The following is a 72,089-nucleotide window of genomic DNA, read 5'->3' as shown; positions in this document are numbered from 1 at the left end:
TTCTTCTAGAAACCTGAAACTTCAGCATTGCACTTCTGCTTATAACCATAGCAACAGCCTTCATAGGCTATGTACTCCCATGAGGCCAAATATCATTCTGGGGTGCCATGGTAATTACAAACCTACTAGCAGCAATTCCATATATCGGAACCAATCTTGTCCAATGAGTCTGAGGCTGATACTCCATTGACAATCCCACTCTCACACGATTATTCACCCTTCACTTCATCCTACCTTTTATTATCACAGCCCTCACAACTCTACATCTACTATTTCTACAGGAAACAGGATCAAATAACCCCTGCAGAATTTCCTCCCACTCCAACAAAATTACCTTTCATCCCTACTATACAATCAAAGATATCTTAGGCCTAATCCTTCTCCTTCTTACCTTAATAACGTTAGTATTATTCTCACCTGACCTTTTAAGCGACCCAGACAACTACACTCAAGCCAATCCACTAAGCACTCCCCCACACATTAAGCCAGAGTGATACTTCCTATTCACATATGCAATCCTACAATCTGTCCCTAATAAATTAGGAGGAGTATTAACACTCCTCTTGTTAATCCTCATCTTAACGATCATACCTATACTCCACAAATCCAAACAACAAAGTATAGCATTCTGCCCACTTAGCCAATCCCTATTCTGACTTCTAATCACAATTCTACTAACTCTCACTTGAATCAGAGGCCAACTGGTAAACCAACCCTTTATCATTATTGGACAGATAGCATCCATGACATACTTCACCACAATTCTAATCTTAATACCACTTGCCTCCTTAACCAAAAACAATCTACTCAAGTGAACCTGCCCTTGTAGTACAAATTAATACACCAGTCTTATAAACTGGAAATGGAATCTTCTCCCTAGGGCAATTCAGAAAGAAAATACTTAACTTCACCACCAACACCCAAAACTGGCATTCTAATTTGAACTACTTTCTGTCTTCTATGGGGTGCAAGCTTTAAATGTAACTTAAGTACTAATTTATTTTAACACACTCCTATGTAATCCGTGCATTACTGCTAGCCAACATGAATATTATATAGTACTATAATTGCTTAATTGTACATAGCACATATTCTTGCATACTTACTAGCAATCCTCGAAAACATGCTTACAAGCAAGAACTCTAGTAAATCAGCCAAGTATAACACATAGTATTAACATCCAAAGTCCAAGCACTTCCCTTAGAATATCAACTAACCTAGTTCTTCATTCATCGTACATAGCACATTACATCGTTCACCAAGCATAGCACATTTCAGTCAAAAAAGTCCTCACCACCACGGATACCCCCCTCACTTAGGTGTCCCTTGTTCACCATCCTCCGTGAAATCAATATCCCACACAAGAGTGCTACTCTCCTCGCTCCAGGCCCATAATTCGTGGGGGTAGCTACAGTGAACTGTATCAGGCATCTGGTTCTTACCTCAGGGCCATATAATCAAGATCACCCACACGTTCCCCTTAAATAAGGTATCTTGATGGATCACGGGTCTATTACCCTATTAACCAGTCATGGGAGCTCTCCATGCATTTGATATTTTTTATCTCGGGTGTGCACGCGACCCCATCACAGAAAGCTGGCCCCGCCACACCATATGTCGCAGGATCTGTCTTTGATTCCTGGTTCATACCATTGTTGATCGCACCTATGTTCAATATTCCAGCCCTACATAATACCATAAGGTGTTATTTAATTCATGCTTGTAGGACATACCAATAACCGACTACGCAGCATATCCCTTGCTACACTATAAAATCACAACAAATTTTTACCAAACCCCCCTCCCCCATCTCTGACTTTTTTCCCCAAAAACTCACTCTTGCCAAACCCCCAAAACAAAAGCCTTAATCCACTTAGCCAGAGCTTATATTTTCATCTTTTAGCTATGCATAACTTCAACTGCTACCCCTCAACTAATATAAATCTACTTCACCCTACCACTCTCAACTTCAATTTCTTCCTTTTCTTTTCTTTTTTCCTACACACTTAACCACTACCAGATCTATACCCTTGCTATCACAACCCAAAAGGTGGCACTTCATAATTATGTATTTTTCCCCGTTTATGTAGCTTAATTTACCTAAAGCAAGACACTGAAAATGCCTAAACGGGTTTGCACACCCCGTAAACAGATAGGTTTGATCCTAGCCTTTCTATTAACTCTTAGCAAGATTACATATGCAAGCATCCCCGTCCCAGTGAAGACACCCTATAAATCACCACGATCAGAAGGAGTAAGTATCAAGCACGCACAACGCAGCTCAAAACACTTTGCTCAGCCACACCCCCAAGGGAGACAGCAGTGACAAACCTTTAGCAATAAACGAAAGTTTAACTAAGCTATGCTACATTCAGGGTTGGTTAATTTCGTGCCAGCCACCGCAGCCATACGATTAACCCAAGCTAATAGAGGCTGGCATAAAGAGTGTTTTAGATCTAGTTCAATAAAGCTAAACTCCATCTAAATTGTAAAACCTTAGATGTAAAATAAACTATGAAAGTGGCTTTAAAATTTCTGAACACACAATAGCTAAGACTCAAACTGGGATTCGATACCCCACTATGCTTAGCCTTAAACTTCAATAGTTAAAACAACAAAACTACTCACCAGAATACTACAAGCAACAGCTTAAAAGTCAAAGGACTTGGCGGTGCTTCACATCCCTCGAGAGGAGCCTGCTCTACAATCGATAAACCCCGATCCACCCCACCATCTCTTGCTCAGCCTATATACCGCCATCCTCAGCAAACCCTAATAAAGGCCACAAAGTAAGCATAAATGCCCCCGCAAAAACGTTAGGTCACGGTGTAACTTATGAGATGGTAAAAAGTGGGCTACATTTTCTACCCCAGAAAACCCCACGATAACTCTTATGAAGCCTAAGAGTCCAAAGAGGATTTAGCAGTAAATTAAGAATAGAGTGCTTAATTGAATCAGGCCATAAAACACGCACACACCACCCGTCACTCTCCTCAAGTATATTTAAGGACTAACTTAACTAAACACCCCTAGCATTTACATAGAGGAGATAAGTCGTAACACGGTAAGTGTACTGGAAGTTGCACTTGAATAAACCAAGGCATAGCTTAACATAAAGCATCCAGCTTACACCCGGAAGGTCTCAATATCATTTGATTGCCTTGAGCTAACACTAACCCTAAATCTGATCAACACTAATACCAAATTAACATATACTAAATCATTTACTCATACAAAAGTATAGGCGATAGAAATTTTATCCTGGCGCTATAGACACAGTACCGTAAGGGAAAGATGAAAAAAATTAACCAAGTACAAAATAGCAGGGACTCACCCCTATACCTTCTGCATAATGAATTAACTAGAGACAATTTCGCAAAGAGAACTAAAGCCAAATTCCCCCAAACCAGACGAGCTACCCAAAAACAGCTAAAAGAGTGCACCCATCTATGTAGCAAAATAGTAGGAAGATTTATGGGTAGAGGTGACAAGCCTACTGAGCTTGGTGATAGCTGGTTATCCAAGATAGAATCTTAGTTCAAACTTAAGTTTACCTGCAGAATCACTTAATCCCCCTGTAAACTTAATTGTTAGTCTAAAGAGGGACAGCTCTTTAAACATTAGGAAAAAACCTTGTATAGAGGGTAAAAAAAATCCAGTTCCCATAGTTGGCCCAAAAACAGCCATCAATTAAGAAAGCGTTCAAGCTCAACATCAATTATCTAAAAAAATCCCAAACATCTTACTGAACTCCTCACATCACATTGGATTAATCTATTATTTCATAGAAGCAACAATGCTAGTATAAGTAACATGAATATTTTCTCCACTGCATAAGCCTAAATCAGACCAAAAAACTTCACTGATGCTTAACAGCCCAATATTAATAAATACAAACAAGTCAGCATTATTTATACTGTTAATCCAGCACAGGCACGCTTTTAAGGAAAGGTTAAAAAATGTAAAAGGTTTTGATTTGCATTTCTCTGATGGCGAGTGACGATGAGCATTTTTTCATGTGTCTGTTGGCTGTATGAATGTCTTCTTTTGAGAAATGTCTGTTCATATCCTTTCCCCACTTTTTGATGGGGTTGTTTGTTTTTTTCTTGTAGATTTGTTTGAGTTCTTTGTAGATTCTGGATATTAGCCCTTTGTCAGATGAGTAGGTTGCAAAAATTTTCTCCCATTCTGTAGGTTGCCTATTCACTCTGATGGTAGTTTCTTTTGCTGTGCAAAAGCTCTTTAGTTTAATTAGATCCCATTTGTCAATTTTTGCTTTTGCTGCCGTTGCTTTTGGTGTTTTAGACATGAAGTCCTTGCCCATACCTATGTCCTGAATGGTACTACCTAGATTTTCTTCTAGGGTTTTTATGGTATTAGGTCTAACATTTAAGTCTCTAATCCATCTTGAATTAATCCACAATGAGATACCATCTCACACCAGTTAGAATGGCAATCATTAAGAAGTCAGGAAACAACAGGTGTTGGAGAGGATGTGGAGAAATAGGAACACTTTTACACTGTTGGTGGGATTGTAAACTAGTTCAACCATTATGGAAAACAGTATGGCAATTCCTCAAGGATCTAGAACTAGATGTACCATATGACCCAGCCATCCCACTACTGGGTATATACCCAAAGGATTATAAATTATTCTACTACAAAGACATATGCACACGTATGTTTATTGCGGCACTATTCACAATAGCAAAGACTTGGAATCAACCCAAATGTCCATCTGTGACAGACTGGATTAAGAAAATGTGGCACATATACACCATGGAATACTATGCAGCCATAAAAAAGGATGAGTTTGCGTCCTTTGTAGGGACATGGATGCAGCTGGAAACCATCATTCTTAGCAAACTATCACAAGAACAGAAAACCAAACACCGCATGTTCTCACTCATAGGTGGGAACTGAACAATGAGATCACTTGGACTCGGGAAGGGGAACATCACGCACTGGGGCCTATCATGGGGAGGGGGGAGGGGGGAGGAGGGAGGGATTGCATTGGGGAGTTATACATGATATAAATGATGAATTGATGGGTGCTGACGAGTTGATGGGTGCAGCACACCAACATGGCATAAGTATACATATGTAACAAACCTGCACGTTATGCACATGTACCCTAGAACTTAAAGTATAATAAAAAAAAACAAAAACAAAAAAAAAAAAATGTAAAAGGAACTCGGCAAACTCAACCCCACCTGTTTACCAAAAACATCACCTCTAGCATTACTAGTATTAGAGGCACTGCCTGCCCAGTGATACATGTTTAACGGCTGTGGTAACCCTGACCGTGCAAAGGTAGCATAATCACTTGTTCCTTAAATAGGGACTTGCATGAATGGCACCACGACGGTTCAACTGTCTTTTACTTTCAACCAGTGGAATTGACCTGCCCGTAAAGAGGCGAACATAAAATAATGACAAGAAGACCCTATGGAGCTTTAATTTGTTAATGCAACCAAGATCACATAAATCTACGGACCTTTAAACCACTACACCTGCATTAAAAATTTTGGTTGGGGTGACCTCGGAGCATAACTAAACCTCCGAATAACCCATGCTAAGACTACACAAGCCAAAGTGAGCCAACACCTATAATTGATCCAATAACTTGACCAACAGAACAAGTTACCCTAGGGATAACAGTGCAATCCTATTCTAGAGTCCATATCGACAATAGGGTTTACGACCTCGACGTTGGATCAGGACATCCTAATGGTGCAGCAGCTATCAAGGGTTCGTTTGTTCAACGATTAAAGTCCTACTGATCTGAGTTCAGACCGGAGCAATCCAGGTCGGTTTCTATCTATTCTATATTCCTCCCTGTACGAAAGGATAATAGAAATAGGGCCTACTTCATAAAGTGCCCTCATTCCATAGATGACCTAATCTCAATCTAACAAAACATCACACACCCAACCCAAGAACAGGATTTGTTAAGATGGCAGAGCCCGGCAATTACATAAAATTTAAAACTTTACAATGAGAGGTTCAATTCCTCTTCTTAACATCATGTCCACAACAAACCTTCTACTCCTCATTATACCTGCACTAGCCGCCATAGCATTTCTCACACTCATTGAGTGAAAATTACTAGGCTACATACAACTACGCAAAGGACCTAATATTGTGGGCCCTTATGGATTACTACAACCCTTTGTCGATGCAATAAAACTCTTCACCAAAGAACCCTTAAAACCTTCAACATCTACTACCATTCTCTACATCACAGCACCAGCCTTAGCCTTTTCCATTGCCCTTCTCCTATGAAACCCCCTTCCCACACCCAACCCCTTAATCAACTTTTACCTGGGACTTTTATTTATTCTAGCTACATCTAGTCTAGCTGTCTACTCCATTTTATGATCAGGATGAGAATCAAATTCAAACTACACACTAATTGGAGCACCACGAGCTGTCGCCCAAACAATTTCATATGAAGTTATTCTTGCTATTATTCTATTATCAGTTTTGCTAATAAGTGGCTCATTCAACCTTCACATACTTATCACAACACAAGAATATCTCTGACTTCTCCTACCATCATGACCCTTGGCCATAATATGATTTATTTCCACATTAGCAGAAACTAACCAAGCTCCCTTTGACCTCACCGAAGGTGAGTCAGAGCTAGTCTCAGGCTTTAACATTGAATATGCCACAGGTCCATTCACTCTATTCTTTATAGCTGAATACATAAATATTATTATGATAAATGCCCTAACAACTACAATCTTTCTAGGCACATTATACTCCATTTATTCTCCAGAGTTATTCACAACATGCTTTGCTACCAAAACACTCCTCCTGACCTCTCTATTTTTATGAATCCAAACAGCATATTCCCGATTCCATTATGATCAACTCATACACTTACTATGAAAAAATTTCCTCCCACTTACACTAGCACTCCTCATATGATATATCTCAACACCCACTACAATCTCCAGCATCCCCCCGCAAACCTAGAAATATGTCTGACAAAAGAGTTACTTTGATAGAGTAAATGATAGAAGTCCTAATCCTCTTATTTCTAGGATTATAGGTGTCGAACCTACCCTTGAGAACCCAAATTTCTCCGTGCTACCTATCACACTCCATCCTAAAGTAAGGTCAGCTAAATAAGCTATTGAGCCCATACCCCAAAAATGTTGGTTATATCCTTCCCATACTAATTAATCCACTAGCCCAACTTATTATCTACTTCACCATTATCATAGGCACTCTCATTACATCATTAAGCTCACAGATTCCTCACCTGAGCGGGCCTAGAAATAAATATACTAGACTTCACCCCAATTCTAATCAAAAAAACAAACCCCCATTCTACAGAAGCCGCTGCTAAATATTTCCTAATACAATCCACCACATCTATAATTCTCATAGTAGCAATCATTTCCAACAACCTGATCTCCGGACATTGAACCACAACAAACAACACCAACCAGCTTTCATCTTTAATCATAACAACAGCCCTCATAATAAAACTAGGAATAGCCCGTTTCCACTTTTGAATTCCAGAAGTCACCCAAGAAACACCCTTAATTTCCGGCCTACTCCTCCTCACATGACAAAAACTAGCCCCTATCTCAATTACATATCAAATCCACCCATCAACTAATGTAAGCATTCTCCTAACCCTTTCAATCCTATCTAACATAGTGGGCAGTTGAGGAGGCCTTAACCAAATACAACTACATAAAATTCTGGCATACTCTTAAATCACCCATACAGGCTGAATAATAATTACACTAGTATATAATCCAAATATCACAATCTTCTACCTAGCTGTATATATCATTCTAACAACCACTGCATTCCTAGCTCTCAGCCTAAACTCAAATACCACAATGCTCATACTATCTCATGCCTGAAACAAATTAACTTAATTAATACCATTAACATCATCTACCCTCCTATCCATAGGAGGCTTATTCCCATTAACCAGCTTCCTGCCCACATGAATTACCATCCAAGAACTTACAAAAAAAATAAAAAATAACTTCACCATCCCCACCATCATAATTATCATAACCCTACTCAACTTATACTTTTACATACACCTAATCTACACCACCTCCATAACACTAGTCCCTACATCCAACAATATAAAAATAAAATGACAATTCGAAAACACAAAACCCACACTTCTCTTCCCCCCCACTTATTATCCTTCCCACTTTCCTCTTACCAATCCCCTCACTAACCCTAGCTATTCCCTGGAAATTTAGGTTAAGTAAGACCAAGAGCCTTCAAAGCCCTTAGTAAGTTAAACCATGCTTAATTTCTGAGATATATAAGGACTGCAAAATTCTACTCTGCATCAACTGAATGCAAATCAATTACTTTAATTAAGCTAAGCCCTTGCTAGATCAATGGGACTCAAATCCATAAAAATTTAGTTAACAGCTAAATACCCTAATCAACTGGCTTTAATCTACTTCTCCCACCGCAGGAGAAAAAAGACGGGAGAAGCCCTTAAAGTTGTTCCTTTGAATTTGCAATTCAACATGAAAATCACCTCGGGGCTGGTAAAAAGAGGGCTTAACCTCTGTCTTTAGATTTACAGCCTAATGCTTACTCAGCCATTCCCCCCCCCCCCCCGCTCTCCCCCGCCGACCTATGCTCCTCAACCGTTGGCTATTCTCAACAAACCATAAAGATATTGGAACTCTATACCTACTATTCAGCACATGAGCTGGAATCATAGGCACAGCTCTAAGCCTTCTTATTCGAGTTGAATTAGGTCAACCCGGCAACCTATTAGGCAACGACTATATTTACAATGTTATTGTTACAGCCCATGCGTTTGTTATAATTTTCTTCATAGTTATACCCATCATAATTGGAGGCTTTCAGAAATTAATTAGTACCCCTAATAATCGGCGCTCCTGACATAGCATTTCCCCACTTAAATAATATAAGCTTCTGACTTCTTCCTCCCTCATTCCTACTACTACTCGCATCCACCATAGTAGAAGCCGGTGCTGGAACAGACTGAACAGTTTATCCCCATTTAGCAGGAAATTTCTCTCACCCAGGGGCCTCTGTAGACCTGTCTTCTCACTTTACCTAGCAGGCATTTCCTCTATTTTGGGAGCCATCAATTTCATCACCACTATTATTAACATAAAACCCCCTGTGATGTCTCAATGTCAAACCCCCCTATTTATTTGGTCAGTTTTAATCACAGCAGTCCTACTACTCCTCTCTCTACCAGTATTAGCTGCCGGCATCCTCATTCTACTAACAGACCGTAATCTCAACACCACTTTCTTTGATCCTGCAGGGAAAGAGATCCCATCTTATAACAACACTTATTCTGATTTTTCGGCCACCCCAAAGTTTATATCCTCATTCTACCTGGTTTGGGAATAATCTCTCACATTGTAATATACTACTCCGGAAAAAAAGAACCGTCTGGGTACATAGGTATAGTTTGAGCTATAATATCAATTGGGTTTTTAGGCTTTATTGTATGAATTCATCACATATTTACAGTAGGTATAGACGTAGATACATGAGCCTACTTCACTTCCGCCACTATAATTATTGCAATTCACACTGGTGTTAAGGTCTTTAGCTGACTTGCCACACTTCATGGAGGCAATATCAAGTGATTCCCTGCAATACTTTGAGTCTTAGGTTTTATTTTTCTCTTCACCGTAGGGGGCCTAACCGGTATTGTGTTAGCAAACTAGATATTGTACTACACGACACATACTATGTTGTAGCTCACTTTCACTACGTCCTGTCAATAGGAGCTGTATTCACTATCATAGGAGGTTTTATTCATTGATTTCCCTTATTTTCAGGCTATACGTTAGACCAAACTTACGCCAAAGCCCACTTTGCCATTATATTTGTAGGCGTAAATTTAACTTTCTTCCCACAACATTTCCTTGGCTTGTCTGGAATACCCCGATGCTATTCTGACTACCCTGATGCCTACACCACATGAAATATTCTATCATCTATAGGCTCCTTCATCTGCCTTTGCCTCAAAGCATAAAGTCTTATTAATCAAACAGCCTTCTACTAGCCTAGAGTGGTTGTATGGCTGCCCTCCGTCCTACCACACATTTGAAGAACCAACCTATATTAAAACTAGACGAAAAAGGAAGGAATCGAACCTCCTAAAACTGGTTTCAAGCCAACCCTATAACCCCTATAACTTTTTCAATGAGATATTAGAAAAATTATTTCATAGCTTTGTGAAAGCTAAATTATAGGTTAAACCCTATATATCTTATATGGCTCACCCAGTTCAACTAGGTCTACAAGATGCCACCTCCCCTATTATAGAGGAACTAATCGCTTTTCATGACTATGCTTTTATAATCGTATCCTTAATCAGCTTTCTAGTCTTATATGTCCTATCCTCAACACTCACAAGGAAACTAACCAACACCAGTATTACAGATGCCCAAGAAATAGAAACCATTTGAAATATCTTACCCACGATCATTTTAGTCTTACTTGCCCTCCCATCCCTGCACATCCTATACCTGACAGACGAAATCAACAACCCCTCTTTTACTATCAAATCAATTGGACACCAATGATATTGAACCTACGAGTACACAGATTACGGGGGATTGATCTTTAACTCTTACATACTCCCCCCATTATTCTTAAATCCAGGAGACCTTCGACTTCTAGAAGTTGACAACCGAGTAGTTCTTCCAATTGAAGCCCCCGTCCGTATAATAATTACATCCCAGGACGTCTTGCACTCATGAACCATTCCCACACTAGGCCTAAAAAGAGATGCAGTTCCAGGGCACTTAAATCAAACTACATTTACCGCTATACAACCAGGCGTCTATTACGGACAATGCTCAGAAATTTGCGGCGTCAACCACAGCTTTATACCTATCGTCGTAGAATTAATTCCACTAAAAACGTTTGAAATAGGATCCATATTTACCCTATAAACGTACCACTTCCCACTTCACACTTCTAATACATCCCTGCCCCATAACTCCTTACAAAATATTCTTACAGACTCACTGTACAGCTACCCCAGCATTAACCTTTTAAGTTAAAGATTGAGAGAAGCGTTACTCTCTACAGTGAAATGCCCCAACTAGATACATCCACATGATCCACCATCATCATAACCATACTCCCCACACTATAACTTATCATACAATTAAAACTATTAAACACAAATTACTACCTATCCCTCTCACAAAAAAAACCCTAATACACAAATTCACAATAATCCCTGACAATTAAAATGAATGAAAATCTATTTACCCCATTCACAGCTCCAACTATCCTAAGCTAGCCTGCTGCAGTACCCATCATTTTATTTCCTGCATTACTATTTCCAACCTCCAAACACCTTATTTACAATCGACTAATTACTATTCAACAAAACCTAATTCAACTCATTCTAAAACAAATAATAAAAATCCACAACACCAAAGGACAAACCTGATCTCTAATACTGATATCCCTAATTATCTTTATTACCATAACCAACCTTCTCGGACTTCTGACTCACTCATTTACACCCACCACCCAACTATCCATAAACCTAGCTATAACAATCCCCCTATGAGTAGGTGCAGTAATTATAGGTCTTTCCTTTAAAACTAAAAGCTCTTTAGCTCACCTTCTGGCACAAGGTACACCCACACCTCTTACTCCCATATTAGTAGTCATCGAAACCATTAGCTTATTTATTCAACCAATAGCCCTAGCTGTACGCTTAACAGCTAATATCACAGCAGCCCATTTACTAATGCACCTGATCGGAAGTGCCCCACTAGCATTATCAACCATTAGCTTCCCTGCCACCTCGCTAATCTTCATACTCCTAGTACTATTAACTATTCTAGAAATTGCAGTGGCTCTGATCCAAGCCTATGTTTTCACACTCTTGGTCAGCCTTTATCTACATGATAATACTTAATGACTCACCAATCTCATGCTTACCACATAGTCAAACCCAGTCCCTGACCACTAACAGGGGCTCTCTCAGCCCTTCTAATAACATCTGGCTTAATTATATGATTCCACTTTTATGCCACTACTCTACTAACACTAGGCCTACTAACTAACATACTAACCTTATACCAATGGTGATGTGATGTTGTCCGAGAAAGTACCTATCAAGGCCACCATACAACATCTGTCCAAAAAAGCCTTCGTTACGGAAGAGTATTATTTATCATTTCAGAAGTTTTCTTCTTCACCGGTTTCTTCTGAGCATTCTACCACTCGAGCCTCGTCCCTACCCCACACCTAGGGGGACACTGACCGCCAACAGGCATTACTCCCCTACATCCTCTAGAAGTACCTCTTTTAAACACCTCTGTATTACTCGCATCAGGAGTTACAATCACTTGAGCCCATCATAGCCTAATAGAAAACAATCAAAAACAAATAATTCAAGCCCTACTCATTACAATCCTACTAGGCATCTACTTCACCCTACTACAAATCTCAGAGTACTTTGAAGCACCCTTTACTGTTTCTGATGGTATCTACAGTTCAACATTCTTTGTTGCCACAGTTTTCCATGGACTTCACGTCATCGTTGGATCTACATTCCTTATTATCTGTCTTATTCGTCAATTATTATATCATTTCACATCAAATCACCATTTTGGCTTTGAAGCCGCCGCTTGAAACTGACATTTTGAGAATGTCATCTGACTGTTCCTCTATATTTCTATCTACTGGTGAGGATCCTATTCTTTTAGTATAATTAGTACAGTTGACTTCCAATCAACTAGTTTCAATAGCATTCGCAACAGAGTAATTAACCTAGTATTAACCTTAACAATTAACACTCGTCTAACCTTACTACTGATAATCATCATATTCTGACTACCTCAACTCAATTCTTATACAGAAAAAACTAATACTTATGAATGCAGTTTTGACCCACTAAACTCTGCTTGTATTCCTTTCTCCATAAAATTTTTCCTAGTTGCCATCACCTTTCTATTACTTGACTTGGAAATTGCCCTACTACTACCCCTACCATGAGCCCTCCAAACAACAAACCTCCCCATAATGACTAAATCATCCATCATATTATCATTCTAATTCTTAGTCTCGCCTATGAATGAACTCGAAAAGGACTAGATTGGGCTGAATTGGTAAGTAGTTTAAACAAAACAAATGATTTCAACTCATTAGATTATGATAACCATACTAACTAAATGCCCTCCATCTACATAAACATTGCATTAGCATTTGCCGTTTCACTCCTAGGCATATTAACCTATTGTTCACACCTAATATCCTCCCTACTGTGCCTAGAAGGAATAATACTGTCACTCTTTATTATAAGCACTCTCACAGCTTCAAACATGCATTTCTCCTTAGCTAATATTATACCCATTGCCCTGTTAGTATTTGCTGCCTGCGAAGCAGCAGTAGGCCTTGCCTTATTAATCTCAATCTCTAACACATACGGCCTAGATTATATCCACAACCTAAGCTTACTTCAATGTTAAAAATAATTATCCCTACAATTATACTGCTACCAACAACATGATTTTCCAAAAACAACATAATCTGAATTAATCTAACCATACATAGTCTAATTATTAGCCTTATTCCCCTACTATTCTTGAACCAAACTAACAGCAATCTCCTCAACTATTCAACCTATTTATCTTCCAACCCACTAACAATGACCCTCCTAATACTAACTGCCTGACTCTTACCTCTCATAATTATAGCAAGCCAGTATTATTTACACAATGAATTCCCCCACGAAAAAACTCTACCTCTCTATAATGGTTTTCCTACAAATTTCCCTAATTCTAACATTTATAGCCACAGAACTAGTTATATTCTACATTTTATTTGAAACCACCCTCATCCCTACCCTAATTATCATCACCCGGTGAGGCAACCAAGCAGAACGCCTCAACACAAGCACATACTTTCTATTCTATACACTAGCCGGCTCTCTCCCCCTACTTATCATACTAATCTATACTTATAATAACCTAGGCTCAATAAACTTTACATTACTAACACTTATGGCTCAAAAACTAGCAACTACCTGATCCCACAACCTTACTTGACTAGCATGCATAAAGCCTTTATAGTAAAAATGTCCCTATACGGCCTACACTTATGGCTTCCTAAGGCCCATGTTGAAACCCCCATTGCCAGGTCAATAGTTCTTGCCACAGTACTCCTAAAACTAGGCGGCTATGGCATAATATGACTCACCTCTATTCTTAACCCTTTAACAGAATACATAGCCTACCCATTCCTCATGCTATCTTTATGAGGTATAATCATAACAAGCTCAACCTGTCTTCGACAAACAGACCTGAAATCACTCATCGCATACTCCTCCGTAAGCCACATAGCCCTGGTAATTATAGCCTCCCTCATTCAAACCCCCTGAAGCTTCACTGGTGCAATTATCCTTATAATTGCCCATGGACTCACTTCATCCATACTATTCTGCCTGGCAAACTCAAACTATGAACGAACTCACAGCCACATTATAATGCTTTCTTGAGGACTCCAAACACTACTTCCATTAATAGCCTTCTGATGGTTTACAGCAAATCTTGCTAATCTTGCCTTACACCCTACTATCAACCTAACAGGAGAACTCCTTGCAGTAATAACTTCATTTTCTTGATCATATGTTACCATTGTACTCACAGGACTCAATATACTAATTACAGCCTTTTACTCCCTCTATATATTTACCACAACACAACGAGGAGTACTTACACACCATATTATTAACATAAAACCCTCCTTTACATGAGAAAACACAGTAATATTTATACACCTTTCTCCTATTCTCCTCCTATCCGTTAACCCTAGTATTATTCTAGGTTTCACCTCTTGTAAATATATTTTAACTAAAACATTAGATTGTGAATCTAATCATAGAAGCCTATCACTTCTTATCTACCGAGCAAGCTCACAAGGACTGCTAATCCATGCCTCTGTATTTAACAAAACAGCTTTCTCAACTTTTAAAGGATGACAGTTATCCATTGGTCTTAGGAACCAAAAACGTTGGTGCAACTCCAAATAAAAGTAATAACCATGTACACCTCCATTACTCTAATAACCCTGACCTCTCTAATCCTCCCAATTACTATTACCTTTATTAACCCTGACAAAAAACACTTATACCCAAACTATGTAAAAATAATTATAATGTATACTTTTACTACTAGCCTCCTTCCCACAGCCCTATATATTTTCCTGGATCAAGAAACAATTATTTCAAACTGACATTGAATAACAATCCAAACATTAGAGCTAACACTAAGCTTCAAATTAGACTATTTTTCTATAATATTTATCTCAATTGCACTATTCATTACTTGATCTATTATAGAATTCTCATCATGGTAAGTCTAAAATTAGAGACACCTGACCCACAACAGGCATTCTAATGGAACAAACTCCTGGCAAACCACAAGTATTATAACAATAGAGACACTTGGGCAATCACAAGCATTCTAATGTGAGAGATTGCTGGCCAACACCAGGCACTGTAATGATAGAGACATCTGGCCTAACCCAGGAAGTCTAATGAAAGAGACACCTGGGTGACATTACTGAAACCTCCAAGACCTACAGTGAAAAAGGGAATATTCTGCTGTAAAAACAAGGAAGAAACTATATGAGAAAATGCTTTGTGATGTGTGAATTTATATCACAGAGTTAAACTCATTTTTGATTCAATAGCTTGAAAACACTTTTTTTGTAGAACGTATGAATGGACATTTTGGAGCCTATTAAGGCCCATAGTGAAAAATCAAATATCCAGTGATAAAAACTAGAAAGAAGCTATCTCTGGAAATGCTTTGCAATGTACAGAGTTCATATCACAAAGTTAAATCTCTCTTTTCCTTCGACAGGATGAAAATACTCTTTCTTGTAGAATCTACAAATGTACATTTTTGAACCCATTAAGTCTATAGTAAAAAACCAAATATCCCACAATAAAAACTAGAAGCAACATATCTGTAAATATGCTTTGTGATGTGTTGATTTGTCTCAACAAATGGAAACTGTGCTTTAATTCACTAGCTTGGAAACACTCTTTTTATAGAACCTACCAATGGACATTTCTGAGCTCATTAAGGCCTATGGTTAAAAAAACAAATATCACACTTTAAAAATTAGACAAAAGCTATCTGTAAAAATGATTGTGATGTGTGGATTAATCTCAAAACAGATGTGTGTTAAACCTCTGTTTTCATTCAACCAGTTGGAAACACTTTTCTTGTAGAATCTATGATGGGACATTTCTGAGCCCATTAAAGCCTATAATGAAGAACAGAATATCCCGAGATACAAACTAAAAGCAAGCTTTCTGTGAAAATGCTTGCCTTTGCATGGATTCATCTCACCTAACAGACCCTGTGTTTTGATTAATCAGTTTGGAAACACTTCTTCACAGAATCTACAAAGAGACATTTCTGAGCCCATTGTGTCCAATAGTGAAAAACTAAATGTCCCGGGATAAAAACTAGAAAGAAGCTCTTTGTGAAAATATTTTCTGAAGTGTGGATTTATCTCACTGAATGGAATCTGTGTTTTGATTCACCAGGTTGAAAAGACGCTTTTTGTATCGTCTACAAAAAGACATTTCAGAGCCCATTGAGGCCTATAGCAAAAAACTTAATTTTCCCCGATAAAAATGAGAAACAAGCTGTCTGTGAAAATTCCTCACTATTTGGTGATTTATCTCACAAAGTTAAGCATTTGTTTATTTTCAAAAGGTTGGAAACACTCTCTTTGCAGAATCTACAAAGGGACATTTCTGAGGACATGAAGGCCTATAGTGAAAAATCAAATATCTGGCAATAACGACTACAAACAAGATATCTGATAATATGCTTTATCGTGTGTGGACTCATGGATGGAACATGGGTTTTGATTTACCAGTTTGAAAACACTGCTTTTGTTGAATCTACGAGGGAACATATTTGAGCCCATCAAGGCCTATGGTGAAGGATTGAATATCTTGCTAAAAGAACTAGAAACAAGCATTCTGTGAAAGTGCTTTCTGATGTGTGAATTCATCTCACCAAATGGAACCTGTGTTTTGATTCACCACATGGGAAACACTCTTTTCGTAAAATCTACAAAAAATAGAAACAAGCTTTCTCTAAAAATTATTTGTGATGTATGGATTCATCTCAATGGATGGAACTCTGTCCTGATTCACCAGGTTGAACATACATTTTTTTAGAGTCTGTGAAGCGATATTTCTGAGCCCATTGAGGTCTATAGTGAAAAACCAAATATCCCAAGATTAAAAAAAAAAAAAAAAAAAGAAGGAGCCTGGCTGAGAAATTTCTTTGCAATGTGTGGATTTAACACTTTCCAGAGTTAAATCATTGTTTTGATTTACCAGGTTTAAAAGACTCTTTTTGTAGCATCTATGAGCAGACATTCCTGAACCCATTGAGGCCTATAGTGGAAAACCAAATATTCCACAATAAAAACAAGAAACAAACTATCTGTAAAAATGTTTTACCATATACGGATTCATCTCACAGAGTTAAACCTGTATTTTGATACAGTCAGTTGGAAACGTTCTTTTTGTAGAATCCACGATGGGATATTTCTGAGCCCATTGAGCCCTGTATTAAAAAACAGAATATCCATGATGAAAATTAGGACCAAGTTACCTGTGAAAATGATTTCTAATGTGTGAACTTATCTCACTGAGTAAAACCTAAGTTTTCATTCACCAGGCTGAAAACAATCTTTTTTTATAATCTACAAAGGGATATTTTTAGACCATTGAGGCCTATAGAAAAAAATCAAATATACCACAATAAAAACTGAAAACAAACTACCTGTGAAAATGCTTTGCAATGTGTGGATTCATCTCAGAAAGTTAAAACCTATTTTTTTATTCAACAAGTAGGAAACACTATTGTTTAGAATCTATGAAGAGACATTTCTAAGCCCATTAAGGCCTATACAAAGTGAATATCCCATGATAAAAACTAGAAATAAGCTATTTGGATAAATGCTTTGGGATCTGTAGATTCATCTCATAGAGTTAAACTTTTGTGATTCAGCAGGCAAAAAACACTTTTTTTTTTTTTTTTTGGAGAATCCATGAACAAATATTTCTGAGACCATTGAGGCCTACAATGAAAAAATTGAATATCCTGTGATAAAACTTAGAAACATCCTATCTGTGAAATATTTTACGATGTGTGAATTCATCTCACAGAGTGAAACCTTTCTTTTGATTCAGCAGATTGGAAACACTCTTTTTGTAGAATCTATAGTGGGACATTTCTGTGCCAGTTGAGGCCTATAATGAAAAATGAATACCTCATGATAAAACCTGGAAACATGCAATCTGTGAAAATGTTTTGCAATGTGTGGAGTCATTTCACAAAGTTAAACCTTCGCTTTTGATTCAGCAAGTTGGAATTTTCTTTCTTTATTTTATTTTATTTTATTATTATTATTTTTTTATAATCTATGAAGGGACACCCCTGAGCCCATTGAAATCCATAGCAAAACATAGAATATCTCAGAATAAAAACTAGAAATAAGCTATTTGTGAAAATGCTTTATGATACGTGGATTTATCTTAAAGGGTTAAACCTCTTTTTTGACTTAGCATGTTAAGAATACTTTTTTTTAAGAGAATCTATGAAGGGACATTTTTGAGTTTATAGAGGACTACAGTGAGAAACTGAATATCCTGCAAAAAAAAGTAGGAGCAAGCTACCTGTGAAAATTCTTTGTGAAGTCTAAACTCATCTCATGGAGTTAAACCTTTGCTTTGATTCAGCAGGTTAAAACACTCTCTTTGTAGAATCTATGTAGTTATGTTTCTGAGCCCATTGAGGCCTATAGTGAACAACTGAATATCCTGTGATAAAAATTAAAAACAAGGAATTCTGAGAAAATGCTTTGAGATGTTTGAAATCATCTCACAGAGTTAAACATTTGCTTTTCTTCAGAAGGTTAAAAGCAGTTTTTTGTAGAATCTAAAAAGGGAAATTTCTGAGCCCACTGAGGCCCAGAGTGAAATACCAAATAACCCATGATGAAAAATACAATAAAGCTATCTATCTCTGAAAATGCTTTGCTATGTGTGACTTCATCTCATAGAGTTAAACCTTCTTTTGATTCAGCAGGTTTTAAAAGATCTTCCTGTAGAATATACGAAGAGATATTTTTGAGTCAATTGAGGGCTATAGTAAAAACAGAATATCTCATGATAAAAACTAGAAACAAGCTATCTGTGATAGTGCTTTGTGATGTGTATATTCATCTCAGAGTAAAATTTTTGTTTTGATATAGCAGGTTGAAAACACTGCTTTTGTAGAAGCTATGAAGAAATATTTCTGAGCCCATAGAGGATTATACTAAAAAACCTAATACCTCGCAATGAAAACTAGAAACAAACTATCTGTGAAAATGCTTTGTGATGTGTGGATTTATCTCACAGAGTTAAGCATGTGTTTTAATACAACACGTTGGAAACACTCTTTTTGTAGAATCCATGAGCGAATATTTCTGAACCCACTGAACCCTTATAGTGAAATCCAGAATATTCCATGATGAAAATGATTAATGAGCTATTTGTGAAAATTCTTTCTGATGAGTAGATTTATCTCACTGAATGGAACGTGAGTTTTGATTCACCAGACTGGAAACACTCTATCTGTATAACCTAAGAAGGGATATTTTTCAGACCATTGATGTCTATAGGGAAAATCAAATATACCACGATAAAAACTGAAAACAAGTTATCTGTGAAAATAGTTTATGATGACTGAATTCATCTCAGAAAGTTAAAACTTTTTTTCATTTAATAATTAGAAAACACTCATTTTGTGGAATCTATGAAGAGACACTTGTAAGCCCATTGAGGCCTATAAAAAATGAATATCCCACAATAAAAACTAGAAACAAGATATCTGTGAAAATATTTTTCAATGTATGGATTCATCTCACAGAGTAAAATCTTTGCTTTGAATAAATAGGTTAAAAACACTCTTTGTAGAATCTACAAAGAAACATTTTTGAGCTCATTGAAGCCTACAGTGAAACACCAAATATCCTACAATAAAAACTAAAAAGAAGCTATCTGAGAAAATGCTTTGCAATGTGTGGATTCATCTCAGAGAAATAAACCTTTGTTTTGATTCAACAGGTTGGAAACACTCTTTTTGTAGAATCCATGAAGAAACATTTCTGAGCACATTGAAGACTATATTGAAAAACTGAAAATCCTGTGATAAAAACTAGTAACAAGCCATCTGTGAAAATGCTTTGTGATGTGTGGATTTATCTCACAGAGTTAACTCTGTGTTTTGTTTCAGCAGGTTGGAAAACCTATTTTTTAGGATCTACGAAGTGTATACTAGGTGTGTAATGAAAAACTGAATATTCCCAGATACAAACTAGAAACAAGCTATCTGTGAAAATGCTTTGTGATGTGTGGAGTAAACTCAAAGAGTTAAACTTTTGTTTTGATTCAACAAGTTGGAAATACTTTTTTTGTAGAATCTACAAAGGAAAATTCCTGAGATTATAAGGGCCTATGGTGAAAAATGGAATATCTTGCAATTAAAATTAGAACAAGCTATTTGTGAAAATGCTTTGCAATGTGTGGATTTATCTCACAGAGTTAAAACTTTTTCTTAGTTTAGCAGCTTGAAAACTCTTTTTTGTAGAATCTATGAAGGGACATTTTTGAGTATATTAAGGACTATAATGAAAAACCAAATATATCATGATTAAAACTGGAAACAAGCTTTCTGTGATAATGCTTTGTGAAGTTCATCTCACAGAGTTAAAACTTTGTTTTGATTCAGCAGGTTGACAACACTTTTTTGAAGTATCTACGAAAAGATGTTTCTGAGCCACATGAAGTCTATAGTAAAAAATTGAATATCCTGCAAAAGTAACAGAAACAAGCTATCTGTGAAAATGCTTTACAATGTGTAGATTTAGCTCACAGTGTTAAACTTTTTGTTTTTATTCAGCATGTTGGCAACCCTCTTTTTGCAGAATGTATGTAGTGACTTTTCTGAGCCCATTGAGGCCTATAGTGAACAACAGAATATTCCATGATAAAAACTAGAAACAAAGTGTCTGTGAAAATACTTTGTGATGTGTGGATTCAGCTCACAAAGTTAAATCTTTGTTTTGATTCGATAGGTTAAAAAGACACTTTTTGTAGAATCTATGAAGAAATGTTTCTGAGCCTATTGAGGCCTATAGTGAAAAACCAAATATCCCACGATAAAAACTAAAAACAAGTGATCCTAGAAAATGCTTTGCTATTTGTAGATTCATCTCAAAGAGTTAAACCTTTGTTTTGATTCAACAGGTTGGAAACACTATTCTTGTACAATATACAAAGCAACATTTCTGAGCCAATAGTCAACTATATTGAAAAAACAAATATCCTGTGATGAATACTAGAACCAAGCTATTTTTGAAAATGCTTTGTGATGTGCGGGTTTATCTCAGAAAGTTAGCTCTGTGTTTTTATTCAGCTGGTTGGAAAAATTTTATTTGTAGAGTCTACGAGTGGACATTTATGAACCCATTACAGCTATAGTGTAAAAACAGAATATCCCATGGTGAAAACTAAAAACAAACTATCTGTGAAAATACTTTATGATGTATGGATTCATCTCACAGAGTTAAACCTGTATTTTGATACAGCACATTGGAACGTCTTTTTGTAGAATCTACAAGAGGATATCTCTGAGCTTACTGAGCCCAGTAGTATAAAAACAGAATATCCCATGATGAAAACTAGGATCAAGCTACCTGTAAAAATGCTTTCTGATGTGTGGATTTATCTCACTGAATGGAACCTGAGTTTTGATTAATCAGGCTGGAACCACTCTTTCTGTATTATCTATAAAGGGACTTTTTTTTAGACCATTGAAACCTATAGAGAATCCAAATATAAAACAATACAAGCTGGAAACAAGCTATCAGTGAAAATGCTTTGCAATGTGTGGATTCATCTGACAAAGGTTAACCGGTTTTTTCATTCAACAAGTAGGAAGCACTCGTGTTGTAGAAGTTACTACGAGACATTTGTTAACCCATTGAGGCCTATAAAAAATGGAATATTCCATGATAAAAACTAGAAATAAGTTGTTTGTGTAAATGCTTTGGGGTGTGTAGTTTATTCTCACAGGGTTAAACTTGTCTTTTGATTCAGCAGGTTGGAAACACTTTTTTTTTATTATTATTATACTTCAACTTCTAGGGTATATGTGCATAACGTGCAGGTTTGTTACATATGTATACTTGTGCCATGTTGGTGTGCTGCACCCATCAACTCGTCAGCACACATCAACTCGTCATTTACATCAGGTATAACTCCCAATGCAATCCCTCCCCCCTCCCCACTCCCCGTGATAGGCCCCGGTGTGTGATGTTCCCCTTCCCGAGTCCAGGTGATCTCATTGCTCAGTTCCCACCTATGAGTGAGAACATGCGGTGATTGGTTTTCTGATGTTGCAATAGTTTGCTGACAATGATGGTTTCCAGCTGCATCCATGTCCCTACAAAGGACACAAACTCATCACTTTTTATGGCTGCATAGTATTCCATGGTGTATATGTGCCACATTTTCTTTTTTTTAATTAATTAATTAATTTTTTATTATTATACTTTAAGTTCTAGGGTACATGTGCATAATGTGCAGGTTTGTTATATATGTATACTTGTGCCATGTTGGTGTGCTGAACCCATCAACTCGTCAGCATCCATCAATTCGTCATTTATATCAGGTATAACTCCCAATGCAATCCCTCCCCCCTTCACACTCCCCCCTCCCCATGATAGACCCCAGTGTGTGATGTTCCCCTTCCTGAGTCCAAGTGATCTCATTGTTCAGTTCCCACCTATGAGTGAGAACAAGCGATGTTTGGTTTTCTGTTCTTGTGATACTTTGCTAAGAATGATGGTTTCCAGGTGCATCCATGTCCCTACAAAGGACACAAACTCATCCTTTTTTATGGCTGCATAGTATTCCATGGTGTATATGTGCTGTGCCACATTTTCTTAATCCAGTCTGTCACAGATGGACATTTGGGTTGATTCCAAGTCTTTGCTATTGTGAATAGGGCCGCAATAAACATACGTGTGCATCCGTCTTTATATCAGCATGATTTATAATCCTTTGGGTATATACCCAGTAGTGGGATGGCTGGGTCACATGGTACATCTAGTCCTAGATCCTTGAGGAATCGCAATACTGTTTTCCATAATGGTTGAACTAGTTTACAATCCCACCAACAGTGTAAAAGTGTTCCTATTTCTCCACATCCTCTCCAGCACCTGTTGTTTCCTGACTTTTTAATGCTTGCCATTCTAACTGGTATGAGATGGTATCTCATTGTGGTTTTGATTTGCATTTCTCTGATGGCCAGTGATGATGAGCATTTTTTCATGTGTCTGTTGGCTGTATGAATGTCTTCTTTTGAGAAATGTCTGTTCATATCCTTTGTCCACTTTTGATGGGGTTGTTTTTTTCTTGTAAATTTGTTTGAGTTCTTTGTAGGTTCTGGATATTAGCCCTTTGTCAGATGAGTAGATTGCAAAACTTTTCTCCCATTCTGTAGGTTGCCTGTTCATTTTGATAGTAGTTTTTTTTTGCTGTGCAGAAGCTCTTTAGTTTAATTAGATCCCATTTGTCAATTTTGGCTTTTGTTGCCGTTGCTTTTGGTGTTTTAGACATGAAGTCCTTCCCCATGCCTATGTCCTGAATGGTACTACCTAGGTTGTCTTCTATGTTTTTATGGTATTAGGTCTAACATTTAAGTCTCTAATCCATCTTGAATTAATCTTCGTATAAGGAGTAAGGAAAGGATCCAGTTTCAGCTTTCTACTTATGGTTAGCCAATTTTCCCACCAACATTTATTAAATAGGGAATCCTTTTCCCATTTCTTGTTTCTCTCAGGTTTGTCAAAGATCAGATGGCAGTAGATATGTGGTATTATTTCTGAAGACTCTGTTCTGTTCCATTGGTCTAAATCTCTGTTTTGGTACCAGGACCATGCTGATTTGGTTACTGTAGCCTTGTAGAATAGTTTGAAGTCAGGTAGCGTGATGCCTCCAGCTTTGTTCTTTTGACTTAGGATTGTCTTGGCAATGCGGGCTCTTTTTTGGTTCCATAGGAACTTTAAAGCAGTTTTTCCGAATTCTGTGAAGAAACTCATTGGTAGCTTGATGCGGATGGCATTGAATCTATAAATTACCTTGGGCAGTATGGCCATTTTCACAACATTGATTCTTCCTATCCATGAGCATGGTACGTTCCTCCATTTGTGTGTGTCCTCTTTTATTTCACTGAGCAGTAGTTTGTAGTTCTCCTTGAAGAGGTCCATTACATCCCTTGTAAGTTGGATTCCTAGGTATTTTATTCTCTTTGAAGCAATTGTGAATGGAAGTTCATTCATGATTTGGCTCTCTGTTTGTCTGTTACTGATGTATACGAATGCTTGTGATTTTTGCACATTAATTTTGTATCCTGAGACTTTGCTGAAGTTGCTTATCAGCTTAAGGAGATTTTGGTCTGAGACAATGGGGTTTTCTAAATATACAATCATATCATTTGCAAACAGGGACAATTTGACTTCTTCTTTTCCTAACTGAATACCCTTGATTTCTTTCTCTTGCCTGATTGTCCTAGCCAGAACTTCCAACACTATGTTGAATAGGAGTGGTGAGAGAGGGCATCCCTGTCTTGTGCCAGTTTTCAAAGGGAATTTTTCCAGTTTTTGCCCATTCAGTATGATATTAGCTGTGGGTTTGTCATAAATAGCTCTTATTATTTTGAGGTACGTTCCATCAATACCGAATTTATTGAGTGTTTTTAGGATGAAGGGCTGTTGAATTTTGTCAAAAGCCTTTTCTGCATCTATTGAGATAATCATGTGGTTTTTGTCTTTGGTTCTGTTTATATGCTGGATTACGTTTATAGATTTGCGAATGTTGAACCAGCCTTGCATCCCAGGGATGAAGCCCACTTGATCATGGTGGATAAGCCTTTTGATGTGCTGCTGAATCCGGTTTGCCAGTATTTTATTGAGGATTTTTGCATTGATGTTCATCAGGGATATTGGTCTAAAATTCTCTTTTTTTGTGTCTCTGCCAGGCTTTGGTATAAGGATGATGTTGGCCACATAAAATGAGTTAGGGAGGATTCCCTCTTTTTCTATTGATTGGAATAGTGTCAGAAGGAATGGTACCAGCTCCTCCTTGTATCTCTGGTGGAATTCAGCTGTGAATCAATCTGGTGCTGGACTTTTTTTGGTTGGTAGGCTACTAATTATTGCCTTAATTTCAGAGCCTGCTATTGGTGTATTCAGGGATACAACTTCTTCCTGGATTAGTCTTGGAAGAGTGTTAAGTGTCCAGGAAATTATCCATTTCTTCTAGATTTTCTAGGTTTTTTTGCGTAGAGGTGTTTATAGTATTCTCTGATGGTAGTTTGTATTTCTGTGGGGTTGGTGGTGATATCCCCTTTATCATTTTTTATTGCGTCTATTTGATTCTTCTCTCTTTTCTTCTTTATTAGTCTTGCTAGCAGTCTGTCAATTTTGTTGATGTTTTCAAAAAACCAGTTCCTGGATTCATTGATTTTTTGGAGGGTTTTTTGTGTCTCTATCTCCTTCAGTTCTGCTCTGATCTTAGTTATTTCTTGCCTTCTGCTAGCTTTTGAATGTGTTTGCTCTTGCTTCTCTAGTTCTTTTAATTGTGATGTTAGAGTGTCCGTTTCAGATCTTTCCAGCTTTCTCTTGTGGGCATTTAGTGCTATAAATTTCCCTCTACACACTGCTTTAAATGTGTCCCAGAGATTCTGGTATGTTGTATCTTTGTTCTCATTTGTTTCAAAGAACATCTTTATTTCTGCCTTCATTTCGTTATGTACCCAGTAGTCATTCAGGAGCAGGTTGTTCAGTTTCCATGTAGTTGAGCGGTTTTGATTGAGTTTCTTAGTCCTGAGTTGTAGTTTGATTGCACTGTGGTCTGAGAGACAATTTGTTATAATTTCTGTTCTTTTACATTGGCTGAGGGGTGCTTTACTTCCAGTTATGTGGTCAATTTTGGAATAAGTGCGATGTGGTGCTGAGGAGAATGTATATTCTGTTGATTTGAGGTGGAGAGTTCTATAGATGTCTATTAGGTCCGCTTGGTGCAGAGATGAGTTCAATTCCTGGATATCCTTGTTAACTTTCTGTCTCATTGATCTGTCTAATGTTGACAGTGGAGTGTTGAAGTCTCCCATTATTATTGTATGGGAGTCTAAGTTTCTTTGTAAGTCTCTAAGGACTTGCTTTATGAATCTGGGTGCTCCTGTATTGGGTGCATATATATTTAGGATAGTTAGTTCTTCCTGTTGAATTGATCCCTTAACCATTATGTAATGGCCTTCTTTGTCTCTTTTGATTTTTGATGGTTTAAAGCCTGTTTTGCCAGAGACTAGGATTGCAACCCCTGCTTTCTTTTGTTCTCCATTTGCTTGGTAGATCTTCCTCCATCCCTTTATTTTGAGCCTATGTACGTCTCCGCATGTGAGATGGGTCTCCTGAATACAGCAGACTGATGGGTCTTGACTCTTTATCCAGTTTGCCAGTCTGTGTTTTTTAATTGGAGCATTTAGTCCATTTACATTTAAGGTTAATGTTGTTATGTGTGAACTTGATCCTGCCATTATGATATTAACTGGTTATTTTGCTCGTTAGTTGATGCAGTTTCTTCCTAGCTTTGATGGTCTTTACATTTTGGCATGTTTTTGCAATGGCTGGTACCGGTTGTTCCTCTCCATGTTTAGGGCTTCCTTGAGGGTCTCTTGTAAGGCAGGCCTGGTGGTGACAAAATCTCTAAGCATTTGCTTATCTGTAAAGGATTTTATTTCTCCTTCTCTGATGAATCTTCGTTTGGCTGGATATGAAATTCTGGGTTGAAAATTCTTTTCTTTCAGAATGTTGAATATTGGCCCCCACTCTCTTCTGGCTTGTAGAGTTTCTGCCAAGAGATCTGCTGTTAGTCTGATGGGCTTCCCTTTGTGGGTAACCCGACCTTTCTCTCTGGCTGCCCTTAAGATTTTTTCCTTCATTTCAACTTTGGTGAATCTGGCAATTATGTGTCTTGGAGTTGCTGTTCTCGAGGAGTATCTTTGTGGTGTTCTCTGTATTTCCTGAATTTGAATGTTGGCCTGCCCTAGTAGGTTGGGGAAGTTCTCCTCATGATATCCTGAAGAGTGTTTTCCAACTTGGTTCCATTTTCCCCCTCACTTTCGGTCACCCCAATCAGACATAGATTTGGTCTTCTTACATAATCCCATACTTCTTGCAGGCTGTGTTCATTTCTTTTTCTTCTTTTTCCTTTAGGTTTTTCTTCTCACTTCATTTCATTCATTTGATCCTCAATTGCTGATACTCTTTCTTCCAGTTGATCGAGTCAGTTACTGAAGCTTGTGGATTTGTCACGTATTTCTCGTGTCATGGTTTTCATCTCTGTCATTTCGTTTATGACCTTCTCTGCATTAATTATTCTAGCTATCAATTCTTCCACTCTTTGTTCAAGATTTTTAGTTTCTTTGCGCTGGGTACTAATTCCTCCTTTAGCTCTGAGAAGTTTGATGGTCTGAAGCCTTCTTCTCTCTTCCCATCAAAGTCATTCTCTGACCAGCTTCAATCCATTGCTGGCGATGAGCTGCATTCCTTTGCAGAGGGAGATGCACTCTTATTTTTTGAATATCCAGCTTTTCTGCCCTGTTTTTTCCCCATCTTGGTGGTTTTATCTGCCTCTGGTCTTTGATGATGGTGACGTACTTACGGGGTTTTGGTATAGGTGTCCTTCCTGTTTGATAGTTTTCCTTCTAACAGTCAGGACCCTCAGCTGTATCTCTGTTGGAGATTGCTTGAGGTCCACTCCAGACCCTGTTTGCCTGGGTATCAGCAGCAGAGGTTGCAAAAGATAGAATATTGCTGAACAGCGAGTGTACCTGTCTGATTCTTGCTTTGGAAGCTTCCTCTCAGGGGTGTACTCCACCCTGTGAGGTGTAGGGTGTCAGACTGCCCCTAGTGGGGGATGTCTCCCAGTTAGGCTACTCAAGGGTCAGGGACCCACTTGAGCAGGCAGTCTGTCCCTTCTCAGATCTCAACCTCTGTGTGGGGAGATCCACTGCTCTCTTCAAAGCTGTCAGACAGAGTCATTTGCGTCTGCAGAGGTTTCTGCTGCTTTGTTGTTGTTGTTGTTGTTGTTGTTGTTGTTGTTTAGCTATGTCCTGTCCCGAGGTGAAGTCTACAGAGACAGGCAGGCCTCCTTGAGCTGCTGTGAGCTCCACCCAGTTCGAGCTTCCCAGCGGCTTTGTTTACCTACTTAAGCCTCAGCAATGGTGGGTGCCCCTCCCCCAGCCTCACTGCTGCCTTGCGGTTAGATCGCAGACTGCTATGCTAGCAATGAGAGAGGCTCCGTGGCCGTGGGACCCTCCCAGCCAGGTGTGGGATATAATCTCCTGGTGTGCCCGTTTGCTCAAAGTGCAGTATTGGGGTGGGAGTTACCCGATTTTCCAGGTGTTGTATGTCTCAGTTCCCCTGGCTAGGAAAAGGGATTCCCTTCCCCCTTGCGCTTCCCAGGTGAGGTGATACCTCACCCTGCTTCAGCTCTCACTGGTGGGGCTGCAGCAGCTGACCAGCACCGATTGTCTGGCACTCCCTAGTGGGATGACCCCAGTACCTCAGTTGAAAATGCAGAAATCACCAGTCTTCTATGTCGATCACGCTGGGAGTTGGAGACTGGAGCTGTTCCTATTTGGCCATCTTGCTCCGCCCCCTGTGCCACATTTTCTTAATCCAGTCTGTCACTGATGGACATTTGGGTTGATTCCAAGTCTTTGCTATTGTGAATAGTGCCACAATAAACATATGTGTGCATGTGTCTTTATAGCAACATTATTTCTGATCCTTTGGGTATATACCCAGTAATGGGATGGCCGGGTCATATGGTACTTCTAGTTCTAAATCATTGAGGAATCCCCATACTATTTTCCATAATGGTTGAACTAGTTTACAATCCCACCAACAGTGTGAAAGTGTTCCTATTTCTCCATATCCTCTCCAGCACCTGTTGTTTCTGACTTTTTGATATCGCCATTCTATCTGATGTGAGATGGTATCTCATTGTGGTTTTGATTTGCGTTTCTCTGATGGCTAGTGATCATGAGCATTTTTTCATGTGTCTGTTGGCTGTATGAATGTCTTCTTTTGAGAAATGTCTGTTCATATCCTTTGCTCACACTTTGATGGGGTTGTTTGTTTGTTTGTTTGTTTGTTTTTGTAAATTTGTTTGAGTTCTTTGTAGGTTCTGGATATTAGCCCTTTGTCTGACGAGTACATTGCAAAAATTTTTCACATTCTGTAGGTTGCCTGTTCACTCTGATGGTAGTTTCTTTTGCTGTGCAGAAGCTCTTTAGTTTAATTAGATCCCATTTGTCAATTTTGGCTTTTTTTGCCGTTGATTTTGGTGTTTTAGACATGAAGTCCTTCCCCATGCCTATGTCTTGAATGGTATTACTGGGGTTTTCTTCTAGGGTTTTTATGGTATTTAGGTCTAACATTTAAGTTTCTAATCCATCTTGAAATAATTTTTGTATAAAGAATAAGGAAAGGATCTAGTTTCAGCTTTCTACTTATGGCTAGCCAATTTTCCCGGCAACATTTATTAAATAGGGAATCCTTTCCCCATTTCTTGTTTCTCTCAGTTTTATCAAAGATCAGATAGCTGTAGATGTGTGGTATTATTTCTGAGGACCCTGTTCTGTTCCTTCGGTCTATATCTCTGTTTTGGTACCAGTACCATGCTGTTTTGGTTACTGTAGCCTTGTAGAATAGTTTGAAGTCAGGTAGCGTGATGCCTCCAGCTTTGTTCTTTTGACTTAGGATTGTCTTGGCAATGCAGGCTCTTTTTTGGTTCCATATGAACTTTAAAGCCGTTTTCTCCAATTCTGTGAAGAAAGTCATTGGTAGCTTGATGGGGATGGCATTGAATCTATAAATTACCTTGGGCAGTACGGCCATTTTCACCATATTGATTCTTCCTATCCATGAGCATGGTATGTTCTTCCATTTGTTTGTGTCCTCTTTTATTTCACTGAGCAGTGGTTTGTAGTTCTCTTGAAGAGGTCCTTTACATCCCTTGTAAGTTGGATTCCTAGGTATTTTATTCTCTTTGAAGCAATTGTGAATGGAAGTTCATTCATGATTTGGCTCTCTGTTTGTCTGTTACTCGTGTATAAGAATGCTTGCGATTTTTGCACATTAATTTTGTATCCTGAGACTTTGCTGAAGTTGCTTATCAGCTTAACGGGATTTTGGGCTGAGACAATGGGGTTTTCTAAATATACAATCATGTCATCTGCAAACAGGGACAATTTGACTTCTTCTTTTCCTAACTGAATACACTTTATTTCTTTCTCTTGCCTGATTGCCGTAGCCAGAACTTCCAACACTATGTTGAATAGGAGTGGAGACAGAGGGCATCCCCGTCTTGTGTCAGTTTTCAAAGGGAATTTTTCCAGTTTTTGCCCATTCACTATGATATTGGCTGTGGGTTTGTCATAAATAACTCTAATTATTTTTTGATATGTTCCATCAATACCGAATTTATTGAGGGCTTTTTGCATTAAGGGCTGTTGAATTTTGTTAAAGGCCTTTTCTGCATCTATTGAGATAATCATGTGGTTTTTGTCTTTGGTTCTGTTTATATGCTGGATTATGTTTATTGATTTGCGTATGTTGAACTAGCCTTGCATCCCAGGGATGAAGCCCCCTTAATCATGGTGGATAAGCTTTTTGATGTGCTGCTGGATCAGGTTTGCCAGTATTTTATTGACGATTTTTTTACCAGTGTTCGTCAGGGATATTGTTCTAAAATTCTCTTTTTTTGTTTGTCTCTGCCAGGCTTTGGTATCAGGATGATGTTGGCCTCATAAAATGAGTTAGGGAGGATACCTTCTTTTCCTATTGATTGGAATAATTTCAGAAGGAATGGTACCAGCTCCTCCTTGTACCTCTGGTAGAATTCGGTTTTGAATCCATCTGGTCCTGGACTTGTTTTGGTGGGTAGGCTACTAATTATTGCCTCAATTTCAGAGCCTGCTATTGGTCTATTCAGGGATTCAGCTTCTTCCTGGTTTAGTCTTGGGAGAGTGTAAGTGTCCAGAAAATTATCCATTTCTTCTGGATTTTCTAGTTTACTTGCATAGAGGTGTTTATAGTATTCTCTGATGGTAGTTTGTATTTCTGTGGGGTCGGTGGTGATATCCCCTTTATCATTTTTTATTGCGTCTATTTGATTCTTCTCTCTTTTCTTCTTTATTAGTCTTGCTAGCGGTCTGTCAATTTTGTTGATCTTTTCAAAAAACCAACTCCTGGATTCATTGATTTTTTGGAGGGTTTATTGTATCTCTATCTTCTTCAGTTCTGCTCTGATTTTAGTTATTTCTTGCCTTCTGCTAGCTTTTGAATGTGTTTGTTCTTGCTTCTCTAGTTCTTTTAATTGTGATATTAGAGTGTCAATTTTAGATCTTCCCAGCTTTCTCGTGTGGGCATTTAGTGCTATAAATTTCCCTCTACACACTGCTTTAAATGTGTCCCATTTAAAGTTCTCAATGGTATGTTGTATCTTTGTTCTCATTTCTGTCAAAGAAGATCTTTATTTCTGCCTTCATTTCGTTATGTACCCAGTAGTCATTCAGGAGCAGGTTGTTCAGTTTCCATGTAGTTGAGCGGTTTTGATTGAGTTTCTTAGTCCTGAGTTCTAGTTTGATTGCACTGTGGTCTGAGAGACAGTTGGTTATAATTTCTGTTCTTGTACATTTGCTGAGGAGTGCTTTACTTCCAATTATGTGGTCAATTTTGGAATAGTGTGATGTGGTGCTGAGAAGAATGTACATTCTGTTGATTTGGGGTGGAGAGTTCTATAGATGTCTATTAGGTCTGCTTGGTGCAGAGATGAGTTCAATTCCTGGATATCCTTGTTAACTTTCTGTCTCGTTGATCTGTCTAATATTGACAGTGGAGTGTTGAAGTCTCCCATTATTATTGTATGGGAGTCTAAGTTTCTTTGTAAGTCTCTAAGGACTTGCTTTATGAAAATGTGTGTTCCTCTATTGGGTGCATATATATTTAGGATAGTTAGCTCTTCCTGTTGAATTGATCCCTTAACCATTATGTAATGGCCTTCGTCTCTTTTGATCTTTGATGGTTTAAAGTCTGTTTTATCAGAGACTAGCATTGCAAACCCTGTTTTTTTGTTTGTTTGTTTGTTTGTTTTTGTTCTCCATTTGCTTGGTAGATCTTCCTCCATCCCTTTATCTTGAGCCTATGTATGTCTCCGCATGTGAGATGGGTCTCCTGAATACAGCAGACTGATGGGTCTTGACTCTTTATCCAGTTTGCCAGTCTGTGTTTTTTAATTGGAGCATTTAGTCCATTTACATTTAAGGTTAATGTTGTTATGTGTGAACTTGATCCTGCCATTATGATATTAACTGGTTATTTTGCTCGTTAGTTGATGCAGTTTCTTCCTAGCTTTGATGGTCTTTACATTTTGGCATGTTTTTGCAATGGCTAGTACCGTTTGTTCCTCTCCATGTTTAGGGCTTCCTTGAGGGTCTCTTGTAAGGCAGGCCTGGTGGTGACAAAATCTCTAAGCATTTGCTTATCTGTAAAGGATTTTATTTCTCCTTCACTGATAAATCTTCGTTTGGCTGGATATGAAATTCTGGGTTGAAAATTCTTTTCTTTCAGAATGTTGAATATTGGCCCCCACTCTCTTCTGGCTTGTAGAGTTTCTGCCAAGAGATCTGCTGTTAGTCTGATGGGCTTCCCTTTGTGGGTAACCCGACCTTTCTCTCTGGCTGCCCTTAAGATTTTTTCCTTCATTTCAACTTTGGTGAATCTGGCAATTATGTGTCTTGGAGTTGCTGTTCTCGAGGAGTATCTTTGTGGTGTTCTCTGTATTTCCTGAATTTGAATGTTGGCCTGCCCTAGTAGGTTGGGGAAGTTCTCCTCATGATATCCTGAAGAGTGTTTTCCAACTTGGTTCCATTTTCTCCCTCACTTTCAGGTACCCCAATCAGACATAGATTTGGTCTTTTTACATAATCCCATACTTCTTGCAGGCTTTGTTCATTTCTTTTTCTTCTTTTTTCTTTAGACTTCTCTTCGCACTTCATTTCATTCATTTGATCCTCAATCGCTGATACTCTTTCTTCCAGTTGATCAAGTCGGTTACTGAAGCTTATGCATTTGTCACGTATTTCTCGTGTCATGGTTTTCATCTCTGTCAGTTCGTTTATGGCCTTCTCTGCATTAATTATTCTGGTTATCAATTCTTCCACTCATTTTTCAAGATTTTTAGTTTCTTTGCGCTGGGTACATAATTCCTCCTTTAGCTCTCAGAAGTTTGATGGTTCGAAGCTTTCTTCTCTCATCTCATCAAAGTAATTCTCCATCCAGCTTTGATACATTGCTGGCAATGAGCTGCATTCCTTTGGAGGGGGAGATGCGCTCTAAGTTTTTGAATTTCCAGCTTTTCTGTCCTGCTTTTTCCCCATCTTTGTGGTTTTATCTGTCTCTGGTCGTTGATGATGGTGACGTACTGATGGCGTTTTGGTGTGGGTGTCCTTCCTGTTTGTTAGTTTTCCTTCTAACAGTCAGGACCCTCAGCTGTAGGTCTGTTGCAGATTGTTTGAGGTCCACTCCAGACGCTGTTTGCCTGGGTGTCAGCAGCAGGGGCTTCAGAAGATAGAATACTGCTGAACAGCGAGTGTACCTTTCTGATTCTTGCTTTGGAAACGTCCTCTCAGGGGTGTACTCCACTGTGTGAGGTGTGGGTGTCGGTCTGTCCCTAGTGGAGGATGTCTCCCATTTAGGCTACTCGGGGGTCAGGGATCCTCTTGAACAGGCAGTCTATCCGTCCTCAGATCTCAACCTCCATGTTGGGAGATCCACTACTCTCTTCAAAGCTGTCAGACAGAGTCGTTTGCATCTGCATTAGTTTCTGCTGCTTGTTGTTGTTGTTGTTGTTGTTGTTGTTGTTGTTTAGCTGTGCCCTGTCCTCAGTGGTGGAGTCTACAGAGATTGTCAGGCCTCCTTGAGCTGCTGTGAGCTCCACCCAGTTTGATCTTCCCAGGGCTTTGTTTACCTACTTAAGCCTCAGCAATGGCGGGCGCCCCTCCCCCAGCTTCACTGCTGCCTTGTGGTTAGATTGCAGACTGCTGTGCTAGCAATGAGGAAGGCTCCGTGGGTGTGGGACCCTCCAGGCCAGGTGTGGGATATAATCTCCTGGTGTGCCCGTTTGCTTAAATTGCAGTATTGGGGTGGGAGTTACCCGATTTTCCAGGTGTTGTATGTCTCAGTTCCCCTGGCTAGGAAAAGGGATTCCCTTCCCCCTTGTGCTTCTCAGGTGAGGTGATGCCTTGCCCTGCTTCAGCTGTAGCTGGTCGGGCTGCAACAGCTGAGCAGCACCGATTGTCCAGCACTCCTTAGTGAGATAAACTCAGTTGAAAATGCAGAAATCACCTGTCTTCTGTGTCGCTCATGCTGGGAGCTGGAGACTGGAGCTGTTCCTATTCAGCCATCTTGCTCCACCCCCGGAAACCCTTTTTTTTTTTTTAATACAGTCTATGATCAAACATTTCTGAGCCCATTGAGGCATGTACTGAAAAACTAAATGTCCTGTGATAAAAACTAGAAAGAAGCTATCTGTGAAGATTCCATGTAATGTGTGGATTCATCTCACAGAGTAAAACCTGCCTTTTGATTCAACAAGCTAGAAACACTTCTTTTGTAGTATCTATGAAGAAGAATTTTGGATCCCTTTGAGGACTATAGTGAAAAATGAAAAACATTGCAACAAAAACTAGAAATAGGTTATCTGTGAAAATGATTGTCCATGTATGGACTCATCTCACAGAGTTTAAACATTCTTTTGATTGAACAGGTTTGAAAAACTGTTTTTGTAACATCTGTGAAAATACATATCTGAGATCATGAGGGCAATAGTGAAAAACAGAATTTCCCATGATAAAAACTAGAAACAAAATATCTGCATAAATGCTATATGATGTGCGGATTCATCTCACTGAATGGAACATGTGTTTTGATTCACCAGGTGGGAGACAGTCTTTTTGTAAAATCTACAAAGGGACATTTCTGAGCTTATTGATGCGCATAGTGAAAAATCGAATATCCCACTATAAAATCTAGAAAGAATCTATGTGTGAAAATGCTTTCCAATGTGTGGATTTATCTCACAAGGTTAAACTATTTTCTTCATTCAACAAGTAGGCAACACTCATTTTGTAGAATCTACAAAGAGACATTTTTAAGCCCATTGAGTATAATAACAAAAAAATAATATCCCGTGATGAAAACCAGAAAGAAGTTGTTTGTGAAAATGCATTGTTTGTGGTTTCATCTCACAGATTAAACCTTTGTTTCGATTCAACTGGTTGGAAACAATTTTTGCAATATTTTCAAAGAGACATTTCTGGCCTATTGAGGCAAATAGTGAAAAACAAAGTACTTCATGATGAAAACTAGAAACAATCTGTCCAAAGGCTTTGTAATGTGTAAATTCATTATGCAGAATTAAAATGTTGTTTTTTATTCACCAGGCTGGAAACACTGTTGTTGGTGTTTTTTTTTTCCCCATATGCAAAGTGACATTTCTGGGCACATCGCGTCCTGTAGTGAAAAACCAAATATCCTCTGATAAAAACAAGAAAAAAGTGATGTGTGCAAATACTTTCTGATGAGTGGATTTATCTCACTGAATAGAAACTGTTTTGATTCTCCAGGTTGGAAGCACTCTTTCCGAAGAATCTACAGTGGGAAATGTCTGAGCCCATCAAGGCTTGTAGTGAAAAACCAAATATCCCACAATGTAAGCAAGAAAGAAGCTATACATCAATATGCTTACCAATGTGTGGATTCATCTCACAGAGTTAAACCATTGTTTTGATTTAGCACGTTAGAAATACTGTTTGCATAGAATGTACAAATGGACTTTTTTTTAGCCCAATGGGACCTGCAGTGAACAAACAGAATATCCTGTGATTAAAACTAGAAACAAGCTATCTGTGAACACAAGCTTTTGGAATGTGTGGATTCATCTTGCAGACTTAAAGCATTTTTATTCTTCAACAGGTTGGAACCATGCTTTTTATGCAATCTATGAAGGAACATTTCTGAGATCATTGAGTTTTATAGTAAAATATTGAATATCACATCATAAAAACTAGAAACGACCTATCTGTGAAAATGCTTTCAGATGTGTAGATTTATCTCACCGAGTTTTACCTTCATTTTTATTGAACATATTGGAAGCACTCGTTTCCTGGAATTTATGAAGAATATTTTTGAACCAATTTAGACCTATAGTGAAAAACAAAATACCCTTTGATAAAAACTAGAAACAAGCTCTCTGTGAAAATTCGTTGTGGTGTGTAGATTCACCTCACAGAGTTAAAACTTTGTCTTGATTAAACAGGTTGGAAACACTGTTTATGTAGAATCTCTGAAGGGACATTTCTGATTCCATTGAGACGTGTAGTGAAAAACTGAATATCTCACTATAAAAAAGTAGAATCAATGTGTATGTGAAAATTCTTTGTGAAATATGTATATATCTCACAGAGTTAATTTTTTTAATTCAACAAGTTGGAAACACTCTTTTTGTGAAATCTATGAAGGGACATTTCTGAGCCCATTGAGGACTGTAGTGAAAAACTGAATGTCCCACGATGAAAACTGAAAGAAAGCTATCTGTGAAAATGCTTTATGATATGTGGATTCACCTCATAGAGATAAATCTGTGCTTTTTAAAGCTGGTTTGAAACACTCTTTTTTGTAGAATCTACGAGGGCACATTTCTGAGTCCTTAGAGGCCTATAGTGAAAAATGAAATATCCAGCTATAAAATGTAGAAACCTGGTATAGGTGAAAATACTTTGTGATGTGTGGATTTATCTCACAAAGTTAACCCACTTTTTGATTCAACAGGTTGGAAATACTCTTTTTGTGGAATCTATGAAGTAAACATTTCTGAGCCCATTGAGGACTAGCATGAAATAGTGAGTATCTAATGGTGAAAACTACAAGCAAGCTCTCTGTAAAAGTACTTTATGATGTGTGGATTAAACTCACAGTGTTAAACCTGTGTTTTTATTCAGCAGGTTGGAAACACTCTATTTGTAAAATCTGTGAAAATACATTTCTGAGTCCATTGACGTTTACAAAATAAAATTGAACATCCCACTATAAAAACTAGTAAAAAGCTCTCTATGAAAATGCTTTGCATTGTGTGGATTCATCTCACAGATTTAAACGTTTGCTTTATTTCAGGAGGTTGAAAACACTCTTTTTGTAGAATCCATGAAGAAACATTTAGGAGCCAATTGAAGTCTACAGTGAAAACCTGAATATCTTGTAATGTAATCTAAAAAAAAAAAAAAAAAGCTACCTGTAAAAATGCTTTGCGATGTGTGGATTAATCTCATTAAGTTAAACTTTTGTTTTGATTCAATGGGTTCTAAACACTCTTTTCGTAAAATCTACAAAGGGACATTTCTGAAACCATTGAAACTTTTAGTAAAAAAACAAATATTTCATGATAAAACCAGAAACAAGCTATCTGTGAAAATGCTTTGTGATGCGTAGACTCATCTCACCAAGTTAAAACTTTGTTTCCTTTCAGCAGACTGGAAACAGTCTTTCTGTAGAATCTAGAAAAATACATTTCTGAGCCCATTGAGGACTATAGTGCAAAACAGAATACCACATCTTAAAAACTAGAAATGAGGTATCTGTTAAAATGTGTTGCAATTTTGGATGTTTCTCAAAGAGTTAAACCATTGGTTATTTCTTTGTTCTTGTATTTGTTTTGAGATGAATTTTCATTTTTGTCACCCAGTCTGAAGTGCAGTTACATGATCTCCGTTTACTGTAAACTTTGCCTCCTGGGTCCAAGAAATTCTTTTAACTTAACCTCGTGAGTTGCTGTGATTACAGGCACCTGTCACCATGCTCTACTAATTTTTCATATTTTTAGAAGAGATGGGGTTTCACCATGTTGGGCAGGCTGGTCTCGAACTTCTGACATCAGGTGACTACCCACCTCAGTTTCCTAAAGTGCTGGGATTACAGGCTTCAGTCACCACACTTGTTCCAAACCTTTGTTTTGATTCAGCAGATTGAAAACACTCTTATTGTAGAATCTAAAAAACAATATTTCTGAGTTAATTGAGGCATGTAGTAAGAAACCAAATATCCCATGATAACAACTAGAAAAAGGTACCTGTTAAAATGCTTTGTGATGAGTGCATTCATCTCAGAGAGTTAATCTCTTGTTTTCATTCCACAAGTTTGAAATACTCTTTTTGTAGAATCTATGAAAGCATTTCTCAGCCCAATGAGGCCTACAGTGAAAAACTAAATAATTTACCATAAAAAGTAGAAAACAATCTATCTGTTAAAATGCTTTGTGACTTGGGGATTCATTTCACAGTGTTAAAAGCTGCTTCTTCTTCTTCTTCTTCTTCTTCTTCTTCTTCTTCTTCTTCTTCTTCTTCTTCTTCTTCTTCTTCTTCTTCTTCTTCTTCTTCTTTTTGATTCATCATGTTGGAAACACTCTTTGTGAAAAGACTATGAAGGAGCATTTCTGAGACCACTGAGGCCTATAGCAAAAGATCAAATATTCTGCAATAAAAAGTAGAAACAAACTTTCTGTGCAAACGCTTGGTGATGTGTGGATTCATCTCACCGAGTTAAATATTTGTTTTGTTTCAATAGGTTGAAAATACTTTTTTAAAGAGAATCCATGAAGAAACATTTATGAGCCTATTGAGGCCTGTAGTGAAAATCAGAATATCCAACAATAAAAACTAGAAGCAAAGTATTTGTTAAAATGCTTTGCAATGTGTGGATTCACCTCAAAAAGTTAAATCTTTGTTTTGATTCAACAGGTTCTAGACACTTTATTTTTCTTGACAAAGAGAGATACAATAAATTTATTTCAAAATTAGTAGGGTATAAATGCTATGTAAAGAAAAACATTCTTTTTTATTATAATTATACTTTAAGTTGTAGGGTACATGTTCACAACATACACGTTTGTTACATATGTATACATGTGCCATGTTGGTGTGCTGCACCCATTAACTCGTCATTTACATTAGGTATATCTCCTAATGCTATCCCTCCCCACTAAACATTCCCACAATAGTACCTGGCATGTGATGTTCCCATCCTTGTGTCCAAGTGATCTCATTATTCAGTTTCCACCTATGAGTGAGAACATGCGGTGTTTGGTTTTCTGTTCTTGCAATAGATTGCTGAGAATGATGGTTTACAGCTGCATCCATGTCCCTACAAAGGACACGAACTCATTCTTTCTTATGGCTGTATAGTATTTCATGGTGTATCTGTGCTACATTTTCTTAAACCAATCTGTCACTGATGGACCTTTGGGTTGGGTCCAAGTCTTTGTTATTGAAGATAGTGCCACAATAAATATACTTGTGCATGTGTCTTCATAGCAGCATGACTTATAATCCTTCGGGTATGTCCCCAGTAATGGGATGGCTGGGTCAAATGGTATTTCTAGTTCTAGATCCTTGAGGAATCGCCACAGTTTTACACAATGGTTGAACTAGTTTACAGTCCCACCAACAGTGTAAAAGTGTTCCTATTTCTCCACATCCTCTCCAGCACCTGTTGTTTCCTGATTTTTTAATGATTGCCATTCTAACTGGTGTGAGATGGTATCTCATTGTGGTTTTGATTTGCATTTCTCTGATGGCCAGTGATGATGAGCATTTTTTCATGTGTCTGTTGGCTGTATGAATGTCTTCTTTTGAGAAGTGTCTGTTCATATAGTTTGCCCACTTTTTGATGGGGTTGTTTGCTTTTTTCTTGTAAATTTGATTGAGTTCTTTGTGGGTTCTGGATATTAGCCCTTTGTCTGATGAGTAGATTGCAAAAATTTTCTCCCATTCTGTAGGTTGCCTGTTTATTCTGATGGTAGTTTCTTTTGCTGTGCAGAAGCTCTTCAGTTTAATTAGATCCCATTTGTTAATTTTGGCTTTTGTTGACATTGCTTTTGGTGTTTTAGACATGAAGTCCTTCCCCATGCCTATGTCCTGAATGGTATTACTGGGGTTTTCTTCTAGGGTTTTTATGGTTTTAGGTCTAACATTTAAGTCTCTAAGTCATCTTGAATTAATTTTTGCATAAGGAGTAAGGAAAGGATCCAGTTTCAGCTTTCTACCTATGGCTAGCCAATTTTCCCAGCACCATTTATTAAATAGGGAATCCTTTTCCATTTCTTGTTTTTCTCAGGTTTGTCAAAGATCAGATGGCTGTAGATGTGTGGTATTATTTCTGAGGACTCTGTTCTGTTCCATTGGTCTAAATCTCTGTTTTGGTACCAGTACCATGTGGTTTTGGTTACTGTAGCCTTGGAGAATAGTTTGAAGTCAGGTAGCATGATGTCTCCAGCTTTGTTCCTTTGGCTTAGGATTGTCATGGCAATTTGGGGTCTTTTTTGGTTCCATATGAACTTTAAAGCACTTTTTTCCAATTCTGTGAATAGTCATTGGTAGCTTAATGGGGATGGCATTGAATCTATAAATTACCTTGGGCAGTACGGCCATTTTCACCATATTGATTCTTCCTATCCATGAGCATGGTATGTTCTCCCATTTGTTTGTGTCCTCTTTTATTTCACTGAGCAGTGGTTTGTAGTTCTCCTTGAAGAGGTCCTTTAGATCCCTTGTGCAGGGGCCATTGAAAACAGTATGCTAAGAATAGATAAGGCTCAAGGACAGTATCTCTAGCTAGTTGCACTTTTAATGAAATCCAGTAGTCAAGGACAGTATCTCTAGTTGAACTTTTAATGAACTCTAGTAGGCGCCAAGAAGGCAGACAAATAAGAAAGAGCTTAGAGACAAGGAACTAAGCAGAAGGTTACATCTGGGTGCAGAAAGTTTGTTTTGCATTGTGTTATTTTTGCTGACGTGGGGTTTATGGAGTATAATTAAAGTGAGGCGGAGGCTCTAGGTGTGGCCCTCATGTTCTCTGTTTGTCTTTGTCTCTTGTGTCTGTTCATTCTCCACCACCCCCACCACGGTCCTCAATACCTTGTAAGTTGGATTCCTAGGTATTTCATTCTCTTTGAAGCAATTGTGAATGGAAGTTCATTCCTGATTTGGCTCTCTATTTGTCTGTTACTAGTGTATAAGAATGCTTGTGATTTTTGCACATTAATTTTGTATCCTGAGACTTTGCTGAAGTTGCTTATCAGCTTAAGGAGATTTTGGGCTGAGACAATGGGGTTTTCTAAATATACAATCATGTCATCTGCAAATAGGGTCAATTTGATTCTTCTTTTCCTAACTGAATACCCTTTCTTTCTCTTGCCTGATTGCCCTAGCCAGAACTTCCAACACCATGTTGAATAGGAGTGGTGAGAGAGGCATCGTTGTCTTGTGCCAGTTTTCAAAAGGAATGCTTCCAGTTTTTGCCCATTCAGTATGATATTGGCTGTGAGTTTGTCATAAGTAGCTCTTATTATTTTGAGATATATTCCATCGATACCAAATTTATTGAGAGCTTTTAGCATAAAGCGCTGTTGAATTTTGTCAAAGGCCTTTTCTGTATCTATTGAGATAATCATGTGTTTTTTGTCTTTGGTTCTGTTTACATGCTGGATTACATTTATTGATTTGTGTATGTTGAACCGTCCTTGCATCCCAGGGATGAAGCCCACTTGATCATGGTGGATAAGCTTTTTGATGTGCTGCTGGAATCGGTTTGCCAGTGTTTTATTGAGGATATTTGCATCAATGTTCGTCATGGATAGTGGTCTAAAATTCTCTTTTTTTGTTGTGTCTCTGCCAGGCTTTGGTATCAGGATGATGTTGGCCTCATAAAATGAGTTAGGGAGGATACCTTCTTTTTCTATTGATTGGAATAGTTTCAGAAGGAATGGTACCAGCTCCTCCTTGTACCTCTGGTAGAATTCGGTTTTGAATCCATCTGGTCCTGGACATTTTTTAGTTGGTAGGCTATTAATTATTGCCTCCATTTCAGAGCCTGCTATTGGTCTATTCAGGGATTCAACTTCTTCCTGGTTTAGTCTTGGGAGAGTGTAAGTGTCCAGAAAATTATCCATTTCTTCTAGGTTTTCTAGTTTATTTGCGTAGAGGTGTTTGTAGTATTCTCTGATGGTAGTTTGTATTTCTGTGGGGTTGGAGGTGATATCCCCTTTATCATTTTTTATTGTGTCTATTTGATTCTTCTCTTTCCTTCTTTATTAGGCTTGACAGTGGTCTATCAATTTTGTTGATCTTTTCAAAAACAAGATCCTGGATTCATTGACTTTTAGAGGGTTTTTTGGTCTCTATCTCCTTCAGTTCTGCTCTGATCTTAGTTATTTCTTGCCTTCTGCAAGCTTTTGAATGTGTTTGCTCTTGCTTCTCTAGTTCTTTTAATTGTGATGTTAGGGTGTCAATTTTAGATCTTTCCAGCTTTCTCTTGTGGGCATTTAGTGCTATAAATTTCCCTCTACACACTGCTTTAAATGTGTCCCAGAGATTCTGGTATGTTGTATCTTTTTTTCTCATTGGTTTCAAAGAACATCTTTATTTCTACCTTCATTTCATTATGTACCCAGTAGTCATTCAGGAGCAGGTTGTTCAGTTTCCATGTAGTTAAGTGGTTTTGATTGAGTTTCTTAGTCCTGAGTTGTAGTTTGATTGCACTGTGGTCTGAGAGACAGTTTGTTATAATTTCTGTTCTTTTACATTTGCTGAGGAGTGCTTACTTCCAATTATGTGGTCAATTTTGGATAAGCGCAATGTGGTGCTGAGAAGAATGTATATTCTGTTGATTTGGGGTGGAGAGTTCTGTAGATGTCTATTAGGTCCGCTTGGTGCAGAGTTGAGTTCAATTCCTGGATATCCTTGTTAACTTTCTGTCTCATTGATCTTTCTAATGTTGACAGTGGGATGTTACAGTCTCCCATTATTATTGTATGGGAGTCTCAGTCTCTTTATAAGTCTCTAAGGACATGCTTTATCAATCTGGGTGCTCCTGTATTGGGTGCATATATATTTAGGATAGTTAGCTCTTCCTGATGAATTGATCCCTTTACCACTGGCCTTCTTTGTCTCTTTTGATCTTCGATGGTTTAAAGTCTGTTTTATCAGAGATTAGAATTGCGACCCCTGCTTTTTTTGTTGTTTGTTTTCCATTTGCTTGATAGATCTTCCCCCATCCCTCTATTTTTAGCCTTTGTGTGTCTCTGCATGTGAGATGGGTCTGCTGAATACAGTAAACTTGTGGGTCTTGACTCTTTATCCAATTTGTCACTCTTTTCTTTTAACTGGACCATTTAGTCCATTTATATTTAAGGTTAATATTGTTATGTGTGAACCTGATCCTGTCATTATGACATCAGCTGGTTATTTTGCTCGTTAGTTGATGCAGTTTCTTCCTAGCCTTGATGGTCTTTACATTTTGGCATGTTTTTGCAATAGCTGGTACTGGTTGTTCCTTTCCATGTTTAGTGCTTCCTTCAGGACCTCTTGTAGGGCAGGCCTGGTGGTGACAAAATCGCTAAGCATTTGCTTCTCTGTGACGAATTTTATTTCTCCTTCACTTATGAATCTTAGTTTGGCTAGATATGAAATTCTGGGTTGAAAATTCTTTTCTTTAAGATTGTTGAATGTTGGCCCCCACTCTCTTCTGGCTTGTAGAGTTTCTGACAAGAGATCTTCTGTTAGTCTGATGGGCTTCCCTTTGTGGGTAACCCGACCTTTCTCTCTGACTGCCCTTAACATTTTTTCCTTCATTTCAACTTTGGTGAATCTGACAATGATGTGTCTTGGGGTTGCTCTTCTCAAGGAGTATCTTTGTGGTGTTCTCTCTATTTTCTGAATTTGAATGTTGGCTTGCCTTGCTAGGTTGGGGAAGTTCTCCTGGATGATATACTGCAGAATGTTTTCCAACTTGGTTGCATTCTCCCCGTCACTTTCAGGCACACCTATCAGATGTAGATTTGATCTTTTCACAGAATCCCATATTTCTTGGAGGCTTTGTTCATTTCTTTTTATTCTTTTTTCTCTACACTTCTCTTCTTGCTTCATTTCATTCATTTGATCTTCAATCTCTGATACTCTTTCTTCCAGTTGATCAAGTCATTTACTGAAGCTTGTGCATTTGTCACGTAGTTCTCGTGTTATGGTTTTCATCTCTATCAGTTCTTTTAAGCACTTCTCTATGCTGGTTATTCTAGTTAGCCATTCGTAAAATCTTTTTTCAAGGTTTTTAGTTTCTTTGTGCTGGTTACATAGTTCCTCCTTTAGCTCTGAGAAGTTTGATCAGCCGAAGCCTTCTTCTCTCAACTTGTCAAAGTTTTTCTCTGTCCAGCTTTTTTCCATTGCTGGTGATGAGCTGTGTTCCTTTGGAGGGGGAGATGTGCTCTAATTTTTTTGAATTTTCAGTTTTTCTGCACTGTTTTTTCCCCATCTTTGTGGTTTTATCTGCCTTTGATTTTTTATGATGGTGACGTATTGATGGGGTTTTGGTGTGGGTGTCCTTTCTGTTTGTTAGTTTTCCTTCTAAAAGTCAGGACCCTCAGCTGCAGGTCTGTTGGAGTTTGCTTGAGGTATCAGCAAACCAGACCCCGTTTGCCTGGGTATCAGCAGCAGAGACCGATTTTCCAGGTGTTGTGTGTCTCACTTTCTTTTGGGTAGAAGGAATTCCCTTCCCCCTTGTACTTCCCAGGTGAGGTGATGCCTTGCCCTGCTTCAGTTCTTGCTGGTCAGGCTGCATCCACGGACCAGCACCAACTGTCCAACGTTCCCCAGTGAGATGAACCCGGCACCTCAGTTGAAAATGCAGAAATCACCCATCTTCTGTTTCTCTCATGCTGGGAGCTGGAGGCTGGAGCTGTTCCTATTCAGCCATCTTGGGCGCCTCTAAACACTTCGTTTTTTTGTTTTGTTTTGTTTTGTTTTTGTTTTGTTTTGTTTTAGAATCTATGAAAGAACATTTCTGAGCCCATGGAAGTCTATATTAAAAACCAAATATTTCAGGATAAAAACTCAAAACAGGATATCTGTGAAAATGCTTTGCAATGTGTGGAATCATCTCACAGAGTTAAACCTTTGATTAAACAGTTTGAAAACACTTGTTTTTTTGTAGAATCTGTGAAGGGACATTTCTGAGCCCATTGAGGCCTCTAGAGAAGATCCATATATCCTAAAATAACAACAAGAAAAATACTGTCTGTGAAGATGTTTTGAGATGTGTGGATTCGTCTCACATTCTTAAATGTTTGTTTTCATTCAAAAGGTTAGAAACACTCTTTTTGCAGAATCTTCAAAAAGACATTTCTTAGCCTATTGTGGCCTTTAGTGTAAAACTAATTTTCCCATGATAAAAACTAAAACAAGCTGCATTTGAGAATGCTGTGTGATGTGTGGATTCATCTCATGGAACTGAACCTGTGTTTTGGTTCAACAGGTTATAAACACTGCTTTTGTGGAATCTGCGATGGACCATTTCTGAACCCATTGAGGCCTACTGGGAAAAACTGAATATTCCGTGATAAAAACTATAAACAATCTATCTGTGAAAATGATTTGCAATGAGTAAATTCATGTCACAGATTTCAACCTTTGTTTTGATTCAACAGTTTGAAAACACTGTTGCAGAATATATGAAGGAATATTTCTCAGCTTACTGAGGCTTATAGTGAAAAACAGTATATCTGGCAATGCAAACTAAAAAGAAGCTCTCTGTGAAAATGCATTGCAATTGGTGGATTCGTCACACAGAGTTAAACCTATGTTTTTATTCAGCACCTTAGAAACACATTTTTTTTGTGGAATATACAAAGAAACATTTTTGAGCCTATAAAGGCCTATAGTGAAAACTGAATACTCCATGATAAAAACTAGAAACAAGATATCTGTGAGAATGGTTTGTGATGTGTAGGTTCATTTCAAAAATTAAACCTTTGTTTTGATTAGAGAGGTTGAAAACACTGTTTTTGTAGAATCTAAAGAGGGACATATCTGAGTCCACTGAGGACTATAGCAAAAAACCTAACATCCTGCCTTAAAATCTAGAAACAAGCTCTCTGTGAAACTGCTTTGTGAGGTGTGGATTTATCTCCCTAGATTCAATTCTTTGTTTTGATTCAACAGGTTGAAAACAGTCTTTTTGTAGAATCTTTAAAGGGACATTTCTGAGCTCATTGGGTCCTATAGCAAAAAAAAAAAAAAAAAAAAAAACACCAAATATCTTGTGATAGAAATAAAAAAAAAGCTATCTTTGAAAATGCTTTGTGAAGTGTGGATTAATCTCACAGATTTAAACCTTTGTTTTGATTCAACCGGTTGGAAACATTCTTCTTGTAGAATCTACAAAGGGCATTTCTTAGCTTATTTAGACCTGTAGGAAAAAAATCCACTAATATTCTGCAATGATAAGTAAAAACAAGCTCCCTTTGAAACTGCTTTGTGACCTGTAAACTTATTTCACAAGGTTAAACCTTTGTTTTAATTCAGCAAATAGAAAACCCTCTTTGCAGAACCTACAATGGAACATTTAGGAGCACATTGAGGCCAATAGTGAAAAACTGAAGGCTCTCACTTCCCGCTTTTCCCCACTTGTCGCTCCACTTCCCAACTGCCCCCTGACTCTCTTACTCCCCCTAACCAACTGCCTGCATCCTGGCCACGACCTGGAACCTTCCTGTGGGGGCACGTCCAGGTAGCCCCTTGTGCCATAGTAGCCTGAGGATGCCCAATCCCGGAAGCTAAGCAGGGTCAGTCCTTGCTGGGGCTTCAGTGGGGGACTGCCTGGAGAAACCAGGGACTGAAGGCTTTTGGCTTTCCTCTCCTTTCCTGCTTTCCCTCGTTTGTAGTCCCACTTCTCAACCACCACCTGACTCTGCCCACCACTTCCCACCTGAGCCTTTACCATGGCCTGGGACCTCCCCTGCAGCCCGCTGTGCCATAGTTGCCCAAGGGTGCCCCAGCCTGGAAGCTAAGCAGAGTTAGGCCTAGGGCAGGGGCTTAGATGTGATACTGCCTGGAGAGACAGAGGGCTGAAGGCTTTTGACTTTTCGATCCCTTCCCACTTTCCCACGCTTGTTGCCCCGTTTCCCAACCCCACCCTGACATTCTGTCTTTCCCTTTCCTTGTGCCCCTGCCACAGCCCAGGACATCCAGGTGAGGGTCTGCCCCGGAAGCCCTGGATCCCGTAACAGGCTGAGGGTGCTACAGACTTGAGGCTAAGCAGGGTTGGTCCTGGCTGGTGCTTCGGCGAGGGACCGCCTAGAGAGAACAGGGACTGAAGGCTTTCGGCATTCTTCTCCTTTTCTGCTTTCCCCCGTTTATCACTCCGCTTCTCAACTGCCACCTGATTCTCCAGCTCCCCCTTTCCCTCCTGCCGGTGCCCCTGCCATGACCCAAGACCTCCCCATGTGGGCTCGCCATGGCAGGCCCCTGTGCCATAGCAGTTTGAGGGCGCTGAAGCCCAGAAGATAAGCAGAATCAGGCCTGGCTGGGGTGTGGATGGGGATCAACCTGGGGACACCGGGGGCTGTAGGCTTTTGGCTTCTGGTTCCCTTTTCGCATTCTCCTGCTTGTTGTATTAATTCTCAATCTCCCTCTGATTCTCTGGATCCATCTTTCCCACCTGCCTCCACTCTGTTAAAACACAGGACCTGCCCGTGGGATACCACCCTGGCAGTCCCCAGCGCCATAACAGCCTGAGGATGCCCCAGCCCAAAAGTGAAGCAAGGTCGGTCCTGGCTGAGGCTTGAATGGGGGATCACCTTGGGAAACCTGGGGCTTGAGGCTTTTGGCTTCCTGCTCCCTTCATGCTTTCCCTCACTTGTCACCCTGCTTCGCATATGCCGCCTGACTCTCCGGATTTCCCTTTCCCACCCACCTGCGGCCAAGCCACAAACCCGGACCTGCCTGTGGGAATTCGTCCTAGCAGCCCTCGGTGCCATAACAGCCTGAGCATGTCCAAAACCGGAAGCTAAGTGGGATCAGGCCTGTTTGGGGCTTGGATGTGGGACCACCCAGGGAGACCGGGGGCTGGGGGCCTTTGGTTTCCTGCTCCCTTTTTGCTTTTCCCTGCATGTTGCCCCACTTTCCAATCACCCCTCACTTCCTGGCTTTCTCTTTCTGGCCCGCCTCCACCCCTGCTATGGCCAAGGTACTCCTTGTGGGAATCAGCCTCAGCAGCCCCTGGAGCCATTGTAGCCTAAGGATGCCCCAGCCCTGAAGCTAAACAGGGTGGGGCCTGGCTGAGGCTTGGATGGGGGACCGTCGGGGAGACCGGGGATTGGAGACTTTTGGTTTCTCACTTTCTTCTGGCATTCCCCTGCTTGTCACCCCCGCTTTCCAACCGCACCCTGACTCTCTCACTTCCCCTTTCCCACCACACTGAACCCCCACCACACCCAAGGACCTTCCATTGGAGGCCTACCCCGGCAGCCCCTGGTGCCATAGCAGGTTGAGGGCACCCCGGCCTGAAAGCTCAGAAGGGTTGGGCCTGGCTGGGGTTTGGATGGGGAACACCTAGGGAGACAGGGGCCTGGAGGCTTTTGGCTTCCTGCTCCCTGCCTTGTTTTCCCTGCTTGTCTTCCAACTTTCCAACTGTCCACTCACTCTGGCTCCCCTTTTTCCACCCACCTGTACCCTGGCTGCAGCTTGGCATTTCCCTGTATTGGTTCGCCCTGGCAGCCCCCAATGCCATAGTAGCCTAAGGGCACCCCAGCCTGAAAGCTAAGTAGGGTCAGGTCTGGCTGAGGCTTGCATGGGGCACTGCCTGCAGAGGCTACGGGCTGGAGGCTTTTAGTTTCCTGCTTCCTTCCTGCTTTTCCCCTCTTTTTGCCCTGTTTCCCAACCACCCCCTGACTACATGGCTCCCATTTTCCAACCCACCTGTGGCCCTGTCACTACTAGGACCTATCCGTGGGGGTCAGCCCCAGCAGCCCCTGGGGCCATAGCAGTCTGAGGGCGACCCTACCTGCAAGGTGAGCAGGGACAAGCCTGGCTGGGGCTTGGATGGGGAACCATCTGGAAAGACCGGGCCTTTGGCTCTTGGCTTTCTGCTCCGTTTCCACTTTTCCCGGCTTGTTGCTCTGCTTTTCAACTGCCCCCTCTGGCTCTCTGGCTTCCAATTTCTTACCAACCTGAGCCCCTACCTCTGCACAGGACCTCCCATTCTGGCCAACCCCAGCAACCCAGCACCATAGCAGCCTGACCATGCTCAGGCCCGAAAGCTAATCAGGTCGGGTCTGGCTGGAACTTGGATGGGGGACGGGCTGAAGACACCAGTGGATGGGGGCTTTTGGCTTCCCCTTCCCTTCCCACTTTCCCCTCCTTGTTCTTCCGCTTCCCAACCACTCCCTGACTCTCTGGTTTCATTTTACCTGCCCCCCTGCACCCCCACTGTGGCACTGGACCTCGCGTCGGGATCCGTCACAGCAGCCCTTGGCATCCTAGCAGCCTCAGGGGGCCCGTGCCTGGAATCTGAGCAGATTCAGACCTGGATGGGACTTGAATGGGGGACCGCATTGGGAGACTAGGGCCCAGAGTTTTTGGCTTTCTGCTCTCTTTCTGCTTTCTCCCGTTTGCTGCCCTGCTTCCCAACTGCCTCCTGACTCTCTCGCTTTTACTTTCCTGCTAATCTGCGCCCCCACAGAAGCCTGGGACCTGCCTATGGGGGCCCACCCTGGCAGCCCTCGACACCATAGCTGCTTGATTGCACCCGAGTCCGTAAGTTAAGTCAGGTTGGGCCTGGTTGGAGATTGGATAGGGGACCACCTGCGGAGACTGGGGACTGGACGCTTTTGGCTTCATGCTCCCTTCCCACGCTTGCCGGCCCACTTCCCAACTACCCCTGATGCCCTGGCTTTTCCTTTTCTGCACACCTACTCCCCAGCTGCAGCCCAGGACCTCTCTGTGGGGGCCCACTCTGGCAGTCTCTTTCACTATAGCTGCCTGAGGGACCCCCAGCCCACAAGCTAAGCAGAGTCGTGCCAGACTGGGGCTTTCATGAAAGACCAGCTGGAAAGATCAGGGGTTGGATGCTTTTGGCTTCCCACTCCCTTTCCACTTTCCCCCTTTGTCTCCCTGCTTCCCATACACTTCCTGACTCTCAGGCTCCCCCTTTCCTACAAGCCTGAGCCCCCATCATGGCCCGGGATCTCCCCATGGGAGCCGGTTCAGGCAGCACTAGGAGCCATAGCAGCCTGAAGGTACCAGAGCCTTGAAGTTAAGCAAGGTCAAGCCTGGCTGGGGCTTGGATGAAGGAAGGCCAGGAGAGACCAGGGACTGTAGGCTTTTGGTTTCCCACTTCCTTCCTGCTTTTTTTCCGCTTGTCTCCCTACTTCCCAACTGCCCACTGACTCTCTGACTCCCCTGTTCTTGCCTGCATGAGCCCCGGCTGCGGCCTAGTATTTCCCCATATGGCTCTGCCCTGGTGCAATAGCAGCCTAAGGGCGCCCCAGGCCAGAAGCTAGTCAGGGTCAGGTCTGGCTGGGGCTTGCATGGGATACTGCCTCAGGAGATTGGGGGCTGGAGGCTTTTGGTTCCTGCTCCCTTCCCACTTTCCCTTGCTTGTCACCCCACTTCCCAACCGGCCCAACTCTCTTGATCCACCTTTCCTGTCTACCTCTGCCTGGCTGCGACCAGGGACCTCCCTGTGGGATCCCACCCCAGCAGCCTCTGGTGCCATAGCAGTCTGAGGGCACCCCATCCCAGAAGTGAAGCAGGGTCCATCCTAGCTGAGGTTTGAATGGGGGATTACCTGGGGAGACCAGGGGATGGAGACTTTAGGCTTTCCGCTCCCATCATGCTTTCCTCCGCTTGTTGCCCTGCTTCGCAACCAACACCTCACTGAATTTTCCTTTCCCACCCGCCTGAGGCCATGCCGTGGACCCGGACCTCCCCCTGCAGGTCAACCCTGGCAATCACCGGTTCTATAACAGCCTGAGTGTGCCCCAACCTGGGAGCTGAGCAGAGTTAGGCCTGGCTTGGGCTTGGATGAGGGACCATCTGGGGAGACTAAGGACTAGAGGTTTTTGGCTTCCCGCTCCCTTCCTTCTTTCCCCAGCTTCTCTCCCTACTTCCCAACTGCCCCCTGACTCTCTTGCTCCCGCTTTCTTGCCCACACGCACCCCTGCCACAGCCCGCTATCTCCTCGTGGGAGCATGCTCTGGCAGCCCCCAGCACCATAGCAGCCTGAGGGCACTGGAGCCTTGAAGCTAAGAAAAGTCGGGCCTGGCTGGAGCTTGGATGGGGAACACCTGTGGAGACTGGGGCTGGAGGCTTTTGGCTTCTTTCTCCCTTCCCAGTTTCCCCCACTTGTCGCCCCACCTCACAAGCACCCACTGACTCTCTGGCTCCCCTTTCCCACCTGCCTACACCCCAGCCGCTGCCTAGTATTTCCCCATATCAGTTCACCCCGGCAGCTCCTGGAGCCATAGCAGCCTAAGGACGACCCAGCCAGGAAGCTAAGCAGGGTCAGGTCTGGCTGGGGCTTGCATGGGGAACTGCCTGTGGACATCAGTGGCTACAGGCTTTTGGTTTCTTGCTCCCTCCCTCTTCCCCTCACTTGTTGCCCACTTCCCAACCGCCCCGTGACTCCCTGGCTCCCGCTTTCCCACCCACCTGTGCCCCTGTCACTACCGGGACCTTACCTTGGAGGTCAGCCCAGGCAGCCCCCTGGGCCATAGCAGCCTGAGGGCACCCCTGCCTGCAAGCCAAGCAGGGACAAGCCTGGCTGTGGCTTGGATGGGTGACTATCTGGGCAGACCCGGTCTTTGGCTCTGGGCTTTCTACTCCCTTCCCACTTTTCCCCACTTGTCATCCCCTGATTCTATGGCTTTCAATTTCTTGGCATCACGCACCTCCACCTTTGTGCAGGACCTCCTGTTGGGGCCCACTCCAGCAACCCAGCACCATAGCAGCCTGATTGCACTAGAGCCTGGAAAATAATCAGAGTAGGGTCTGGCTGGAGTTTGAATGGGGGACTGCCTGGGGAGACCAGGGGCTGGGGGTTTTGGTTTCCTGCTCCCTTCCCAGTTTCCCATGGTTTTAGCCCCAATTCCCAACCTCTCCTGACTCCCAGGTCCCCCTTTCCTGCCCACCTGCCAATCTGCCTCAGCCTAGCACCTTCCCATGGGGGCCCACCCTGGCAGCTCCCGCCACCATGGCTCCCTGATGGTGCCTCAGCCCAGAAGCTAAGCAGGGTCGGGCTGACTGTGACTTGGATGGAAGACTGCCTTGGGACACCTGGGGCTGAAGGCTTTTGGCTTCCCGCTCTCTTCCTGGATTTCCCCACTTGTTGCCCCACTTCCCAACCACCCCCTGAATCCCTGACTTTCTTTCTCACCTGCCTGCATCCCTGCTGTGGCCCTGGACCTCCTTGTGGGGTCAGCAGTCCTCAGTACCATAGCAGGCTAAGGGCGCCCCAGCCCTGAAGCTAAGCAGGGTCGTGTCTGGCTGTGGCTTGGATGGGGTACATCTGAGGAGACCAGGGACTGAGGCTTTTGGTTTCACACTTTCTTTTGGCATTCCTCCGCTTGTCACCCTGCTTTTTAACCACACCCTGACTCTCTGGCTTCCCCTTTCCCACCACCCTGCACCCCTGCTGTGCCAGAGGACCTCCCCTTGGAGGCTGGCCCCAGCAGCTCCTGACACCGTAGCAGCTTGAAGGTGCCCTGGCCCAAAAGCTCAGAAGGGTCAGGCTTGGCTGGGGCTTGGATGGGGGACCTTCGGGGAGACCAAGGACTGGAGGCTGTCAGTTTCCCGCTTTGACCAGCTTGTCTCCATGGTTCCCCACAGCCACCTGACTCTCTTGATCCCCCTTTCCCACATGTATTCCCACCATGGCCCAGTGTCTCCCCGTGGGAGCCCACTCCAGCAGCCCCTAGCACCCCCTAGCAGCTTGAGGGGACTGGAGCCTTGAAGCTAAGCAGAGTCGGGTGTGACTGTGGCTTGGATGGAAGACTGCCTGGGGACACTGGGGGCGGCAGGGTTTTGGCTTCTTGCTCCCTTCCTGCTTTACCCTGCTTGTTGCCCTGCTTTCCAACCACACCCTGATTCCATGGCTTCCTATTTACCACCCACCTGCCCCCGCCTCCTGCGGCTTGGGACCTCCATGAAGGGGCTGGCCCCTGCAGCACCAGACACCAGAGCAGCCTCAGGAAGCCCGACTTTGGAAGTTAAGCAGAGTAGGGCCTGACTGGGGCTTGGATAGGGGGCCACATAGGGAGACCAGGGGCTAGACGCTTTTGGTTTCCCGCTTTTTCCCACTTTCTCTCACATGTCATCTCCCTTCCCAATGTCCCTGCCTTTCTGGTCCCCCCTTTCCCACCCACCTGCACCCCACCACAGTTTGGGACCTCGCCATGGGGACTCACCCCGACAGCACCTGGTGACAGAACCTGGGCTTCTAGCCCAGAAGCTAAGCTGGGTTGGGCCTCAATGAGGCTTAGATGCGGGACCACCTGGAAATACCAGTGGTTGGAGGCTTTTGGCTTTCTGCTCCCTTCCCACTTTCCCCCACTTGTCGCTCTGCTTCCCAATCACCCCCTGACTCTCTGGCTCCATATTATTTGCCTGCTTGCACCCCCGCTGCAGCCTTGGACCTCCTGTGGGTCCTCCATGGCAGACCTTGGCATCATAGCAGCCTGAGGGCTCTGGAGCCCCAAAGTTAAGTAGGTTCAAACCTGTTTGAGGCTTGGATGGGGGACTGCATGGGAAGACTGGGGCCTGGAGGTTTTTGGCTTTCCGCTCTCTTTCCGCTTTCTCCCTCTTGTTGTCCCGCTTCCCAACCACCCCCTGAGTCTCTGGCTTTCACTTTTCCACCAACCTGCACCCCTGACACGTCATGGGACCTCCCTGTGTGGGCCTGCCCCAGCAGCCCTCAGCGCCATAGCAGCCTGATTGCCTTTGAGCTTGTAAGCTAAGTAGGGTCGGGCCTGGCTGGGGATTGGATGGGAGACCACCCGCAGAGACCGGGGGCTGGAGGCTTTTGCCTTCCCTCTCCCTTATCACTTTCCTGTGCTTGTCGCCCCACTTCCCAACTGCCCACTGACTCCCTGGCTCCCTTTTCCTCACCTGCCTGCACCTCTACTGCCTGGACATCCCTGTCAGAGTCCACCATGGCAGCCCTTGTAGCCATAGCCACCTGAAGGTGCCCCAGCGTGTGAGTTAAGCAGTGTCAGGCCTGGCCAGGGCTTGGATGGAGGACTACCTAGGGAGACTGGGGGTTGGAGGCTTTTGGCTTCCCTCTCCTTTTTTGCTTTCCCCTGCTTGTGACTCTGCTTTTCAATTGGTCCCTGACTCTCTGGCTCCCCCTTTTGCGCTCACCTATGACTGCCATGACCCGAGACCTTCCTGTAGAGGCCTGCCTTGGCAGCCCCTGGCCCCACAGCAGCTTGAGGTTGCCCGAGCCAGGAAGCTAAGAAAGGTGTAGGCCAGGCTGGGGCTAGGATGGGAGACCACCTGGGGATACCAGTGGCTGGAGTATTGTAAGCTTCTTGCTCTCTTCCCTCTTTCCCTCACTTTTCGCCCCACATCCCAACCACCTCTGACTCTCTAGCTCTTCTTTTCCTGCCCGAGTGTACCCCCGCTGCAACTTAAGACCTCCCCGTGGGTGTCCGCCCTGGCAACCTCCTTCACCATAGCATCCTGAGGGTGCCTCTGCTTGGAAGCTAAGCAGGGTTGTGCCTGGCTGAGGCTTGCATAAGTTACTACCTGGAGAGACAAGGGCTGGAGGCTTTTGGCTTCCTGTTCCCTTCTCGCTTCCCCCCCCCCCCGCCCCCACCGCTTGTCACTCCACCTCTGAACCACCTTCTCACTCTCTGGCTCCTCCTTTGCCACTCACCTGTGCCCCCGCCATGTCTTGGGACCTCCTTGTGGGAGTCGGCCCAGCAGCCTCTGGAACCATAGCAGCCTAATGGGGCCCGAGCCCAGAAACCAATCAGGGTTGGGCCTGGCTGTGGCTTGGATGATGGACCTCTTAGGGAGAATGGGAGTTGGAGATTTTTTCCTTCCCACTGTCTTCACGCATTCCCTGGCTGGTGGGCCCACTTTCCAGCTGCCCCCTGACTCTCTGGCTCCCCCTTTCCCACCTGCCTGCACCCGTGCCGTGACCCAGGACTTTGCCGTGGGGACCTACCGGGGCAGCAGCCAATTCTGTAGCAGCCTGAGGGTTCTCCATCCCAAAAGCTGAGCAGGGTCAGTACTAGCTAGGGTTTGGATGTGGGATTGCCTAGGGAGACCAGGGGCTGGATGATTTTGGTTTCCCGCTGTCGTCCCACTTTTTCCAGCTTGTCGCTGTGCTTCCCAACTGCCCCCTGACTCTCTGGCTCCACTTTGCCCACGGGCCTGCACCCTCACCTTGGCCCTGGACCTCCCATGGGGGTCTGCCAGGGCAGTTCTTGGCACCATAGCTGCCTGAGGGCGCCTGAGCCCGGAAGTTGAGCAGGGTCCGACCTGGCTGGGGCTTGGATGGAGGATCACATGGGCAGACCTCTGGCTTTCCACTTTCTTCCCTCTTTCTCCTGCTTGTTGACTCATTTCCCAACCTCCCCCTGGTTCTCTGGCTTTTATGTTCTCAGAAACCTGCACCCCCACCGCGGCCTGGGACCTTGGTTTGGGGGCCTGCCCCAGTAGCTTTCAGCACCAGAGCAGCCTGATTGCACCCGAGCCCAGAAGCTAAGTAGGGTTGTTCCCGGCTGAGGATTGGATGGGGGACTGCCTGCAGACACTGGGGACTGGAGGCTTTGGCTTTACGCTCCCTTCCCACTTCCTGCACTTTTTGCCCCACTTCCTAACTGTGCCCCGACTCTCTGCCTCCTCATATTCTTCATGCCTGCTTCCCAGCCTCGACCCAGAAACTCCCCATTGGTGCCTGCCCTGGTAGCCTCCATTGCCATAGCCACGTGTGGGAGCCCCAGACCAGAAGTTAAGTGTGGTCAGGCCTAGCTGGGGCTTGAATGGTGGACCACCTAGGGAGACCCGGGACTGGAGGCTTTTGGCTTCTCTCTCCCTTCCCACTTTTCCCTGCTTGTTGCTCTGCTTCCCAACCACCCTCTGACTCTCTGTCTCCCTCTTTCCCGCCCACCTACACTCCTGCCACGGCCCAGGACCTCCCCCTGGGGTCCCACCTCGGCAGCCGCTGGCGCCATAGCAGCCTGAAGGTGCCCCAGCCCAGAAGCTAGACAGGGTCAGGCCTGGCTGGGGGTTGGATGAGGGACCATCTGTGGAAACTGGGACCTGGAGGCATCTGGCTTTCCACTCCCTTCCCACTTTCCCCCGCTTGTTGCTTCACTTCCCAACCACCCCCTGACTCTCTGGCTCCATTTTTCCTGCATGTCTTCACCCCTGCCAGGGCCCTGGACCTCCCCATCAGAGTCAGCCATGGCAGCCCTTGGCCATATAGCAGCCTGAGGGCGCCCCACCCCAGAAACTAAGCAGTGTAGGGCCTGGCTGGTGCTTGGATGGTGGACTGCCTGGGATAATCAGGGACTGGAAGCTTTTGGATTCCCGCTCCCTTTCCTGCTTTCCCCGTGTGGCCCAGGACTTCCCCATGGGGGTTTATTCCAGCAGCCCCAGGTGCCTTGGCAGCCTGATGATGCTCCAGCTCAGAAGTTAAGCAGTGTTGGGTCTGACTGTGGCTTGGATGGGGTACCGCCTTGGGAGACTGGTGGCTGGACGTTTTTGGCTTCCCACTCCTTCCCATTTCTCCCGCTTGTTGCAATGCTTGCCAACTGCCTCCTGGCATTCTGGGCCCTTATTTCTCACCAACTTGCACCCCCGAAGCATCCCGGGGCTTCCCGGTGAGGTTTCGTCCTGGTAGCCCCCAGATGCCATAGCAGCATGAGGGCACCCATGCCTGGAAGCTAAGCAGGGTCAGGCCTTGCTGGGACTTCAATGGCGGACCACCTGAGGAGACCAGGGGCTGGAGGATTTTGGCTTCCTATTCTTATTCCTATTCCTATTCCTATTCCCTTCCAAGCAAAAAACGTCTAGCCCCCGGTCCCCTGTGACCGTCCTTCATCCAAGCCCAAACAAGGCCCCACCCTGCTTAGTTTCTGGGCAGGTGTGCCCTCAGCAGCTATGGCACCCAGGGATTGCCAAGACAGACCCCCATGCAAAGGTACCAGGCCATGGTGGGGTGCAGTTGGGTATGAAAGTGGGGACAGAGAGAAAGGGGGTAGCTGGGAAGGGTTGTGATGAGTGAGGGAAAGCAGGAAAGGAGTGGGATCCCAAAAGCCTCCAGTACCCAGACTCCCCAGGCTGTCCTCCATCCAAGCCACTGCCAGGAGAGTCCCTGCTTAGCTTCAGGGCTGGGACTCCCTCAAGCTGCAGTGGCAACCAGGGCTGCCTGGGCGGACCCCCAAGGAGAGGTCTCGGGCTGCTGTGGGTGTGCAGGGAGGCAGGAAAAAATGCCAGAGTCAGGGTGCGGTTGGGAAGCATTGGGACAAGAGGGGGTAAGTAGGAAGGTGGCGGGAAGCCAAAAGCCTTCAGGCACCAGTCTCCCCAGGTGGTGCCCCATCCAAGACCCAGCAAGGCCTTATGCTGCTTAGCTTCTGGGTTGGGGCATCCTCAGGCTGCTATGGTGCCTGCTGACTCCCAGGACAAACCCCCACAGGGAGGTCCCGGACTGCAGGGGGCATAAAGGCAGGTGGGAAGGGGGGCAGAGAATCAGGTGGTGGTTGGGAAGCATTGAGACTAGTGGGGAAAGCAGGAAGGGAGCAGGAAACCAAAAACCTTCAGCTCCCTGTTTAGCTTCCGGGCTGGGGTGCCGTTAGCCTGCTTATGGCACCCAGATGCTGCCAGGATGGACCCCCACAGTGAGGTCTCGGCTGCAGCAGGGATGCAGGTAAGCAGAAAAGTGGGGCCAGAGAGTCGGGGGCAGTTGGGAAGCCTTGGGACAAGCGGGGAAAGCGGGAATGGAGTGGGAAACCAAAAGCTTACAGCACTCAGCCTCCCGATTTAGTCCCCCTTCCAGGCCCGATCCCGCTTAGCTTCTGGGTTGGGACGCCCTCAGGCTGCTATGGTGCCTGGGGGCTGCCATGATGGACCCCCATGGGGAGGCTGCGGGTTGTGGTGAAGGTGCAGGCAGGCAGGAAAGTAGTGGCCAGAGTCAGGGGGCAGTTGGGAAGTGCTGCGACAAGTGGGGGAAAGCGAGAATGGAGTGGGAAGCCAAAAGCCTCCAGTCCCCAATCTCCTCAGGTGGTCCCCCATTCAAGCCCCAGCCAGGCCTGACCCTGAGTAGTTTCTAAACTGGGGTGCCCTTAGGCTGCTGTGGCATCCAAGGGATGCTGGGACGGAACCCTGGGGGAGATGTTGGGCCACAGCAAGGGTGCAAGTGGGAGGGAAATGGGGGGCTAGAGAGTCAAGCAGCATTGGAGAGCATTGCAACAAGCAGAGGAAAGTGAGAAGGGAGTGCTAAGCCAAAAGCCACTAGCCACCAGTCTCCCCAGGTGGTTCCCCATCCAAGCCCCAGCCAGATTTGACCCAGCTTAGCTTCTAGGCTGGAGCACCCTCAGGCTGCTATGGCACCTGAAGCAGCCAGGATTGACCCTTCAGGGGAGTTCCTGGACAGTGGCAGTGGCTCAGGTGGGCGAGTAAATGGGAACCAGGGAGTGAGAGGGCTATTGGGAAGTGTTGTGATAAGTGGGGAAAAGTGGGAAGGGAGTGGGAAGCAAAAAGCCTCCAGCACTTGGTCTTCTTGGGTGTTCCTCCGTCCAAGCCACATTCAAGACTCCCGGGTACTGCTGGGACAGACACCTATGGGAGGATCCCAGGCCACAGCAGGGGTGCAGGCCAGTGTTGGTGGGAAAAGGGTGGCCAGAGAGTCAGAGGGTGGTTAGGAAGCATTGCTACAAGCATGGGAAAGTTGGAAGGGAGCAGGAATCCAAAAGCCTTCAGATTCCATTCGCCCCAAGTGATTCCAGATCCAAGCCACAGAGTGACCAGACTACTTAGCTTCTGGGCTTGGGCATTCTCAGTCTGCTATGGCGCCTGGGAGCTGCTAGGCAGGACCCCCCCGGGGGAGGTCCTGGGCCATAGCGGGGGCACAAACAGACAGGAAAAGGGGGCCCAGTGAGACAGTGGGAGGTTGGAAATCCTTGCGACAAGTGGGGGGAAGTGGGACTGGAGAGGAAAGCCAAACGCCTTCAGTTCCCAGTCTCCTCAGGTAGTCCCCCATCCAAGCCCAAGCCAGGCCTGACTGCTTACCTTTTTGGCTGTATCACCCTCAGTCTGCTATGGCGCCTGAGGGCTGAGGGGACGGACCCACATAGGGAGTTAATGGGCCTGGGTAGTGGCACAGGCAGGTGATAAGGAGGGGCTAGAGTCAGGGGATGGTTGGAAAGCCTTGTGACAACTGAAAGAAAGTGAGAAGGGAACAGGACGCCAAAAACTTCCTGACCTTGGTCTCCCCAGGTGGTCCCCATCCAAGCTCCTGTCAGTCCCAACCCTGATCAACTTGCAGGCTGGGGCACCCTCAGGCTGCTATGGCACCTGGGTACAGCCAGGACAAACCCCCAAGGGGAGGTACGAGGCCCCTGCGGGGGTGCAGACAGCTGGAAAAAAGAGAGGCAGAGAGTTAGGAGGCAGATGGGAAGCGTTGCGACAAGCGGGAGAAAGTGGGAAGGGAGAGGGAAGCCAAAAGCCTCCAGTCCCTGGTCTGCAAAGGCAGTCCCCCATCCAAGCCCCAGCAAGGCCCAACCCTGCTTAGCTTCCGGGCTGGGACACTCTTAGGCTGCTATGGTGCCAGGGTCTGCCAGGGCAGTCCCACACAGGGAGTACCCAGACAGTGGTGGGGGCACAAGTGGGTGGGAAACTGGAGTCCAGAGGGAAAGGGTGAGTTTGGAAAGTGTTGTGACAAACAAGGGAAAGTGGGAAGGGAGCAGGAAGCCAAAAGCATCATCCTGTGGTCTCCCCAGGCAGTCTTCCATCCAAGTCCCAGCCAGGCACACTTCTTAGATCCAGGCTGTGGCACCCTAAGTTATCTATGGGGCCTGGGGGCTGCCAAGGCAGACCTCCACGGGGAGGTCCCATACTGTGGAGGGGTCACAGGTGAGCGGGAAAGATGGGGTCATACATTCAGGGGGCGATTGGGAAGCCTTATCATAAGGGGGAAAGTGAGAGTGGAGTAGGAACTCAAAATCCTCCAGTGCCCCGTCTCCTTAGGCCGTCCTCCATCAGAGCCCCAGCAGGCCTGACCTTGGTTAGCTTCCAGCCTGGGGCACCCTCAGGCTGCTATGGCACCCAGGGACTGCCAAGAACATGCCCATGGCATGGTTCTGGGTCAAGGCAAGGGTTCAGGCAAGCAGGAAAGGGGGGTCAGAGAGTCAGGTGCTGGTTGGGAAGTTTTGCGACAAGCTGGGGAAAGCGGGAAGGGAGAAGGAAACCAAAAGCCTCCAGCCCTCCGTCTCCCGAGGTGGTCCACCATTCCAAGACCCAGCAAGGCCCGACCCACTTAGCTTCCAGGCCAGGTCATCCTCAGGCTGCTATGGTGCCTGGGTACTGCCAGGACAAACCCCTACAGGGAGGTCACGGCAGCAAAGAGGGTGCAGGAGGGCGGGAAAGGGAGAGAGAGTGAGGGGGCAGTTGGGAAGCATTGCGAGAAGTGGGAGAAAGCAGGAAGGGAGTGGGAAGCCAAAAGCCTCCAGCCCCCGGTCTCCCAAGGTGGCTCCCCATCCAAACCCCAGCAAGGCCCGACCCTTCTTAGCTTCTGGGCTGGGGCTCTTTCAGGCTTCTATGGTGCCTAGGGGCTGCCAGAGCGGGTGCCTCTGGGGAGGTACTGGGCCACGGTGGTCCACAGGTGGGCGGGAAAGGGGGAACCAGAAAATGAGGGGATGGTTGGGAAGTGTTGCAATAAGCAGGGAAAGTGGAAAGGGAGCGGGAAGCCAAAAGCATCCCCAAAAGCAGGAACCGCCTTTGGAGTCTCCCTGGTCTTCCTAGGCAGTCTCCCACCCAAGCCCCAGCCAGGCCCAATCCTGCTTAGCTTCCAGACTGCGGTGCCCTAAGGCTGCTCTGGAGCCTGGGGGCTGTCAGAGCAGAACCCCACAGGGAGGTTTTGGGCTGCAGTGGAGGCGCAGGTGAGTGTGAAAGAGAGGACCATAGAGTCAGGGGGTGGTTGGGAAGTGTTGCTATTGCGGTAAACTGAGGAACAGAGAGAAAAATATGAGAGAACAGGAAGATTGTTTATTTAAGGTACACATGGGCTCAGAGGATTAATATCCAACAGGCTGACCCCAGAAGAAAGACAGAGCAGGGTTTTTATAAGCAAACTTACAGGGGCAAAACAAAAGTAGTTAATCATACAATGAATGACAGGTCACATTATCTACAGCATTACTGTTGACAGCATAACTGGTGGCTTTGCGGCTGCATTGAAAGAAAAACAAGAACTGGCTAAATACAGATATTCATAAAACATAATCATGCTTAAGAGACCAAGGAAAGGAGTAACAGTAAAGGAATTTGTCTTTCTCTCTTTTGTTTTCCTCAACCTTGCTCTGGAAGAAAGGGTGTATGGAGCCCATTCCTTTGGCCTTGGCTATTCAGACAGCGTTATATTATAACTGTCCTTGAAGCAAGCTGTTAAGCTGAGGAAAACTTGCTCTTTTCTTTTTAACCCTTGCCTTGCCTGTTACTTTTCATGGAGTGAATAAATGCAGTACTTATTATTTTAAATTTCTGCCTCATTGCGACAAGTGAGGGAAAGCGGGAAGGGAGCAGGAAACCAAAAGCCTCCAGCCCTCGGTCTCCCCAGGTTGTCCCCCATCCAAGCCCCAGCCAGGCCCGACCTTGCTTAGCTTTGGGGCTGGGGCACCCTCAGGCTGCTATGGTGCCCAGGGGCTGCCAGGTTGTACCCCATGGAAAGGTCCCAGGGCACAGAGGGGGCTCAGGCAGGCAAGAAAGGGTATCAGACAAACTCTGTTAAGCTTTCAGGCTGCTATGGTGCCAGGGGCTGCCAGGGAGACCCACACAGGGAGGTCCTGGGCTGCAGGAGAGGTGTAGGCAGGCCGGAAAGAGGTAGCCAGAGAGTCAGGGGTGGTTGGGAAGCGGGGCAACAAGTGGGGGAAAGTGAAAATGGAGTAGGAAGCTAAACATCTCCAGGCCCTGGTCTCCTCAGGCAGTAGCCAATCCAAGCCCCAGCCAGGGAGGAAACTGCTTAGCTTTCAGGCTGGGGTGCCCTCAGGCTGCTATGGCACCAGGGGCTGCCAGGGCAGATCCATACAGGGAGGTCCTGGTCTGCAGCGGTGGTACAGGCATGTGGGAACAGGGGTGCCAGAGAGTTGTGAGTGATTGGGAAGTGAGGCAACAAGTGAAGGAAAGCGGGAAGGCAGCATGAAGCCAAAAGTCTCTAGCTCCCAGTCTACCCAGGCATTCCTCCATCTAACCCCAGCCGGGCCCGATGCTTTTTAGATTCCAGGCTGGGGCACCCTCAGGTTGCCATGGTGCCAGGGGCTGCCATGGTGCCAGGGTGGATGGAAAATGGGGGCCAGAGAGTCAAGGGGCAGTTGGGAAGCATTTCAACAAGCAAGGGAAAGTGGGAAGGAAGCAGAAAGCCAAAAGCTTCCAGCTCACGGTATCCCCAGGTGGTCTGCCATTCAAGCCCCAGCCAGACCTGAATCTGCTTAGCTTCCAAGCTGGGGAGTCCTTAGGCTGCTATGGCGCCTGGGGGCTGCCATGACGGACCCCCATGGGAGGTCTTGGGCCACAGTGAGAGTGCAGGCAAGCAGTAAAGTGAGGGCCAGAGTCAGGTGGCAGTTGCGAAGCATTGGGACAAGGGGTGGAAAGGGGGAATGGAGCGAGAAGCCAAAAGCATCCAGCCCCTGGTCTTCCCAGTCGGTCCCCCATCCATGCTCCAGCCAGGCCTGATTCTGCTTAACTTTCGGACTGGGGCATCATCAAGCTGATATGAAGCCCATGGGCTGCTAGGACGGACCCCCACAAGAGGTCACAAGCTGCAGCAGAGGTGCAGGCTGATGTTAAATTGGAGCTCAGAATGTCAGAGGGCAGTTGGAAATCAATTTTGCAAGCAGGAGAAAGTGGGAACGGAGAGGGAAGCCAAAAGCATCCATCCCCCAATCTCCTCAGGTGGTCCCCCATCCAAGTCCTAGCAAGGCAGACCCCCATGGGGAGATACTGGGCCATGGCAGGGGTGCAAGCAGGTGGTGGCTGGAAAGGGGTTCCAGAGAGTCAGGGGGCAGTTGTTAAGAATTGCGACCAGTGGGGGAAGCTGGGAAGTGGCATTTGGTAAGCTAAGCATGGTTGGGCCTGGCTGCGGCTTGAATGTGAGAGTGCCTGGGGAGACCAGGTGCTGGAGGCTTTTGGTTTTCTCCTCCCTTCCCACTTTCCCCCGCTCTTTGCAAAGTTTCCCAACTGACCCTTAACTCTGACCCACTCTTTGCTGCCTGCCTGAGCCCCAGCCTTGCTCAGGACCACCCCGTGGGGGTCCTTCCCAGCATCCCCCATGCTCCAGAGAGGCCTGATGGCACCCCAGCCTGGAAGCTAAGCTAGATCTGGCCTGGTTGGGGCTTGGATGGGGGACTGCCTGAAGAGACCGGGGGCTAAAGGCTGTTGGTTTGCTCTCTTTTTCCGTTTTCCCTTGCTTGTCACAATTCTCAACCTCCCTCTGACTCTCTAGCCTTTCTTTTCCTGCCCGCCTGCACCTCCGCTGTGACCTGGTGTCTCCCCATGTGGGTCAGTCCCAGCAGCCCCCTGGCGCTGTAGCAGCCTGAGGACTCCCCTGCCTGGAAGTAAAGCAGGGTCAGACCTGGCTGGGGCTTGGCTGGATGACCACCTGTGGAGACCAGGGGCTGGAGACTTTAGGCTTCCCACTCCTTCTCGCCTTCCCCCAGTTGTCGGCCCACTTTCAAATCATTCTCTGACTCTCTGGCTCCCCCTTTCCTGCCCGCCTGTGTCTCCTCTGCTGCCTTCGTCCTCTCCATAGGGATCTATCCCAGTGGCTCCCAGCATAATAGCACCTTGAAAGCATATGAGCCTGGAATGTAAGCAGGGTGGTTCTGGTGGAGACTTAGATAAGGGGTCAGATGGGGACCCCAGGGACTGGAGGCTTTTGGCTTCCTGCACACTCTCACCTTTCCTCCCTCATTGATCTTCTTCCCAACCTTCCTTGACTCTCCGGCTCCTCCTTTTCCACTTGCCTGCACCCCACCTCCACCTGGGGCCACCCCATGGTGGTATGCCTTGGCTGCGCCCTGTGCCATAGCAGCCTGTAGGCTCCCAAGCCCAGAAGCTAAGCAAGGTGTGGTCTGGTGAGGGCTTGGATTGGGGGCCGTCTGGGAAGACAGTGTGCTGGAGACTTTTGGCTTCCAGCTCTTTCCCACTTTCTCCTGATTGTCGCCATGCTTCCCAAATGCCTCCTGACTCTCTAGCTCCTCCCATTTTCCCACTTGTCTATGCCATCGTCATGGCTCAGCACCTTCCCATGGGGATCCACCCCAGTGGTCCCTGGAGGCTTAGCAGCCTGGTGGTGCCCAAACCCAGAAGCTAAGCAGAGTCAGACCTGGCGGCGGCTTGTATGGGGGTAGGGGGCGCTGCCTAAGGACCTAGTGGGCTGGAAGCTTTTGGTTTCCCACTCACTACTGCCTACTCCCGATTGTCACCCTGCTTTCCAACCACCAACCGATTCCTTTGCTTCCTCTTTCCCACCTACCAGACCCTGGTGCCATACCAACTTGGGGGCATCTGAGCCCAGAATCCTAACAGGGGCAGGTCTGGTGGGGGCTTGAATGGGGGGTCACCTGGGAATCTTGGTGTCTGGAGGTTTTTGGCATCCTGCTCCCTCCCGCCTTCTCCTGATTGTTTCCCTGCTTCCCAACCACACCCTGACTCTCTGACTCCCCTTTTCCTGCTTGTCTGCACCCCAGCTGCAAGCCAGGACCACCTCCTGGGGATCTGCGCAGTGGCTTCAGGCTTTATAGCAGACAGAAGGTGATTGAGCCTGGAAGCTAAGCAGGGTAGGGCTTGGTGTAAGCTTGAATATGTAGCAGCCAGGGGACACCGCTGTCTGCAGGTTTTTGGCTTCCCAGTCCCTCCCATCTTCCCCCACTTGTCACCCCATATCTCTACCACCCACTGACTCTCTGGCCTCCCATTTCCCACCCATCTATGCCACTGATTCAGTCTGGGACTGCTCTGTTGGGGTCTGCCCTGGTGGCCCCTGGCACCACAGAAGCCTGGGGGCCCCTGAGCATGAAAGCTAAGCAGAGTCGTGCCTGGCAGGCATTTGGATGGGGGGCCATCTGGGGACCACGTGGGCTGGAGGTGTTTGGCTTTCAGCTCCCTCCTGCCTTCTCCCAACTGTCACCCCATTTCCCAACTTCCCCCTGTCTCACTGGCTCCCCCTTTCCTGCCCACCTGAGTCCCCGTCATAACCCGAGACCGCCACATGGTGTTCTGCCCTGGGGGACCCTGGAGCCATGGTAACCTGGAGGAGTCCGAGCCCAGAAGCTTAGCAGGGTCCCACCTGGCAAGGATGTCCAGGCCTGTGGCAGTGTGGCAGGCAGATGGGAAAGAAGGATAGAAGAGTCAGGGGGCATTTGGAAAGCCTGGCGACACAAGGGAGAAAAGAAAGGAAGCAAGCAGTCAAAAGTCTACAGCACCTGGTATTCTTAGGGGGGGTCTCCCATCCAAGTACTGGCCAGGCCTGACCATACTTAGATTCCGGGATGAGGGTGGCATGGCCGTAGATGCCAGTATGGGATGCCTGGCAACCCCAAGTGCCCACAAAACTGCCACCACCAACCCTTGTGAAAAGGTCCTGGGTTGTGATGCAGGGTGCATGCAGGCTGAAATAGCAGAGGAAAGAGAGAGGGGGCGGGTGGGAAGGCCAGCAACATGAGGAAGGTAAAAAGAGGGAGCGGAAAGCCAAAAGCCTACAGCACCTAAGTATTCCTAGGACCCCAAGGTCTCACCATGCTGCTGTGGCAGACCCACAAGAGGAAGTCTCAGGCTGCAGCAGTGATGCAGGCAGGTGAAAAAGGAAGACAGGAGTGAAGAAACAGTTGGGAAGCTCAGCGACGTGATCGGGAAAGAGAAAGGAAGCAGGAAGCCAAAAGCCTAGAGCGCCTGGTATTCCCAGACAGTATTTCATGCGAGTACTGCCAGAGACTGACACTGCTTAGCTTCAGGGATCATGGTGGTATGCCCGTAGATGCCAGTAGGAGTGCCTGGCAGCCCCAAGGTAACACAGTGCTGGGTTGGTGGACCCCCAGGAAGAGGTGACAGGCTGTGGCCAGGATACAGGTGGGCAGAATAGGGTGAAGAACAGTCAGGGGGTGATTGGGAAGCCTGGTGACACTAGGGTTCAAGAGGTCCAAAGTGGGAAGCAAAAGTCTACAGCATCTGGTATTCCCAGGCGGTCTTCCATGCAAGTACTGGCCAGGCCAGACCCTGACCCCCACCAGGAGGTCCTGGGCTGCTGTTGGGGCACAAAAATGGTGAAAAAATGTGGGGGGCATTTGGGAAGCTCAGCAACATGAGAAGGAAAGACAGAGAAAGAGGAAAGCCAGCTTACAGCACCTGGTATTCCCAGGAATTCTCCCATCAAAGTACTAGCCAGGCCCGACATTGCATAGCTTCCAGGATCAGGGGAGTATGGCCATAGGCACTGGCATGGTGCACCTGGTGGCTCCCAGAGACCATGGTGCTTCCTCCGCCATCACCCAGGAGAAGGTCCCAAGCTGCAACGTGGACGATGGTGGGTAGAAAAGAGGGAGAAAAGAGTCAGGAGGCGGTTCAGAAACCCAGCACCATGAGGGGGAAAGAGGGAGGGAGCGGGAAGACAAAAGCACTTGATATTCCCAGGAGGTCTCTCATCCAAGTACTGGCCAGGCCCGACCCTGCTTAGCATCTGGGATAGGGTGGTATGGCCTTAGACGTCGGCAGGGGGGACTTGGTAGCCTTAAGGGCTGGTGATACTGCTGCTGCAGACCCCCACAAAGAGGTCCTAGGCTGCAGCAGGGGCACAGGATGGCAGAAAATGGGGAAAGATGAGTCAGGGGGCTGTTGGGAAGCCCAGCAACATAAGAAAGTAAGGGGGAGGGAGGGGAAAGCCAGAAACCTACAGCACCCAGATTCCCAGATGGTCTCCCATCCAGGTACTGGACAGGCCCAGTCCTGCTTAGCTTCTGGGATCAGGGTGGTATGGCGCTAGCCACTGGCAGAGGAAACCCGATAGCCCCAAGTGCCCACAATGTTGCTGCTGCAGACATTCACGAGGAGATCCTGGGCTACAGCGGGGTGCAGATGGGCAGAAATAGGAGAGAGAAGAGTCAGACATCAGTTGGGAAGTCCAACAATATGAGGGGGAAAGAAGGAGGGGCCAGGAATCCAAAAGCCTACAGCACCCAGTATTCTCAGTTGGTCTCACATTTAAGTACTGGCCAGGCCCGACCCTGCTTAACTTAAGAGATCAGGGTGGTATGTCTGTAGACACCAGTAGGGGGCGCCAGTCAGCCTGAAAGACCTGTGGTGCCACTGCTGTGGATACCCAGGAAGAGGTTCCTGGTTGCTGCAGGGGCACAGGTGGGTGGAAATGTGGGAGAGAAGAGTCAGCGGGCAGTTGGGAAGCTCAGCTACATGAGAGGAAAAGACAGAGAAAGGGGCAAGGAAAAAGCCAACAGCACTTGGTATTCACAGGCGTTCTATCCAATTATTGGCCAGGCCCGACCCTGCTTAGTTTCCGGGATCAGGGTGGTACGGTAGTAGACGCCAGCATGGGGCACCTGGTGGCCACAAGGACCCGCAGTTCTTCCACTGCTGATGCCCAGGAGGAGGCCCCAGGATGTGGCGAGGCACAGGCAGGCACAAAAGGGGGAAAGAACAGGGAAGGGGTGGATAAGAAGCCCAGTGACATGAAGGGTAAAAGGAGAGGTAGTGGGAAGCCAAAAGCATACAGCACCCAATATTCCCAGGGAGTCTACAATCCAAGCACTGGCGAGGCTGGACCCTGCTTAGCTTCTGAGATCAGGGTGGTATGGCTGTAGATGCCAGCAGGGTGCACTTGGCAGCCCTAAGGATATGCAGTACTGCCACCACTGACCCCAATGAGGTTGACCTAGGCTGTGGCTGGGGAGCAGGCAGGCAGAAAAGAGGCAGAGAAGACTCACAGGGTGGTTGGGAAGCCCAGTGACATGTCTGGAAAAAAAGGAGGGAGCAGAAAGTCAAAAGCCTACAGCAACCAGTAGTCCCCGGTGGTCTCCCATGTAAGTACTGGCAAGGTTATACCCTGCTCTTTGCTTCAGGGATCAGAGTGGGACGGTTGTAGATACCGTCAGGGATGCCTGTCAGCCCCAAGGGCCCACTGTGCTCCCCATACATACGTGCACAAGGAGGTCCTGGGCTGTGGTGGCAGTGCAGGCAGAAAATAATTGGGAGAAAAATCAGGGGGTTATTGTGAAGCCCGGTGACATGAGGGGGAAAAAGGGAAGAAGTGAGAAACCCAAAGCCTAGATCACCCTGTATCCCCAGGTGATTTCCCATCCAAGTACTAGCCAAACACAACTCTCCTTAGCTTCAGACATCATGGTGGCATGCCCGTAGATGTTGGCAGGGGGCACCTGGTGGCAACAAGGGCCCCCCATGCTGTCGCAGGAGACCCCAAGAGGAGGTCCTGGGCTGCATCAGGGGTGCAGGTGGTCAGAAAAGGGAAAGAGGAGAGACGGGGCAGTCAGGGAAGACTGGCGACATAAGAAGGAAAGAAAGAAAGCATGAAGTCAAAATCCTACAGCATCGGTATTCCCAGGCGGGCTCCCATCCAAGTATTGACCAGGTCCAACCATGCTTAGCTTTCAGGTTCAGGGTGGTATGCCCATAGGTGCCAGAGATGTTGCTGCCGTGGACCTCAACAAGGCTGCAGTGGGAGTGCACACGAGCAACAAACGGGGAGAGAAGAGACAGGGGGTAATTGGGAAGCACAGCGACAAGAAAAAAAAAAAAAAGGAAGAAGCGAGAAACCAAAAGCCAACAGCACCTGATATTCCTAGGCTGTCTCTTACCCAAGTACTGGCCAGCCCCGCCACAGCTTAGCTTCTGAGATCACCGTGTTATCCCCGTAGATGCCAGAAAGGGGTGACTGGAAGCACCAAGGACCCACAGAGCTGCCAAAGTGGGCACTCACAAAAATGTTCCAGGTTGTGGTGGAGCACAGGCAGGCGAAAAACTGGGAGAGAAGATTCTGGGGGTGGTTGAGAAGTCCAGCGACATGAAGGGGAAGGAGGGCGGCAGTAGGAAACCAAAAGCCTACAGCACCTGGTATTCCCAGGCAGTCTTCCATTCAAAAACTGACCAGGCCCAACCCTGTTTAGCTTCTGAAATCAGGGTGTTATGGCCATAGACGCTGACAGGGGGCGCCAGACGACCACAAGGGCCTGCAGTGCTTTGGCCACTGACGACCAGGAGGAGGACCGAGGCTGCGGCGGGGGTGTAGGCGGGCAGAAAACGGGGAAAGAAGAGTCACAGAGTGGTTTGGGAACCCAGGTACATGAGAGGGAAAGAGGGAGGGAGGGGGAAGCCAAAAGTCTACAGCACCCAGTATTCTCTGGTGGTCTCCCATCCAACTACTGGCCAGGCCTGACCATACTTAACTTCCGGAATTGGGGGGTTATGCCCATAAACGTCAGCAGGGGACACCTGGCAGCCGCAAGTGCCCCCCGTGCTGTTGCAGTAGAACCCCAAGCGGAGGTCCCAAGCTCTGACCCAGGTGCAGGTGGGCAGAAAAGAGAAAGAGAAGAGTCAGAAGGCAGTTGGGAAGACTGGAGACAAGACAACGAAAGAAAGAGGGAGCATGAAGCCAAAATCTTATAGCACTGATATTCCCAGGGAGTCTCCCATCCAAGTACTGGCCAGGCCCGACCCTACTTAGTTGCTGGGATAAGGGTGGTATGCCTGTAGATGCTGGCAAGAGGCACTTGGTGGACCCCCACATAGAAGATTCCTGACTGTGGTGTGGGAGTCGACTGGCAAAATAAGGGAAGAGCAGAGTCAGGGGGCAATTGGAAAACCTGGTGACATGAAAAGGAAAGGAAGGGAGCAAGAAGCCAAAAGCCTACAGCACCCAGTATTCCCAGGCGGTTTCCCATCACAGTACTGGCCAGGCCTGGCCCTGCTTAGCTTCTGAGATCAGGGTGTTATGCCCTTAGATGATGGATTGGGGCACCTGGTAGTACCAAAGGCCTGTGGTGCTGCTGTGGTGGATCCCCACAAAAAGGTCCCAGGCTGCGGCAGGGGTGTAGTCAGGCGAAAACGGAGAGGAGTCAGGTGGTGGTTGGGAAGCCCTACAACATGAGTGGGTAAGAGGGAGGGAGCAGGAAGTAAAAATCCTACAGCTCCCGGTATTTCCGGGCAGTCTCACATCCAAGTAATGGCCAGGACCGACACTGTTTAGTCCCTGGGATTACAATGGTATGTTTGTAGACGCCAGCCAAGGGCATCTTGTGGCCCCAAGTTCCTGCAGTGCTGGCATTTTGGACTCCAAAAAGAATGAACGTCCCAGCCTGGGGCAAAGGTGCAAGCAGTCAGAAAAGTGACAGAGGAGTCAGGGGGTGGTTGAAAAGCCCGGAGACTCCAGGGGGAAAGAGAGGGAGCAAGAAGTCAAAAGCCTACAGCAGCCGGTATTCCCAGGCAGTCTCTTATGTGAGTACTGGCCAGGGCCGAGCCTACGCAGTAGCTTCCGGGATCAGGGTGGTATAGCCGTAGACCCCAGCAGGGTATGCCTAGTGGCTGCAAGGGACCTCTAAGCTGCTGTGATAGACCCACACAAGGAAATACCAAGTTGAGGCGGGGACGCAGGAAGGAAAAAAGTGGGAGAAAACAGTCAGGGGTGGCTCGGAAGCCCAGAGACATGAGGGAAAATGAAGGAGGGAGCAGGAATCCAGAAGCCTATAGCAGCTGGTATTCCCAGATGCTCTCCCATCCAAATAGTTGCAAGGCCCGACCCTGATTAGCTTTGAGGATCGGGGTGGTATTACCGTAGATGCTGGCAGGGGGCGCCTGTTGGCCCCAAGGGCCAGTGGTTTTGCTGCACCGGACCCCCACAAAGAGGTCCTGGGCTGCAGTGTGGGAGCAAGCGTGCAGAAAATGGGGGAGAGAAGAATAGAGAGCAGTTGGGAAGTCTGGTGACATGAGCAGGAAAGGAGGAGAAAGCGAGAAGACAAAAGCTTATAGCGCCCATATTCCCAGGAGGTCTCCCATCTAATCACTTGCCAGTCCCGACACTGCTTAGCTTTTGGGATCAGGGTGGTATCACCATAGACGCCAGCAGGGGGCACCTTGCAGCTCCCAGGGCTGGTGGTGCTGCCACCACAAACACCCACAGGGAGGTACTGGGCTGCAGCATGAGAGCAGATGTGCAGAAAAGGGGAAGGAAATAGTTAGGGGGTGGTTGTGAAACCCAGCGACATGACAGGAAAAGAGCGAGGTAGCAGGAAGCCATAACCCTACAGCACCCAGTATTCTCAGGTTGTCTCTTTCCAAGTACTGGCCAGGCCTGACACTGCTTATCTTTGGGGATCAGAATAATACGGCCATAGACGCTGGCAGGGGGTTCCTGGCTGACAGAAGGGCCTGCAGCACTGTTGTCACTGACCTTCACAAGGAGGTGCTGGACTGTGGCGGGGGCACAGGAGGGTTGAAAATGTGGAGAGAAAAGGCAGGTGGCAGCTGGGAAGCCTGGCAACACAAAAAGGAAAGAGAGATGGAATGGGAAGCCAAAAGCCAAGATCACCCGGTATTCCCAGGCAATCTCCCATCCAAGTACTGGCCAGACCCAACCCTGCTTAGTTTCTAGGATGACGGTAATATGACTGTAGACACCAGCAGAGGGCACCTGGTGGCCCCAAGTACCCATAGTGCTGTTCCTGTGGACCTTCAGGAGGAGGTCCTGGGCTGCAGCAGGGACGCATGTGAACAGAAAAGGGGAAC

Source organism: Rhinopithecus roxellana, chromosome 12 (genome assembly GCF_007565055.1).
Source record: "Rhinopithecus roxellana isolate Shanxi Qingling chromosome 12, ASM756505v1, whole genome shotgun sequence".
NCBI classification, from domain to species: domain Eukaryota; kingdom Metazoa; phylum Chordata; class Mammalia; order Primates; family Cercopithecidae; genus Rhinopithecus; species Rhinopithecus roxellana.
Note: the sequence above shows the minus strand (reverse complement) of the source record.